This window comes from Oryzias latipes, chromosome 1, assembly GCF_053564925.1.
Source record: "Oryzias latipes strain Hd-rR chromosome 1, Olatipes_Hd-rR_3.1".
In the NCBI taxonomy this organism is placed as follows: domain Eukaryota; kingdom Metazoa; phylum Chordata; class Actinopteri; order Beloniformes; family Adrianichthyidae; genus Oryzias; species Oryzias latipes.
In genome coordinates, this window is record NC_136237.1 from 9,763,480 (window position 1) to 9,832,459 (window position 68,980).

General features: G+C 43.6%; 1 protein-coding gene and 2 long non-coding RNA genes across 7 annotated transcripts; 2 read left to right on the top strand and 1 right to left on the bottom strand.

Annotated features, from left to right (window-relative positions):
• Positions 1-10,157: 10,157 nt before the first annotated feature.
• Positions 10,158-14,897, top strand: LOC110015515 (uncharacterized). 5 transcript variants are annotated; one of them, XR_013647841.1, is made up of 3 exons: positions 10,173-10,743; positions 14,380-14,437; positions 14,723-14,897. It is a non-coding gene; the product is annotated as an uncharacterized LOC110015515 (long non-coding RNA). The 5 variants fall into 5 exon arrangements; XR_002290734.3 differs by lacking the exon at positions 10,173-10,743 and adding an exon at positions 11,200-13,559; XR_013647831.1 differs by having other exon boundaries at positions 10,158-10,743; positions 14,380-14,897.
• Positions 14,898-15,165: 268 nt separating this feature from the next.
• slc2a15b (solute carrier family 2 member 15b) lies at positions 15,166-30,006 on the bottom strand. The gene is made up of 12 exons (NM_001278846.1): positions 29,962-30,006; positions 29,163-29,261; positions 25,315-25,475; positions 25,115-25,239; positions 23,309-23,454; positions 23,072-23,204; positions 22,806-22,993; positions 19,658-19,768; positions 19,485-19,586; positions 19,275-19,350; positions 18,216-18,343; positions 15,166-15,393 (listed from the first exon to the last, which is right to left on the bottom strand). The coding sequence occupies exons 1-12, from the start codon at positions 30,004-30,006 to the stop codon at positions 15,166-15,168; spliced, it is 1,542 nt and encodes a 513-aa protein (NP_001265775.1).
• LOC144984164 (uncharacterized) lies at positions 18,340-21,594 on the top strand. Its single transcript, XR_013647855.1, has 2 exons — positions 18,340-19,002; positions 19,067-21,594. It is a non-coding gene; the product is annotated as an uncharacterized LOC144984164 (long non-coding RNA).
• Positions 30,007-68,980: the final 38,974 nt, after the last annotated feature.

Below are 68,980 nucleotides of genomic sequence, written 5' to 3' on the forward strand. Positions count from 1 at the left end.
TTGGATTGAGGCACAGTAGTTTTTTTTTTTATCATAATGTGAAAAAGACCAAGAGCATTACAGCGGACAACACACCTGTGGTGGCAGCAATGATCAAACCATCCTTCCAGTTCAATGTATGGAAACACTTTCAATTTAGCAAAGTCATGTGACCATACAGTGCAGTAAAATGAATTGTTAATGTTGCCTTTGGATTATTTTGATGTGGAAAAACAACAGTAGGCTGAACTTTATGAAACTAAAATGTAAAGGAATTTGCCATTAATTCTTGTTTACTTGTTTGTTTGCACACATATTTAATTTACTCTTGATTATATTTTTAAAAAAAAACTACAATGAATCTGGAGAACTTCACCTGCACTGTTCAGCACCAGGTATTTATCTATGAGTCACACTGGTTGATTCTTCAGTTAAAGATGTCCTGGATCCATTTTAGGTCAGAGAATCGGATCAGTCAAAATGGACCAAGATCGACTGTGAATCAGATCATCAACCACAAGTTATGATATGAATCATTGGTAAATGGATCATTGCACCCCTAACACAGACACGACCACTTTAGAGGAGATTGAGGAGGGAAGAAGATCTTTGCATGAAATAAAGAAAGAAAGCGTGAACACAGACAATGGTTGGATCGAGGTAGTTAAAATCAGTTACTTTAAAATGTTTGACAAGTCTGACAACAGTTGAGTCTCAAAGACAAGACGGGGTTTGTGCGATGTGTTAGAAACAAGAACATTTGAGCTGTGAGACAACAGCAGAGTCCTGTTTCTCATCGGCTTCAGGATTGTTAGAATTCTGACTTTCTTTGTTGCTGATTTTCTCAGCCTTTCAGTGTGGGACCAAATGAAGCCGAACAGGAGATAGAAAGGAACTCACCCCTCTGGTTTCAGCTTGTTTGTTTCTGCTCAGAAGTCAGGCTCTTGTTGGAGTTGTCTTCTTCCAGGAAGTCGTTCTTCATCAGAGTCATTCATGTTTGCAGGTGGAAGATGGTGAACCAGGATTTTCAAAAAATAAAATAAAAACGAAGAATTTCCCAGCACTAGTTAGTTATTACTCTTAACAGAAGACTGATACCTGATGGTCTCACACTTTTATGCACAAAAAGAGTTCAAGTTGGAGGTGAAGAGATTTTCTTAATGCAGTCTGAATGATCTGACCTGAGGTGACCCGGGCCGGCCTAGACCTGAGTCTGACAGTGAGATGCTGCAGGTCTCCGGATGATCTCATCCGGCAGGTTTCTCACATGTTGCTCCTTCAGCAGATGCCTTGAATTTCGGAGTGACCGTTGTTTTAGTGACACATCTGGGACTGAAGGCGAGCGTGGTGATCCACCGATTAAATCTGCCTCAGCTCTGCAGTAAAAGTGGTCGTAAAAACCGCACTGTGGAAAGAGGAGCCACCCCCATCCCCTGATTTCACCTTTCCACCTTTGCCTCTTATTGTGATGCTGTCTCTTTTCTGCCCTCTTCCTCCTACCGTCTCCTTTTCTCCCTCTTTTGCACCCACCCTGCCCCCCTCCCCACTGTCTTTGGCCTTTAGTCTGCAACCTGTGGAACCAATTAGAGCTTGTAAGCGGAGGCCTTTTGCCCCTGTCGTGTGGTCGGTTTAACCTGCTGCTCCGTGAGGACCTTTCCTCAGAGCGTGACCACCACCTCGCCTGTCCCGGTGGGTGGGTTTGAGGGGGTTGTATGTCACTGTAGGAGATGAGGGACCACCAAGCTTCTTCTCTCTCCCCGCTCTGAGGAAAAACGGGGAGTTCTGCTGGGATGAGGAGACACGAAAGCGTCCTGCTCTCATTTGGGCTCATTGTGTTGCAGGGCAGCATAGAAAGATCATTCGCATTGGGTGTAAACAGACTCCTCTTTTAGCAGCAGACCATCTCCTTTCACCCTCTTTTCACCCTCACCCCGACTGCCAGGAATGCTTTTAACAATTTGCTGTCAGACGTAGAGCAACATGGAACGCCGGGAGATTGTCGCATTCCAAAGGGAAGCGTTTTTTAGTCGCTCTTCACATGTCAATCACCGACACTATCTCCTTGTCACCCTAACCCCCTTACCCACCTCCAAGACACACAAACGTGCAGGCAGCTGGCGGCACTGCAGCCCCGCTGGAGGACACAGCCGTGGGAGTGGAGGAATGCAGGCCGCGTGACGGTTGCAGGACACACACAAACACACAGAGGTCTCCTCCATCTCCAACATCTGCGTCGAGGGTCACTGAGGAGCGCCTCTGCTTTGGCAACACAGGCAGAGGCGCTCAGGAAAACAGATGAAAGTGCGCGTCTCCAGATTTTTCTCTCTGCTGGACGACCTCTTGACTCCCCTCCTTCTCATCAAAGAAGCCACTTTTTCACTGTAAACTCATCCAAAGCTTTGGGCCGAAGCCGTCTCTTTCTGCTGCTTGATCTGAAATGATAAGCGGCGGTTTTGGGCGAGAGAGGTCACACGCTCTCACGCCATCTTTCAACAGCACCCCCCCTTCCCACTGCTGCACACACTCTGGGCGCTGCTGGAATTCCTCTGCGTGTTATCAGAGCGTTGAAAGCACCTGCCTGGTATGTGACAGTGGCAGTTAGTGACAGTTCTCCTTTAAAGCAAGGGGGTGGGCGACAGTGGGGAGGGGGTTGCTGGGGGAAAGAGTTGATCCATTTGATAGGAGTCCTGCTGGATACTTGACAGGAGCTGTCAGTGAGCCCAGGGGTGGAGGTGGTGGTGGTGGTGGGGGTCCTTATCGATCAAACACCCCTCCTATCTGCCACGCTGACCTTCATGTCCTGAGGAGGGCTGCTCTGCTGGGAGACAGTAACAGGAGGCGCGGTGTGGGGCGCTCTCTGCCCGTGACGGAAAACTCGCAGGAACACATCTCAATCATGAAGTCAAAGACTCGAGAGAACAAATGTTTCAAACCTGTGGCTCTTTTTTATGGTTTAAAGGATAAACCACTAAACAAAACATCAAACTGAAACACTTCAAGACGGATTAAGAGAAGATTTAAGTACGAAGTTGTGATCTGAAAAAGGAAAGCTGCCAGTTTGATCAACGTCTATAGATGTTAGGAAAGCGGAGCATAAATGCAGTAGAGGCTGAAAGTCAAAGTTTAATCTCCTGTGACGGATTTTGTGCCACGGATTTTGTTAAACACGATCAACAAATTGGGTTAAAATCAGAATAAGTGGGTATGACACCTTTCACATGGAGGTGAAAGTAGCAGCGATTACAGTCATTCAGCTTATCTGACAAAGTTTTGTTGCGGGTTCAAATCCAGATTAGACAGTAAGTGTGTTTTAGTGCAAGCTACTTTCCCAGAATTTCTAAAAAGTGCCATGTCAACTTGTTGAGTGCTGCTGCAAAAGGCTGTGACAGTTTTAATGAGACAGAAACTATTATTAAATGATACATAAACATTAAGACTTTAACATTCTCTGTATTTACATTTCCTTAAAGCAAGAATTTACAGCTGAGTTTGGAAGAACAAACCCTAGAAAACACAGCAAGCGAGGAATTCAGCGCTGCTGCGTGCTGCAGGTTAATGTCAAACCTTCCTGCTTTCAACGTGATACAGAGACGGCAGTAAAATCCAGTCTGTTCATTACAAAAAGAGTTTTCTGAATGAAAAGTATATAAAATTAGCTCAAACATGAAAAGGCATAATGTTAAAATGAGCAACAACATCTGCGCTAATGCTTGTAGGAGAAACCTCTGTTCTTCAGGGTCAAACTTTACAATGTTTTGAGGGTTTACACAGTAAAGATTCTGCATCTTATGGTCTGATGTCTGAATACTTAACTCTGGAGGACAACCTGAAGTTTCCAGCAGAAAGCAAAGAGTCAACAGTTCACACAACAATCTGAACCATTCAGATGGAAGGGTCAGAATTTGGCGTCAACATCATGAAAGCATGAATCCATCATGCATTGTCTCAATGGTTCACGCTGGTGGTTGTACAGTGGTGTGGGGGATTTATTTTTGGCACCCTTTGGACCCCTTAGTACCAACTGAGCATGGTTCCAACACCACATCCTACCTGAGTATTGTTGCTGACCATGTCCATCCCTTTATGACCACAGTGTTCCATCTTCTGATGGCTACTTCCAGCAGGAGAACCCGTCATGTCACAAAGCTGGAATCATCTCAGACTGGTTTCTTGAACATGACAATGAGTTCACCGGACTCTAATGGCCTCCACAGTCACCAGATATCAACCCAATGGATCACCTTTGGGATGTGGTGGAACGGGAGATTGGCATCCTGGATGCAGCCGACAAATCTGCAGCAACTGCGTGACGCCGTCATGTCAATGTGAACCAAACTCTATGAGGAATGTTTCCAGTACCTTGTTGAATCTGTACCACCAAGGATTTAGGCAATTCTGAAGGCAAAAGGGGTCCAACCCCGTACTAGCCAGGTGTTAACACAAAAAAGTCCACCAATTAACGAAATGCAACATTCTACACAAGCAAAGTTATTGTGAAATACAACAGTTTTCACAGAGACACAGCACCACATTGTGTTACAATAAACCAAAAATCTACAAACAAACAGACAAAAATTCTCTGAGGCCCTTAAAACGTTTCATCTCCAATTAAAATAAAATAAAAAAAAATAAAATAAAAAGTCAATTTATGTTTCTTTACAACATCCATCCGTTTTCCAAATCCTGTTTGGGGTCACGTGGTTGCTGGAGCCTATCTCAGCTACTGTAGGTTAAATTAAGAAACACCCTAGATCAGGGGTCGGGAACCTTTTTGGCCAAGAGAGCCCTAAACGCCACATATTTTTAAATGTAATTTTGAAAGAGCCATACAATAATGTATTGTCCCTTTCCCACACTGAGGCACGGAGACTTAACCTCATTTAAGGTTCTTTGTTCTTGTTATTGCAGACCGCAACAAACGGCGTTCAATTAATTCAGCAACTCCTGAATCTCTCCCGCCGAGACGAGAGCGCTTCTCCCAACTTTATATTCCCCTGCTCCTGCTCCAGCCCTCCCATTTCCCCTATTCGGCCCATAGCTGAACCCCATTGGTCCAAACTACCTAACAACAGGCTGAGCGACAGAACTGAGGGCCATCAATCAGATCTCTGCTTGATACGTTCAATAAACTCCAGAACTTTTAACCCTGCCCAACAGCCACCCAGTCCAACTCAGACCGCAACAATATGTTTAAAACTAAATATACAAGTGAATGTGTGCATTTGATGTCATTTCAACACTTTTAAAGTACAATAAGTCTGTGGATTCTTTTTAATAACATGGTTATGCTGTTGCTGATAAATGATGAGTATTTCTCGTGGTAGTTTTGCTGATGGTCTAGTCTGGTTGATACGTGGTGAGTTTCTGCTTCACGCAGGCGTTGAGACTTTAAACGTGATCTTAGGTTGGTCTGAATGTTCTGTAGATGTGACAAAGACTGCTCACATGCAGACGGGGAGCCAAACACACACTCACACGCCGCAGTGACTGACGGGCAGCGGGTTTTACGTTTTTACAATCCCTGCGCGATTCACCTGCTGCCTGTCCCACAACACCTCAGCCCCACCCCCCTGCTTTCTCCCTCACACATCCCGTCCCCGCAACTGCGCGCTCTTTCTCAGAGACGGGAGCGCGCACTTTTAGGCACGGCAATTCACAGGTTTCCAGTTGGTACAAACTCTGTGAAATTATAGATAATAGTAAACTGATAGCGCTGGCGCAGATTTTTCTCTCCAAGCACCGCTACTATTGCGCGCCTCTTTTTTTTTTTTTTTTTTTTTTTTTCGCGCCCGAGAAGGACTGGACTAATGATAAAAAAAGTATAATTAAAGATTTGTCTGCGAGCCACATGTGACCATCAAAAGAGCCATATATGGCTCGCGAGCCATAGGTTCCCGACCCCTGCCCTAGATGGTTCTACACACAACCACACACTCACATGCAGACTTAAGGGACGAGTTAATTCATGAAGCACACAGAGGAAGCTGAGCCTGCACAAGAACATGCAAACTACGAACAGAAAGAACCCACCTGGGATTTGAACCTGGGCCTTTTCAGTAAGAGTGCTAACCACTACACCATCCTGCAGACGTTCTTTTTACGTTAAATTACGTTTATTTGTCCTCAGTTGTGTTGATTATATTAGATTTTGGCTTATTCTCTACAGCAACAGACCATCCATCCGTTCTCTTAACTCGCTGTATTCCGCTCGGGTCACAGGTTCAAACCCGGCTACTGTTGGGGGAAGGTGGGGTAGACCATCGACAGGTCGCCAGTCTGTTGCAGGGCCACACAATCACACACCCACACATGCTAACAGTCACACCTAAGGACAATTTGGAGTGATGAGTTAACCTGTGAAGCATGTTTTTGGACGGTGGGAGGAAGCCGGAGTCCCCGGAGAAAACCCTCGTATGCACGGAGAGAACATGCAAACTCCACACAGAAAGAACCCAGCTGGGATTTGAACCATGACCTTCTCACTGTGGGACAAAGGTGCATTAGTACAGCCCAATCCCATACCAATTATGTTTTAATGAGTTTGATCATGTTTTCCCTTTAAGATGAGACTATGGTGGTTCTGAGGATCTAAAACGGGAGAACTCTATTGACACATGCTCCAACATTCATTGAATGAAAACAACTAAGCAAACAGATGAGAGCTGAAGCCCTTTTGTGTTGGACAGATTTTACTATAACAAGGGGTTATGCATTTTCTGATAGCCACGGTCTATATTTGTATAAACACATTTTTGTTTTTTCATTGTTTTTTTAAATTTCTTTATTACATTTTTAGGGTTTAAATATATATATTCTTTTACTACAGAGGGAAGAGAGGAGCCGGTTTAGCTCGTGCTGGCTTGCGGCACCTTCCGTCCATGAAACCAGGGTTCAAATCCGGGCTGCTCCCGGTTCCCTTCTCTACTTCTGTGCCGGTCCCAAGCCCAGTTGCTTTGAGAAGGTTGCTTCAGGAAGGGCATCCGGCGTAAAACATTGCCAAGTTTACCATGCGACTTGTTCGCTGTGGCAACCCCTGATGGGAAAAGCCGAAAGAGAAAGAAGAAGAGAGACGGGAAAAGTGTAAAAATGAAAAACAGAAGGCAGGGTAGAGGGAGAAAGTAAGGGGATACAAGTGCCAAGTTGCTCATTTGAGTAGGTTATTATTTTAAGCTTCATAACATTTATGCTAGATCTGCTGGAAAGGCAAATGTTACATCCAAGAGGGAAATTCGGACGCTAAGATAAGTGGAAGATATCTGTCCATCAATACACTGTGGAGAGCAAAAACTTGACGAAAAGGCCTGCAAACTGAAAGAGCTCAGGATGAAACTGAAGCTGCTGTGATCCGTCAAAGTCAGAAGTCCTCAGCTGCAAACTGAACTCTGATGACAGTATTGAAAAGGCAGTAATAAAAATCAAGAGATGACGTGAACTTTAAAGCTAAAACACGCAACACATGACTAAGACGCTGTTGTTCACCTTTCGGCCATAGAGAGTCAGTTTTCAATGATATGCACCAGTGGTTTGGCAGACATTTTTACGATGGTTGCCATTCCTGACACAACTCTGTATTTTATCCGGGCTGGGGACCGGCACAGGAGGACCGAGACTCGGGTTCCCCTGGGGCTACATGACGACACGTGGCTAATCCATAAACACAAATTATACTATTTTTGGAAAAGATTCAACTCAAATGTTAATCATGAACAATAAAATTTAAATGTTAAAATATGAACTAAACTTTACGCTTCAACTTTTTTTTTTTTTTGCCTTTTCTTTCAAAATGACCCCACCCTTACATTGACGTGTTCTCCCTACCATGACAAAGGTGGATAAAGGTGAAGAGGATTTCATGTAATCTAGATCAAAAATCATTGAAGAAAAAGGGATCAGTGCACTGTCCTGGTGGGTCCAGATGACCCCACTCCCGATGTTAAAGTGCCTTTGATAGCACAAAGGATGGTTGACCATCATCATGTTGACTCAGCTGAACGGTAAAATCCCAGACATGACCTCTGAGGTGGGGACATCTAAAATATATTTTCATAGCATCCCTACTAATAAAATTACTAAAAAAACGCTGTGCGCTGTCTTTGAAAAATTAAGATTGAAAATGTGAGACTAAAAAAGTAAGCAAAAGATAGATTTCACAAAAACTGAAGCGTAAAAATACAATTCCTAAAATATTCAATTTGTTAGAAATAAACTTTACTGTGGGCCACATGTAATATTTAATGATCCTGGAAGTGTATTTCAAAACCATTGTTCCGTTTTAAAGATCACTGTCCAGTTCTGTGACATGGGAAAATCCTCATTTTAACGTACAATCCTTCAACTCTTCTTCAGAGTCTTTCTTCAAAATCTGGCACCGAGTCAGCATTTGTTTTTGTGCGGACTCCATCAGAGCTGCAGCAGTAGAGAAAAGAAAATGCGCCTCAGTTATTCAGTGGATGAGCATAACCTGTGTTTAGCGGCTCACAGGTCATTCCAGCACCATGCTGGACCTGCTGTACTGCTGTCACGACCACACCGCCGACCCAGAAGCCCTCTTCCAACCGCTGTGTCGGTTTAAACGCCTCCTTCAGTCGGAGCCTTTTGAGGATAGAACGGGACTGAAATCCACTCTCCCTGTGTTGGGGGGTGTGTGGGGGGCAGCACCAGCTGCAGTGTGTGGTTGATGGACTCCCCCTGCTGTTCCCCAGCTTCCTCACATGTCTATTTTCTCCCACTGGCTCCACGTCCCTGCTGAGGAGCAGCTATGCTGTGTCCCTGGATCTCCTCAGACGGGAGATCCTCAACATCTCATCTGACCCTTCCTTTTCCTCGCCCCCTCCCGTACTCCTATAAATACTCCATGGTCAGCAGAGGCTGGAAGCAGGAGCCATCGACCTCGGCTTCTCTCCGTCCAGCAGAGCAGTGATTTATGGGGGCTCGGGCTGCCGCTAACCTTGCACTTGAGCCTGGCAGCATAAATGATGAAGGGTCAGTGGCACTGTGGATGGAGGGGGAGACTCTGCCTCCTCTCCCTGTCCTGTTATCATCAGTGTGATGGAGACGTCATCGTCATCTCCGTGAGTATAAATAGAGCTGGATCAGGTGCCGGCCTGGCCTTTGATGGGAGCTTTAATTTCATGCCTAATTTCCCTCAGTAGAGAGGATCGATGCTGCCCTGCTGCTGCTCTCTGCCCCTCCACTCCTGCAGACACGGACATGCAGAAGGACGAACTGCTGACGGATGTGCACGCATGAAGGGTTCACCTGAGATCCTTCAGAGAAGCACGCAGACCTCGACAATCGAAGCGACTGGAACAGATGGCTTCAGAGCAACAAGCAGAATATGAGCACACAGTTACGCACCTGTGCGTGGAGGGTGCTACACATCGCCATGGTGATAAATATGAGTCCCCCTGTGCTGCCCAGGGGAGGCATTGAACTCTAGCCCCTCCATAATGACTTTGTCTACCTATCGATCCGGCTATGATCCATGTACTGTAATTTTTATATCATCAGGCCTGGCCCCGGCAATAACTCCAAGTCATATTTCGAGGCCCCGTCCACTTGACAACTTAATGATGCAGGGTCCTTGCAGAGTTTGCACAACTCTCCCCCCTGCTGCAGGGCTCTAATTTTTCCTTGTTCTCTCAGAGTAATATCACAGAGGGCAGCGAGAGGCTTTCTTCTCCCAGGACCCCTTTCTCCGTGCCACATATCTGTGAGCTTCTGTGCAGCGCTGGGCTGGCTGGGCTGGGACTGCTGAGCATCTGTCTTGGATTTGGAGCCGGCCCCTGCAGGCTCCTGGGGAGACTCAGCTGTCCCTCTTTAGACCCTGTTCTATCTCTCCCTTGGAGCCATGGCTATATTTCACTGTCATTTCAACTCTCTCTTTGTGGCCTGGTGTAATAGTGGGAGATATATGGCACTGCAGGCCTCTGAGTTGCTTCAGTCTTCTATAAAACACTGTCAGAGTGACAAAACTGCGGCCCTCGGGTGTTCGGGCGTCCCTTTTATGCGCGGGCACTTCCTCAATATCCGCCTCTGATCCTTTCAGGACAGAGAAGATCTGAGGCTTAGGTCTCTAAGACGATGAGTGGCAGCCGTTCCAGAGCGCGTGCAGCAAAAATTCACTCAAAGAAGAGCTGCCCTCGCACACGCACCTCCATCCGGGAGGTGCGTGTTTGCGGGGTGGGGTGGGGGCTTTGATAGAGAAGATGTCGCTCCTCACATCCTCTTTGCCCTCTCAGTTCTACTCCATTTCCACCTCTCTCTTTCTTCCTGCTCTCTGCTCCCCCCTCCCCTCCACCCCTTAGTGCTCGCGCACACCGGCACAGTCTCTGCTTCCTCTCTGACGCCCCCCTCACCCCCCAGCCTTAATTGGGAGTCAGGAAGAGCAGTGGAAATCGCATTAACGCGGGCCCCGCCTGGCTGTGCCATCCATCTTCTTTTTTATTACGCCGCGCCGGGGCTGCCTGCGCGCTGCCGTTCGATTTGTCACCGGCCTCGTTCGCTGATAACGGGCATTTGTCATTGCCGCGCCTCCCTGTTAATGTTATCATCTCCTCCCTGACAGCCGCCCTCCGCCGGGGCGCGCCGGCGACAAAGCACATCCGTCAAGCGAATATTTCCACGGCTAAGGGGACCGCGCCGCAATAAGCCACATTAAAGCACTCATGGAGGGTGCAGGCCGAGCGCGCGCGTCAGCGTGCACGCCCGGGTGCGCGTACGCACACAGAGCGCGTGGGAGAGGCATGGTGGGGGCCGACAGGGGTAGGTAATTTGTTGCAATTAATTACGCAGTGAGCGCGGCTTTGTAGTGTGGGGGCGCTGCATCTGCGGGGGGGCTCCTCCGTCAGGCTGTGATGCTATTTGTTTGATTTATGGCCTCTGCCAGCCGGAGGCGCGACGCATTATCCACAGAGCTTAACGCCAGCCTCCGTGACAAAGACTTTGCGCGAGACAGACCGCTGTCCCCCGTGAAGGGGTGTGGCCGCAGAGGCAGACCCCCCCCCCCAATCGCACGAAGCTCAAACACAGATACGCGGTCGGTCTCCTTCCTGCTCCTGCAGTGATCCTGGGACACGAGGACGTGTGATGCGCCTCGGTCAGGGAGGGGTGCAGGGGCCTAACAGATGGATCAGGCAGCCTAAAGGCATGCAGCCCCCCCCTGGCCCTGTGAGAAGATCTGATGAGGATTTAAAGCACCTGAGGAAAACAGGTGGGGCCGAACGGCTCTGTGACTCCACCCACAATATGACGTCACCAAACCAAACCCCAACAGTAATGTTCAATAACAAGTAGAAAAACGATTCCAACAACCCCTGGCTGCAGTCTGCAGACTGAGGCCTGCCTCAACGTAGGCGGGGTTAAACGCGTTGCGCTCCGCCCACTGTAAGGGATTCTTCTTCATCACCTTAATTAATTAATGATGTGTCTCTCCCTGCCCCTCCATGGCGGAGCGGCCACTCCCATCACAGTATTTTTTTTGGATTTTAAAATTTCCCACTTGCATTCCCACGGATTCGATAATTTATCCTGAGATGATTAAATTAAGATAAGATAAATTAAGATTCATTATTTTGATTTTAGAATATGTACACTCCTGCTTTCAGAGTTAAAAAAGAAACAGCCCTCTTTTATTTATGGCTACAGGAACAATAGAGCCAGACTGAGCAAAACTGTGATGTGTCGGTCTCCAACAAAGCAGCTCTTATCTCGTATAAATATATCTCATATTTTGCATTAAACAAGTCGATGCAATTCTCTTCTTTTTCCCGCCTCTGTGTTCCCTGCTTCTCCTGAGTGGATGAAAACACCACCTTCTTCTTCCTCAGCGTGTTCACAGACGCAGCAAATCAATGATCAGGATGTCTTTCGTGTTATAAATAAACCCCGGAGACGATCGCGTTGTTTCAAAAGTAGAAACGTTGCTCAGAAGTTCATTGCAGTTATCGCGTACAGACATTAAACGCCCGATTGTGGATACATCCTGGCGCCATGATGACCGATCGCTTGGCTCTTTAAAGCAAACGACAACACCGTCTTCTTCCTGCAAGGAAGCTGTTTTCTTTTGGTTTTTTTTACATCTATCACTCTTTCTTGCGTCCTTTTCTCTTCAAGCTGCTTGTAATTGGTCAATAGGTGTTTGTGCTGAGCTGGGGAGGGGTAGCAAAAGCTTGTTACACGTGCAGCAGCGTGTAACTGGAATAGAGCGGCAGGTGCAAATAAAAGACTATAAGAGACAACATCAACACAAAAACGTACAGAAATGAGTGACACCGGAAAAAGAAGCAAAATCCAGAGCTAAAGTATAGTGTGTATAGTGTATAGTGAAGTATAGTGAAGTATACTTCACTTTAAATGATAATGCAAAAAGAGAATTTAGAGTCTGGAAGAAAATAATTCTATCTAGAAGCGGCTCCACAACCAACCAACACCTGAGAACTGAGAGGATCTCCTTAACCCTTGTGCTATCCTAGGCACTTTAACGTTGAGTTGGGTCATCCAGACCCCACTACAAAGTGCGCCGAACCTTTTTTCTTCAATGATTTGTGATCTTCACTGGCGTGGATTACATGAAATCCTCTCCACCTTTATCCACCTTTGTCATGTAAGGGTGGGGTCATAGGATGGCACAAGGGTTATGAGAGCAGATGACATCACATACAGTGGGCGGAGAGCAACACGTTTAACTCCTCTCACATTGAGGCACGACTCGGGGCTTATCACCTATTTTGGTATCTGCAATGTTTGTAACTTAAAACAGGACAACACTGATGTCCCCATGTATGGTTTATCCTGACCCAATGTTATATTTTAGGGTTATTAATAGGACTGGGTATCATCAATAATTTCCAGAATCGATTAAATTCACCAGAGCCTGGATCGATTCGATTCCTTTTTTCGATTTCAAATGTTTACACATTTGGACATACTTGTATAGAAAGATATTAATCTGTAAATGTCTTGAAGAAATTCATAATAATTTGATACAGCATAAATGCTGTCAAATGTATCACTGAAATAATAAATGAATGAGGTTGTTAACACCATACAGTTTTACATGATTTCTCAAATGGAGAAGCTCCTACAAAAGTGTGCAGATCATTATGTTCTGCCTCTCCTGGAGGACGTCATAGTTTGGCCACTAGGGGGCGCTCCCGTTATACCATTGCACTTTATTCCAGAAGATTTGAACAAAAACGGTGCTTTACACCAAAAATGTTTACCTAAAAAAGTTTCCTTAAAACAGTTTGGTAAATTCATGCCTGGGAGTATGTTCAGCAGTGAATGTTTAGATCGAACAAGCATTAGCATTTGCCCTCCTATGGGAAATTCCATTATACGTTAGCATCAAGCTAGTGGACCTTGGCCTTACTGCCAAATAAACCTGCTATTTGGGCTTCTTATTGGTTAAACACACCTGATCCAAGTAATCAGCAGGAGGATTTTGCTAAAAACCAGCAGGATGCCGGCTCTGAGGCCTAGACTCTGAGAGCACTTCATAGGGGGCCCCCCCAGGGGTCCGTCACTTCTGCAGGAACGCCCCAAGTTCCACAGAAATGTGACATGAATGGAAGATAGAGGTGATTGCTGCGCTGAATGTTTGGTAACTAATCTGGGGATTTAGGCTCATGTTTGAACCTTTTGTTTATTTGAATCCGTTTCACTCCAGTGACATGCTGGACCCGTCACGGTTAAAGTGCAACACCTCAGTTGAGGAAAAAGGGAGGGGAGGATTTCTTTCAGCTGTTCTTTTAAATGAGTCATTGTTTATGCTTCAGTTGTCACATGTAAACATATTGCATCTCTGGAAGCTTCTCCTTCATTCTGCTGTGGAAGCTGAAGAGCAAAACGGCAGAATTCTGATCGTCTGAGTCTTGATTAGTCTGTCAGAGGTTAGTGTGAAGCAGCCAGTGTTAAAGCAGAGCCGTTAGGTCGATATTGGCACAAGCACCCAATTTGGCATGGATGTAACCTAGAATCACCTCTTTCAGAAATTTGCCATGAGAAAATCCAAAATGGCAGCCAACAGCAGCCGTTTTTTGAGCTTGAATCTGGGGAACTCAAAGCTCTGGAAGAACTGAAGAGTCACCTGGATTCAGGGTTGAATGTGTGAAAGTTCCTGGAAAAAATACTGTCAAATTATATTTTTTTGTTTTAATTTTTTGAATGACAAATTTCACAATCAACCCACTGAGAAAGTCAAATGAAGACAATTATGTAAATTTTCTTTAATCAAGGAGCAGTTGTTTTGACAAAGAGCTTTTGATTTTTACCTGAACAGTACAGGAAAATGTTTTTAATAGCCTCTGAAATTCAAAATTTCTTGTATTTTCATTTCAGGGAAAATACGTTGCTCAAGTTTTTGTTTAAAATTTTCCACTCTCCTCTTTGAACCCACAGATTTTCTCACTCTGGTTTGTGGCTACACCTGTTCATTCACTCCTGGGGGAAAGTCCAGGTAAAATTCAGCTTTTGGTGTTTTAACGTGACCTCCCGCTGCTTTTGATCATAAGCCCAGTAAGATGATTATGACACTGCCACTGCCATGCTTCACAGCAGGGTTCCTACCCTGAAGAGCGATCTGTTCTCCACTGTTCCACAGTTTGCAGAAGCCTAAAATCCAGCCTTTGGAGAACACTGTTTTTGTTGGTTAAAGTTCTGTTTTTCTGTGTGTTTAAAAACTTCAAATGATAAAAAAAATGACTATCACAGTTCAAGGATGGGTTTGTTTCGTCATCCTCAGAGTCCATAAGGGTGGAGCAGCGCAACAGCGCCCCTGTTTGGTCAGTGTGGGAGAGAAACAGCAAAGCGGAGAAGCAGAGGGATTTTCTTCAGTGTTTGAGAACAATTCCAGCGCAAGAAGATGCTTTCTAAACGTACAATGACAAACGGTGATAAAAGATGTTCTTTACATTTCATGTAACCTCTGTGCGTGTTATGGTGTCTCCTGGAATCGGATGGAAGCGTTGCTGGGCTTTTAGCACATTGCATAGTAAATGTTCATTCTGAGGTCTACAGCAGGAGGGGGGGGTCACAGGAGTCAGCTGTAAACGGTGAGGGAGGAATCAACTCCTCTTACAGTTGAGTCTTAACCATTAAGGAAGATCTAGGAAAAGAAGCAGCAGTTCTCATCGCCAAAGTTTGTCCTTGTGCCCTTCTTCATCATCTTCATCTGTAAAGCTCATCTCATTTTTCCTCGCGGATACCAAGAGTTCCATATCCGTTCATCAGGGCCATTTTCAAATGACCGTTGGAGGCCAGCTCTTCACTGGGGATCTTGTTCCTGGACGCAAACATCTGGCTGATCTCCAGAAAGGTTTTGTTCTTGGTCTCAGGAATGATGAAGATGGCGTAAATGGCCACTCCAAAGCAGATGGCGCAAAAGATCAGGTAACAATAAGGACCCGTGGCTTCCTGGAGAGAGAATGAAACGACACAGATGCAGAAGTGAGCAGAAACATGGCTGACAGACATAAAAACTGAAACCCAGTGAAAAATTGAGGTTTTAAAAAGAAAATTTCCACCATTTTCATCCATTCACCTTTTTTAACAGACGCCACATAAATCCAACTTCAGATGAGCCTGTCTAGAGCAGCAGTTTTATGTCATTTTGAATATTCTTGTCAGCTTAAGCGACGCCCTGTTTATAATTTATGGGGTTTATTATGGTGAGCTCCCCTTCCAGCTTTAACAGCTTCAGGAGGTCTTTCCACAGGTTCCCATGGTTTATAGGATCGTGCAAGCATTCTGCAGACTGATGTTGGGCAGAAGGTCTGACTCTCAGCTTTTACCCTCATAACTCAGGTCAGGACTCTGTGTCAGTACCAGTGTCAGATTCTTCCTCATTAAATTGGATCGTCTGCGTCTTCATGAACCTTATTTGTGCTTAGGCGTGCAGCCATGTTGGAACAGGAAGGAGCAGCCCCGAAACTGCTCCCACTAAAGCCTCAGTCCCAGCTGCCCTTATGGGTGGCTACAGGCTGGGTGCTGGGGGAAAATGGGCAAACCTGTGCGGGACAGACAGGTGGCCCAAATCAAACATCAAGGTCGTAGACTGCTTAGTTAGCCTGCAGAGCAAAAATGTTTATGCACATTCAGGCCCGAAGGCTGTAGGGGACAGGTTGTGGCGTACGCTTATACAAAACACAAGGGAAAATATGGGGGGGGATTAGGTGAGACATAGATTTTTTGATATTTTTTAACCCCACAAATTATGCACACTACCCAAGGAGCCCGCTCATATAAAAGGGCTCACTCCTTGCAGGCCTGAATGTTAGAAATAAGGAAATTGGACAATCAGAGCAAAGTTATTGTGGGCGTCCTACGAGCACTTACATATCATGTGCACATCCCACACCTACAAACACTTGCGTGCAGTCAGTGAGGAGCCAATACTCAGATCTTACTAACTACTAGAGTGTAGCGTAAGGACACCGTACAACGGCATCACCCGTACATCATAAGTGCGTGTCACTTAGGGTGTTTTCATCAGACTGGACAAATTTTTTGTTCACTTTAAGTAAACCAGAGTTCAGTTACCCAGATAATCCTGAACAAATTTGCAGTCTGAATACACCCAAGCAGAACCTGGACCAGGAACCGCTCTCTGACCCATCTTTGTATGTGGTCTCGCTTCGTTTCCAATCGGACTGAGCTTCGGTTCGCTCGGAGATTCCTCATTCTGAATACAATCCGTTCCCGGAGCAGAACAACTGAACGGATTAGGAATATAGCACCCATCGAGCTGCAGACAAATATAAAGCAACGATTGTTGTGTTATTAAACAGAAAAAGGGTCCAACAGTTTTATTTGTTAGAGCGTTTAGTTTAACACCGTGGAAAACGCTTCTTACATGATTTTCTGTGTCGACAATTCTCTTAAAACAATGCTAAAACTCAATGCTAGAACTCATCGAAATGTGGTCAGGTGAATGCAGGCTCATTAAACCAACTTGACGCACATTGTTTCTCACACTATATGTTGTCATAGACACTTAGCAGCGTACCGTCTTCTCATACCAGACGTCTGCCCATCACTGCTTGCATCCTGAGTCAAAGCACTCTTTGCCAGTAACTTTGCAGCGTGCAAAGTAACAAGTAAAAGTGTTGTTCCTGAACTCAAAACTGATAATTGACATATACATTTTTAATAAGTTAACTCTCTCAGCAAGGATTGTAAAGTGCAGCACGTAAATCTTTCTCTTGTTGTTTTGACCCGCCCACATAGTTCCTCACTAATGACTGAGGAGATCTTTAGTCATGTGGTTTTGTTTACAAGCTTTGGTCTGTAACAGAATGGTCCTCTAGATCAGTGTTTTTCAACCAGTGTGTGTGCCGTGGGAGATGGTCAAGTGCGCCGTGGGAAATTACTTTTTCTTTGTGTTTATTTAATTCTATTAAAGACATTTTGATAAGAATCACAGTACCGGGATTTAGCTGCAGCTATAACTGTGTAAGGAAAAGTCCCGCCCCTTTAACTGTCTCCGCCAATCATTCTTAAAGGCTTAATCACATGTCATCAGTTTGACCAATCAGAAGTGGTTAAAGTCTTCACTTCCTTGTTCTCAATTCTGCTGATAAAGTCGCTCAGTTCTAACAAAAATACCAGCTAAAGCTCGTCTTTAGCTGGTATTTTTTCTTTAGCCGCAACTTCCTGCTTTTTCTGCCACACTTATCACAAAAATCCACGTGAGATTGCGGGGGGGGGGGGGGGGGGGGCTGTCGATCAATACAGACCATGAATTTATGCTTTTTTTTTTTTTTGGATTTTTGTCAGGGTTAAAGTGTGCCGTGGCTCAAAAAAGGTTGAAAAACACTGCTCTAGGTGCCAGTCTGAATACAGACCAAAAGCAGGGTTCAGGACTCGATCCGGAACAAAGGATTTCTCCAGTCTGCATACACCTTTACACAATTCTCACTTACCGCACGCATGCCAATCATGCGCTGCATTTTCATGACGATCCTTAAGGTGGCCGTATGAGCCTCAAGGGAACTGCAAGACACACCTGTGGCCCTTCCTGTCTATGAGCCTCCATGTTCTCCAAAAACAGGTCAACCATGTACAGGTGCATGTGACTAGAGCTTGTGAATTTTCCCAAATTGTTTCCTGGGTGGACATTAAATTGACCTCCGTCTCTGCTTTGTTGTGAAGAACAAACGGCTGATAACGTGAATCACAGACTCTCCAGGCCTCGCTCGTGTCCGAACTCTGCTTTGCAGACGTGACTTTGCTCTGACCTGCAGGAAGGGAAACACGAAACCGATGGTGAAGTTGGACAGCCAGTTGAGGCATCCGGCGACAGTGTAGGCAGACGGCCGGTGAGATTGCTTGAAGAGCTCTGCAGTGATCAGGAAAGGCACGCCGGCTGCAGAAACAAAACCATGATTAGCTTGTTTTATACTATCATTCCTCTTCTCTGCTAATCCACATTAAGATAATTAAAGTTATGGGTTTGATTCAGCTAGCCATCTGGTCAGAGTGTAAATCACATTTAATTACCTGCTGCTGTGGTGAGATAAACAGCGGCAGCTTCATTCATCAGCTAGCTTAGCCTTCTCATTGGCCCTCATTCACAATGAATAGAGGAGGAAACAAGCAGAGGAGCTATAAAGCTGCTCCTCTGTTTTCATGTATTTCATTACGACTTTGGTATTAATCACAAACCGATGAGAGGAGGAGTTTGGTCTGAAGGAGAAGCGGACCTGCAGCCAGCCCTCCCCACAGCGCTTTGACCAGCAGGTTCTGCTCTCATTCCTCATTGTTAGAAGTGAATGATGTGAAGGAGAAATATGCATTAGCAAAAGCTGCAGTGATCCGCTCCCAGAATGATGAGTTCATTATCTGTGCTCGCTAACTGCAGACAGGAAGGACTAATATTGTCCGACCAATAAGTGGGTCATAATTTGTCAACATGGGCGTCAGCGTGAAAGCAAGTTTCATCTGAAGGAAACCGTATTCATCACAGCAGACTAATGAACAATGAGCCATTACCAGGGGAGCAGAAATCCTCGTCCACACACTCCGGTAAAGATTTTATTGCTGCCATATTGACAAAAACCAGATGCAACTGAATTTATCATTCTTGCAGGCTTGTGTCATAAACCATCACATCCTACTTCTCCTCTCTCATCTCCTGCAATGGGCCTGGACGCAGATTTCCGACAAAAGAGTAAGATCTCCTGACTGGAGGACGGCTCTGCAGTGCCTGCAGTTGGAGGAGCGTCCAGCAGGGAGCAGTGTGATCTCAAATACGGGACACTCACTGCTCAGAGATGGAGCCATCAGTGAAGCCTTACCTGGACCTATGCAGAAGCCAGCAATGATCCCAATAACGCAGCCCACACTGATGTAGCTCATGAAGGGAATCTGCGCCTGCCAACAGGTTTTAAGGTTATTCACTCCAACAAGACCACATCAGGAGCATCAGAGCGTCAGACACTTCTCAAAGTGCTGCAGAAAAGCTTAAAGCCAGAGAAATGCTCTGCGTGACTTGAGAGGGCGTTTACCTGGTGGAGGACGGACACGGTGATCCCTGCACAACAGATCCCCATGAAGAGGAAGCCGCCGATGATCAGAGGCCTCCTGCCCACGCGCTCAATGGTGAAGCACTGAGGAATACAAGTGAGCTGTGTGAGTGGAATCACTGGGAGTGGGTGAGGAGTGTCTGGTGTTCACTCACCCCCAGCATCCCTGCGATGACCTCAATGGCGCCGGTCCCCACCGTTGTGTACTGAATGTGAGGTTCTGGGATCCCAGCGTTCCTGAAAATGTCATTTGTGTAGAACCAGATCTGGAATCACAGAGACGTAGACCATGAAGGAAGCGAGTGTTTTTGTGTGCTTCATGTTCTTCATCAGGCCGAGTGCTCCTGGTTTGGTCCAGGCGTGTTTCTCTGACGCAAACTTTCACCATGAGCTACAGACATACTGGACATGTGACGCGCATTCAGGAACTCAATAAAGGAGCATTTCACCCATAGTGTTCATACTGGACAAGCTGGGAGGGGCTCCTTCTTCTTTGTCTTTTTTAGAGTGCATATCTGCCACCTACAGTTTGAAGAGGCTTGTTGCGAAATGTTGAAGCAGTGCAAAATCCTGCTCCAGGCTTTTCCTTTCATGGCTCACTTCCGAAATGTGAAATATATAATTTGTGCAAGGCGCAAACCACAATTATTAATTTCCCCTCTGTGATCAACTTTCCAACGGTTGGCACCTCCATGAATGAAAAGAAATGATAAGAGATGCCATCCATTTGTCACTACCAAATCTGAGTCCCTGATTGGTGAAGGTTTAACATGGTTTAACCTTCAGCGCGCCTTTAATGGTCGTGCATTTTGGACACACATGGATTTAGCTTAAGCCTGATTCATGTATCATGATCTGAGGCCTGGGCCGGGTCCCACTCCTGCTCTCCTGATCCGCTAACCGTGAACTCATCACCACTGCAGAGAGAAACACGCCGCATTACAGCAGAGGTCGAGCTCCTCTCTGACCTTCAGGACGCACCAGTTTCCTTAGCAACTTCAGAAGAAAAACAAGCCTTTTGTTGGAATATGGGACAGTCAACCTGAAGAGCATTTCTAAGACTTTTTGGAGCTGAACTCTCAAATGTGTGGAGGATTTCTCAGGCTCTTGTGCACAAGAGCGGCTTGGAAACCACAGGGGTATGCTTCAGAGGAAGATAAACGAGTCAGCCAAACGTGGAGCCTAAAGCCAGAGACTCCAGAGCCACGAAGGTCGCTTGGTTTTAACCTGTCGGGATCATCCTGGTAATTTATGTTAAGTTTAGAGCTTCAGAGTAAAGTAGATAAAAAAAAATGCCAGCAATGCTTTTCCAGATTATGTGCTTTCAGGCTAATGCAGCAGAGAGAGCATCTGAAACCTGTTGAGCTGCCCTGTATGTTAGAAACGACGACACATTTACTCTGCCCACACTGCAGGTTACAGGAAGTTCATTAACAGAAGTTAAATTAACCACAATTCCAACCCAAAAACCTTTTTTAGGACTTAGTAAAAAACAAGTTAACTTTTCCTAAGACATGTTAAGTTCTTAACCTGCAATACTGGGTCATTCCTACTAATGTTGGTGTTCGATCCTGTTTGATATGACTTTGGTCATATCCTGTGGATTTGAGTGAACTTTTTAAGGTGCTGCTCTATTCTGAAAGAGTCATGGAGTTCTTCAGCTTCACTTCCTGTTTGTGTGTCATCTCACTTGCTCCTCGTCTCCCCCACTATTCTGACCGAATCCTTGTCAAAGTTCATGGTAAATGGCGTATACTTATATAGCGCTTTCTACCTTCTTACGAAGGCCCAAAGCGCTTTACAGCCACAGTCCCATTCACCCATGCACACACACATTCACACACTGATGGCGGCTCCGCTGCCAAACACTGGCGCCAACCTCCCACCAGAGGCAAGGTGGGGTTCAGTGTCTTGCCCAAGGACACTTCGGCACATGGGCGTGCAAGGCGGGAATCGAACCTGCAATCTTACGATCATGAGTCGACCGCCCTACCACTGCACAACGGCCGCCCACTCAATCAAAGTCCCTCCTCAGAAAGTTCTCTCATTGTAGTTATTCTGTGTGGTGATTATTAAATCTGTTTTAAAAGTATTTGCCTCCTTCCTGATTGTTTTTACCTTGGACGTATTTTTTTTTTTTTATTATTATTATTATTATTATTATTATTATTATTATCCTTATTATTATTATTGTTTTAACTCCTAAGTTTTCAGATCCTAAATTGTTTTCATTAGATAAGAAAAATTATTTTGAATAAAACTATGAAGATTATATGAAATAGTTAATAAATATCCAAACATATGATTTTCTTCTGCCTGGATTATATGTATATTTTTCCATTTTCTTCCAAAATGGCAGACATCAAACATGGGGGTGATGGACAATTAGTGCTTTAGAGCTGTTTTTCAGTCAGAACCTGGATAATCTACTTCACTGGAATCATAAAGTATTCCAAAAACCCAAAAGGAGAATGTCTTCCAGCAGTTCATGAGCTCAACTTCTGTGCAACATGTCCAAATAGAGCTGCAGGCCCATCCCGCAAAGCCTCAGGTCCACCAAACAGAGCAGCAGGTCATCCTGATAGAACAGCGAGTCCAGCTAACAGACCGGTAGGGAGACTAAACAGACCAACACGACAAGTTCACCAAACATAGCAGCAGGTCCAAAAAGGAGGAACAGGTCCTCCAAACACAGAACTAGGTCCACCTCTGACTGATAATGATGGTTTGTGTTAAAGTCTGGGCTGAAATCTTTCAGATGACCAACATTGTTGCTGTCAGGAATTTAAAGAAGCCATTATTTTGATTTTAGGAAGGTTTTTTTTTGGTATTGTTCTACAAAGTGATGGCCACATCATTAGGGTCCCCGACCCCCCAAGGTTTTCCCAAAAAAAACAACAACAACAAAAACAAACTCAGCAAAAGACAAATACATTCTCTGAGTTCTGTGTGCCTGAGTTCATGTGTGAACCCCTAAGTGTTCCTGTGTGCGGCAGTAAGGGTGTGGGTGTGTGTGCAGACACTCTGCAGGATGCCCCCCTACTGAGAAATGATAGCAACATATGAGAGAAGTTGCCTGAAGCGTCCATCCATACAAAACAATGAGAGCTGAGATGACCTTGTTAGGTGGGGATATGACCAGAGAACAATGAGGCGTGGCCTCTGTGCTGCAGGTGAGGCTGTAATGTTTGGTCAGGATGGAAAAAGCACAGCTGGGAGCTTCGCCACAGTCGCTCTCACGCTCACATTACCAACACAGTTGTGTCACATTCTTTAAAACAACACAATGGCTTTCCCACTCACCGCATCAATGCCAGACAGCTGCATGCCGATGTTGACCACCACGATGGTGATCACCTGCCAGCGCACACAGCTGTCCATGAGCAAGCGGCCCACTGACAGCGTCTGGATGGAGGACAGCGAGCGCTGCTCCTCCTGCATCTCCTCAATCTCTGCCTGGATGTCTCCTTTGCTGCGAAACCACTTCAGCGCTGAAGACCAGAAAGAAAGCAGGAATGACCGAAATCCTGACGTTTCAGGGGCTCAAATGTGAGGATGCAGCTTCAGACCTGCAATGGTTGCATGAATGTTTCCCTTCTCGATCAGTAGGTACCGTGGACTCTCTGGAAACCATGGCAACAGCATCAGCTGGACCGCAGTAGGAAACACTACAAGGGCCAGGAGCAAAGGCCAGTGCTCCTCCTGCGTTAGAAACAGAAGTCGCTCGGACTTTATACTGTACGTCCTCTGTTTTGGACAAAGTGAAGTTCCACCCATCCATTCATGTGCTAATGTAAAGTTGGTACCTTTCCCAGCAGTTCGGAGAGTCCCAACACCTGAGCGATGAAGACTCCGAGGCAGATGTGGATGCTAGGAACCAGCCCCAGGAATCCCCGTAGGTTTTTGGGGGCGATTTCACCCAGATACATGGGCACCACACTGAGACAGATCCCTGAGGACAAACAGGCCACAGGTGACTTTGGTTTGATCAACATGTGTTGTGTGAGGTTGAAAGTGGTGAAAGGTGCAAGCGGCACAGAAGATGAGGAGATCCATGTGAGGACTGACAGCATCTTTGCTCAGTTTTCTTGCTCTTGTTTAACGTTCATTCTTTCTGTTAGGTTTGGTTTCCTGCCTCTGCCCATGAGCACACCTGGATGAAGTTGTGAACACCAGCTGTTTTAGGACATTTGCGGTTCTTCTGTTTCATGTGGCCTTTCTTTCTCCATGATTCTGTGTCCCTTGTTCTTTTCTTTGCTCATGTTCATCCTGCTTACGTTCACGTGTTCTCGTGTTTCCTGACAGTCTGAGGGCTAACTGACTAATAGGTGAGGTCTGGTACACTTTGGTAAACTTTCCTGCTTCAGCTGTATTTTAAGATCAAGTCCTCCAGAATTCTCAGCAGCTCATGTTGAATGTTTCAGGGGGGAGCTGCTTCTGTCTAATGACCCTGCAGTAAAGGCCTGGCGGATGCACACACTGATTACATTACCTTCACTGTAAAAACAGGCCAAATTTTTTGAAATACAGAAAAAATATTTTTAATGTATCCAAAAAAAACTGCTAATAGGAAAAGAAAGACTTGTCTATACAATAGAATTCCAGTTACTGCACAATCAATTTGGGCCTTAAAAGAAAAAAAAAGGCCCACTCCAAAGAAAATTGTGGTTTTGGTGTTTATAACTTGTTCTTATAGATGATGAAGGACATAAAAAAAGTTCAGCTCACAATTGCATTTCTGAGTATTTCTTTATTCAAATGGATGTGAATGAGGAGCAGATGAAAAAAATGCAGTTTGAAAAAGAGCTTATTTGTGACAGAAGATCAAAGTTCCATTAGCTGTCACACACACCTAGCTGTGTGAAATTTGTTCTCTGCATTTGACCCATCCCCTGGGGGAGCAGTGAGCTGCAGACAGCCACGCTCGGGAACCATCTGGTGGTTTGACCCCCCTAATCCAACCCCTAAATGATGAGTGCCAAGCATTGAGTCTTTGGTATGACTTGGCTTGGATCTGAACTCACGACCTTCAAATCAAAGGGTAGACACTCTACCATAAGGCCACTGAGAGGTTTTATTATGCTGGGTGGGCCACAAGCTCCCTGCTCTTCTCCATCCTGATGCATCCACTTGATGACTAGATCCATGTCTTTTGTTTTCCTCAACTTAGCTGGATAGCTCCAATATTGCTCGCCATTTTTGTTGCATCAGCAATTTTAGGTTGGGGGTGTGAGGGGGTGTAACCACTGGTGCTCTGCAGAAACTATGTCTAGAAAATGACATACGTTTTTAGATTTTGGCTAAAAATGGCTAAATCATAAGTAAAAGACCCATTTTGCAATGCTTGATCAATAGATCAAATGATGGTCGGAGTGGGTCAAAGTGTATGGGAGAAGAACCACAATGGTCTCCAATCATCACTCACTTGTGATGGAAACATCGGGGTGCTTTTGATGCTGAAGTGGCTTTTTTGCTTTTGTGGCCTCGGATTAAGAAAATCAGTTGAGTGAACTCAAGTTGGCACATGCTGAGTCCAGGAAAGTTTCAGAAACATTTGAAAGATCTGAGCTGGACTGGTGGTGTCATGACCCTAAGGAAGAGAGCAGACGTACCTGAGTGAACTCCTGTGATGAAGCGACCAGTGATGACCATGGCAGGATTCCTGAACCACCTGCTGAAGCCCATCAGAGCACCTCCAACAAACACCAGCATGGTGGATCTCACCAGCGTCCCTTTCCTGGTTCAACAGAGCCTCTGTTAGTTCCCTCAGTCCAGGAAATTAGCAACCAGAGGCTCCTTCACTCCCACTGACCTCCCGTATTTGGTGACGAGTCTGCCCACCAGCAGCGCTCCGGTCATCCCGCCGATGGCAAAGATGGACACGGTGATGGAGTACAGCACTGTGAGAAGATGATCGTCTGGAGTCCGGTCATGGCGCTCGAGTAATGTTTCGTTGTAGAACGCTTTGATGTACTGAAAAGAACGGCATGTGTTTAATCCAGCAGGCAGCAGACCAACCTCCCAACTTTCACAGTTACTGACGTCTGTTTTCACATCAAAGTCTAAATGAAAGGAATCCCCGGGCTCTGAATCTATGGAGTAACATTCATGTCAAAGGTATTTTGCTGTTGTAAAATGATGCACAAAAATATAAATGGGTTTCACATTAACCACATTTGTGCAACTCTAAAAACACTGCAAGAACAGAACAATTTCCTACTTTATGTATAACCAATTTGCCCTCCTATTTTGTTCAGATGATATCTATGTTGAGAAATCTTTTCCGGTCTTTAGAGCAGCACTTTAACGTGAACAAGAACATTTTTGTACCAGTGCACACACAGTCAAAAACTTTTAACACAAACTTTCCTCCGAAATGATCAACCAATCAGCGTCTTTTTCCTGTCAGCAGCCAATCAGTGTGCAGCCTCTGACTAGCTAGCCAATCAGATAGCGACATTCTAATGCATTCTACCTTTTTTTGGTTGAAGTAATTTGTGTAACCTGGAAAGACTTCCTGCAGTCAGTCTGTCATGTGATCATGACTGCAGTGAACCAGCTGATGTGAACATACCAAAATCACAGAAATGTCTGAAGAAGAATGTTTTTTGTATTTCCTTTTATGCTTTTGTGTATTTTGCAATATAATCAAATGCCCTTATTTTATTCTGAACTTTTCTTAAAAACCTTTTGGTATTTTATTTTCACACTCGGGCCTCCTGATTGATCGTGGAGGAAAAATGAACAGTAGCGGTTTGTGCGCGGCTGGAATTCTATGACGCCAACCCTGTCATGTGTCGGAATATAGCTGTGAAGGAAAACAACCTGGAGTTAGATTGATTTGCACCGCTGTGACATTTCACACCAAGCTTCTATCAACTGTAGTAAACAGTGGAAATGAAAAAGGAGGAAGAAGCCCCTCCCTGCTTGTCGAGTGTGAACACCACGGGCCAAACCAAGAAGGCATGTTTAGCATCTTCTTGAACGCACGTTTAGTATGTTCTGGAACGTGCGTCACATACCCAGTGTGTCCGTAGCTTTACACTTTGAGTGATTTTCAGGATTCAGTCCCTAGAGTTCTTTTAGTTACTTTGTGTAACTTTGTGTAATGTCATTTCTTTATATGTTTTTGGGGGTTTTCTGCTCAGCATCTTTTTCGCTGTCTCTCCTTCAACAGTGCTTTCCCTGGAACAGTGTTAATAGTCATGGGTTATACATGCTGCTACACAAAAGGATCACAGTACACACGACAGGACAGGTCGTGAACAACTGCCATAGGAAATGATGTAAAAGCCGATCAAAGTCATTGATGAGGATTATCAGAGGAAACTGCCATTACTGAAAGAAAGAAGGAGCAACATTTACACAGTGCAGCTGTAGATTCAAACTATAAACACTGATGAAGACTCTGGATGAAGATGTTCAACATAAACAATTCTTCTTTTCTTTTGTGACTAAAATACAAATTAAGATCTAGAAAACAGCATTAAGGTTTCAGGCACCACAGGGAAGCTCTTTTTGTTTGCATGGTTTTCTGCGTCGTTTGCAACTGCAACTAAAAAAGTGATCAATATTATCACTACAAACAAAGTTATGAAAACTTAATGACTAGACAGAGAGTAGCCAACTGATTCTAACATTAGCTTTTACAACAACCAGCTATACTTTTATTTTGAAAATGTAAAATTTGGGAAAAGCAATGTTTTTAAAAAAATGTTGGTGTGTTTAGTAGATTTCTGTAATTTGAGCAGGAATGGGCCCTTTTAATATTTTCTTTAAACCTGAATAGTATTTTAATGTTTTAATGATAACTATGGAAGTCAGAGACTGGGAGTGGGGGAAAAAACACCAAAACTGAACCAGGGGATTGGGTGGGGCTTTTCAAGTGAATAAAATAACATTATAAAAAGAATTGACATGATCGGACAACCACCAGGAGCACAATTCAATGTGTGCCTGCCAAAAGTCAGGGGAAATGCAGAGAGCTCTGTCACCAAGGGAATTCAATTCAAAACCAAACATAAATTAGTCAGGTGATTCATTAACGTGGTCCAGGTTAACAACAACACCCACTGGTGACAACACCCACTGGTCCAGGTTAACAACAACACCCACTGGTGATGTTGATTTACAGCAGGCATGTCCAAAGTGGGCCTGCAGGCTCTTTCGTAAAATCAATCATACACGGCTCCAACATTAACTAAAAACTGTGTACGAACTCTTTATTCTAGTTTGCTAAATTACGTTCGAAATAGTTGTAAGCTTGTGGCAACACTGGAAAGTTAACTACTGTTGGTATAAGAAAGAGAGGAGGAAGGAATGTTCTTCCACAGAGAGAAGGAAAGGCAGGATTGAAGGACTTGGAGTACGAACTTTGAATGTAAGAACTGTGACCTGAAACCTAGAGCGTTGGTGGACATGATGGAAAGAAGAAAGGTGGATCTCCTGTGTGTTCAAGAGACCAGATGGAGGAGAATTAGAAGAAGAAAGAAGGATGAAGGACAGCAAAGCTTATAGATTGGAAGCAGCTTCAAGCTGTTTGCTGATGGAACGAGGATCATAGGAGGAGAGATCCTGAAGGAGGAGTTTGATAAGAATGTTCTGGAGATGAAGAGAAGGTCAGAAAGGGTGATGAGTCGGAAGCTGGAAGTTGAAGGTGTGATGGTGATTGTTGTAAAGTGTAATGACCTCCCCCCTACCCCCCAGGTAGGATGTGAGCTAGAGGAAAAGGAGAAAATCTGGGGGGAGATGTATGAGGAGATCCAGGGCCTAGAGGGGAGAAAGTGCTGATTGGAGCAGACTTTGACTGACACGAGGGTGAAGGAAACAGATGATGACAAAGTGATGGAGACGTTTGATGCTCAGGAATGTAGAAGGAGAGATGGCGGTGAGTTTTGCTACACGAACGGAAATGTTAGTGGAGACAATTTTCCAGAAAAGAGAGGAGTATAGGGGGACACGAGAACGGAAGGAGGAGAACACAGGCTGATGACAGGGTGTTCAGATGTAATCTAAAGAGATCAGTGTTGCTGCTGGAGAATCAAACAGCATAGAATGGTGGTGTGAGGATGACTCTGGTGGCGAGGAAGATAGAGAGGACTTTTAAGGAGGAGTTTCCCCCCCCCAGTACAGCAGTCTGAAATATTACATCTAATTTAATGGTTAAGTAAATACTTTTAGAACAGACTATGTGTGAACTGTGGAATAAGTTAAACTGGGTTTAGTTGGCGGTTAAGATGTTAGGTAACCTGCTCCTTCTGTGCCTAAACGGGCTTCAAGTCATTGGGCTACATTTTCTGTCTGGATAAATGTATAAACGTATGAATTCTGTAGCAAAAAATTGGAAACAAATTGAAATATCTTCTAACAAAGTTGTAAGTGAAGAAATGGTTGACGAGGAGCTGCTATATAGCGGCATGAGAACATCAGCAGATCCTGCATGCATGTCCAAACAGGAAAGTTCAGCGTGAAAGCAGCAGAGCGAAGCTCGTGATGGATTCAAACCGCAGATCATCGATGACACGCTGGAAGTGACGCCGGGGCCCGCATGACTCCAGTCGAAACCGCGTGACGGCGAGAACAGAGGGCCCAACAGAACACCATCGCAAGGAGACGTGAAAGCCAGTGGAGCAGGTGGGGAGGGTGCTTTAGCCCACAAACCTGTGCAGGTGAGTTGACGACTGCCAGGTTGTAGCCGTAGAGCATGGAGCTGCCAAACGAGGACAGGAGAGCCACCGCCAGCAGAGACTTGGTGAGATGCTGAGGGGAGAGCAACAAGAGAGGAAAACTTTACAACTATGCCAGAAACCCTCAGGACAAGATGCCTGGAAAGGAGGGTTAGCGTTGGATCTGGATTATCTTGTGGCGCACAGTAAAACATCACATGAGTCCTCTTTGAGTTTCCCTCCCGCCGGAATTCCTCACATCCTGACATGTAAAGCTGTGCAGGCTTTTCAAAAGCCACAAGAGAAAGCCTGGATCCCTTTGACCTGGCATCCAATCCGTTAATTTCCAAAGTCATGGAGAAAGGTGTGCAGCTGAAGGACTTTCTGCAGTTTTGCACCTTCAGACCTTCCAGCTCTGTGGTGAAACGCTGATGTTCTTCAGCGGTTTGAGTGAAGCGGGACAGGGAGCTGAACAGTAGCTGCACAGTTCCTCTGAGTAACTTGATTTAGCTCCTAATGACATGATGGAGGCTTGAAGGAGTCAGGGAGGTGAAAATAGCTCAGAGGAGACAAAGCTGGCCAGTCAGCATCAATTTGCTCAGATCACAAGTCAGATGTTCAAGTCTTAGTTTCTGCATCGTTTTCCTCAAACTTCTTAGCATGCTTAGAAAGCCCTTGACTTGTTTTTTTATTTTTTTTATTTTTTGGAGTGAGGACAGATAAAGGTTTCTGACCCCTTCCCACCTGCCCTGATGCCAGACACGTTTCTGATAGAAAATCAAAACCCAACTCACCCCGCTGGTTTTTCCAGCATTTTCTGAGATCAATTCTTCCGCCATTTACGTCATCAATAATCGATCCAGTCCTGATCTGCTGCTCAAAGATCTTAAACTCATCTGCGCGACTTTGGAAAACTCTTCTTCCCATTTGAGGCAAGCTGCGCGCGCTGGGCGGAGAGGAGGTGGGCGGAGCTTCTGGGTTCAGACGGCGCGCGGGCGTCAGAAGCGCGTGAGCTTAACGCACGAGGGGACAAGAGAATCAAATTACAAGCGGAGAGGGTGATTTTTTAAGCAATACGTCTGATAAACAAGGTTAAAATGCAATGATTGATTGTTGAATAAATGATCTAAAGAGGAATTTCTGTTTTGCATGAGTTGGCATCACAGATGGAGCTGTTGTTGTTTGGCATCAAACCAGAAATAAAACAACCCTTTTAAGGTGTAAAGGTGATGCTGAAGGCAGTTTCTGTTGATGAAAACAGACCCAGGAGTTTGAATAAACATATGAACAGGTGTGTCTGCGGCTCACTGTAGGTTAAACCTGTTAATATGTACAGAAGGGGCGTTAGAAAAATCGTTTCGGGGGTGGGGGGTGGGGGGGGCGCTTTCTGGCTCCTCTCTCTCTGTGCGGGGTGGGTGGTCCTGGGCCTGGAGTGTCGGCGCCTCGGGGGATGGGACCCCTGGGCTGAGGGGACCTGGGCCCAATGCTGGGGGGGGGGGGGGGGGGGTGCTGGGGGACAGCTGTTTGACCACCAGGGGACAGTCTAACAGCTTTCCCCAATTTACCCCCTTCCTCATATAATCTCATATTAGGGTGAGGGGGTGGGGGGTTTAGCCTGTGATGCACCTTTCGGGTTGGGGGGGGGCTACCTGGCAGTGGTCCCCCTCCCATGGTTGCCATATGGAATGGACCCCCCTCTCTCGGTTTTATTTGCACCTTAAACATGTAGGGCCCTTGGTGGTGGGGGGGGGGGTGCTTTGACATCACTGCCAGCAAGCAGCAGATGTCTTCTAAGCGCCCTACCCGCCAATTTTAACCGCACCTCAGACATTTAGGGCCCCTTGGTGGGGAGGGTGATAGGACATCACTGTGAGTAATCAGGAGATGTCCCCTCAGTGCCCTACCTGCCAATTTTAACTGCACCCCCTTAGTACAAACACCCTTCACCCCTCAAAATATACATTCCAACATAAACACACATAGATGCACACACACACCCTCACAAACACACACGCATTTTGCAAGGAAGGTGGGACCTTGGACCATCTGTCCCTACTCCATCCCTGGTAAGGGGAACAGGACCCGTGGCAATGGCGGCCGTGTCCCCTGGGTTCTGGCTTCCTGGGCCCGGCGGCCCTCTCTACACGCAGGGAGAGGGACCCCTGAGCTTTCTGGCAAGGCCAGAAGCAGGGGATCACATCACACCCGAGCCGGGGGTGTTAGTTTCCCTGTGGAGTGGGTTCTGGTCCTTGCCCCCAGGTGCTGGGCCTCGCCAAATTTCCAACTGTGGCCGAACCTGGTCGGGCCATGTTTACAACACCCCTCGTGGGCCCCCCTTTTCCCCGGGGTGCCCCCCTCCTGGGCGGGGATGTCTGGCCTCTGCCTTGCTCCTTTCTGGACCAACCGTGGGCCGGGTGGGTGGCTGCCTGGAGCGCGGAACGGGTCTCCCTTGGGGGGTCCTGGCTCGTACCTTGGGTTGGGGCGGGGGGATGTCCAGAACTCCTGGGTGGTGATAAGGTGCTCGTCTGGGGCTGTAGGCACCCTTCTCGGGTGGGGCCTTCTCGGGGGGGCTGCTCTCCTGGTTGGGCTGGGGCAGCACTCTCTTTCCCCCCCATGCCTCCTTGCTCTCTGGCTCTGGGGGCTCCGCGGCGGTCCTGCTGGCCCTTGCCTGGGTAGCGGATGTGATTGCCCTGGGGGGCGGTTGTTCTCTGCCTGCTGCCGTGTGGCGTTGGGGGGTTCTGGCTGCCGCGGCTGCCGCGGCTGCTGCGGCGGGGGTCTTGGTGTGGGGATGGCTGGGCATTCTCCCTCCTGCTTTTCACATTCCACCATCCATTTTAGAAGAACATAAACACTCAATTGAGCACAGGTGTTAGCTCACCTTTGCACTAATATTTTGCGTGATTGATTGAATGAAATATTTCACACTAGTTGGTTTGAAGGCATAAGTATGCATGTGTGAACACTATTTGTATTGTGTACATGTTGACATGTGGACATTTTTGGAGCTAACAGGTGTGTTTATAATATTTGAGTGTGTGTGTGGACAGGCCCCGCCCTTTGAGATTTGTTTTAACCCCCCCTCCTATGATCACCCTCCTATCAACCCCTCTCTCTAACATCCCTCTCTCTTCTTCCCTTTTTTCCTTTTTCGTCCGGTCCAACACAAAAGATTTTCAAATATGATTAAAATGAATAAAGTTTGGCCTCGATTACAAAAGGGGTTTATTCAGATATACCTCTGGTTTGTCTGAAGATTAATAACCCCTGTTGTTAAAGTAAAATATGTCCAACACAAGAGGCCTTCAGCTCTCATCTGTCTGCCTAGCTGTTGGACAGGACAAGTTAAAAAAAAAAAAAGACAAATCGTTTCGGCAAAATGCTGCCAGGCCGATATTTATTTAGTTATTTCTGAGCGTCCTTCAGTGTCTGACTTGTTGCCCACTTCACCCTCCGACCGCTAGTTGGCAGCAGAGCACACAGAGCCTCTTTGAGTAGGGACCACACGGCACAAATTTCTAAGGTCTAGAGATAAATGTTGGTGGTCACAAATGATAGAGTTTCCAATTCCGAACACAGAAATACACAAACTAGCCCAATAGACTTAAAATTGAACAAGTTGTTAATATTTTACGTCTAGCTGATCGCCTTTGTTTTGCGGCTAGAAAACAATGGGAAAACTTGGTAATCACAGCTAGACACATCAAGGATTTTTGGTGTTTTTTGATGCTACATCTTCCCTATCTGTGCTGTAAACACCACCAATTTGTAACATGACATGGTAAAAGGGATTCTGAAGGTGTGAATATTTTTAAGAAAATTGTTCATTTAATGTTATAACATGGTTCACGTCCTCAGGCTGCAGTTTGTCATGCCGTATTAAGGGCTTGAACCCGTGACCTCTCCTTACCGCGCTTATTTACATTGTTCGTCAAGATGTCATATGTAAGGCTCAGGTCTGCAACGACGAATGCCGCGCATTTCGTCAAGTTTCCTCAATGTTTAGCGGCAGGTTTTTGGGGACCTTATTTATCTTGTACCTTTCACGAAGCTGTGAAATTGAACCAAAGTCGTGAGAAAGTTGCCATTGGCTCACAAATGTCCACAAAGTCCACTTTACCTTTTTTCGATTCAAAATCAAAGCATAAGCTATCCCAAAGTTTAAGCTATCCCAGTAAGCACAGCAACGCATGTCGAATTTCCAATGCGAAAACCACGTTTTTCAATGGTGAAGCAAACACTCGCAAACGGCACGGGCAGTGACACCCTTTGTGGTCCCTGCTTTGAGCAGCTCTACACCACACAAGACAACAGGAAGACATTAGCTAGAGGCAGCTTTTTTCGTTGTTATGAGACCTGAACTACTTAGTTTTTACTTGGGATGGGTACTGAACTGAAACTCTGGGCCATGTTGCTGCCAGTAACATATAAAAACGCGGATTGTGGTGCTTTGTGTTGGCTCAGACAAGAACGAGTGAAGCAGTGCAGCTTCACAGCGGCTAATGCACTTAGCATCGGTTAAAATACTATTGGCAAAGCGGACCAAATGTCTGCAGAACCTCCAAGCAATGGATTGTAGTATAGCGACCAGATCAATCAGAGTGATGTGTACAATGCTATGAAAAACGGGCAACATCGTGGCGATGACCGTTAACAGTTGACTTCCATGTGTGTGTGAGAAAGCGTGGCTGCAGCGGTGCAATGCAGACTGATATGTAAAAAAAGGATCTTTGCCACATTAATTTAAAGCGTCTCCTTCATCCTGATATGCTGCATCATCATCATCATCATCATCATCATCATCATCATCATCATCACACTTTATTGTTTCAGCAAAGAATTAGTGTTTTTTGCCCCCTTTATTTTTGAAGTACCAATTAAGGCTCCTGGTTCACGCTCCGTTTAAAAGTACTGGAGAAGCTACTGTTAGCAATATTGACAATAAACAGCACTTTATTTCCTTGATCATACTTTAGAACCTTATTGGTTAAGGCACATTCATTCCTTTTTTTTTCTTATACTCAAATAAATTTTGTTAAGGAAATCAGACAATGTTGATTGTTCCCTTTCTATATTTTAAGTTACCAAAATAAAAGCACTATGAATTTGCCTGGGTAAAAGCAACTTATATATGAGATACAGTTGCAGTGCTTAACATTGTGATCATTGAATAAACAGAATTTGACCATTTTATTACAATGTAAAAAGTCATATTTAAAAAGAGAAAGAAAAAGTGTTCCAGCACAATATCTGGATACGTATTGTATCGTATCGCCAGACTCTTGCCAATACACACCCCTCGTACAGACTGTAGACGTGTGCACAGGATGTAAAGGAACAACAGAGCAAGAATTTCCATCAGCTGGACTATTTAAAAATGTAGTTTGATAAGCTAGTTCTTCTCTAAGAGTTCTGGGACGTCGCCTGTCCATCCTGGGGGAGGATCCCTCCTTCATGTGGACATCCCTGAGGTTTCTCCTTTTTTCCGGAATACGTTTTTTTTAGGAGTTTTTCCTTACCGTGAAAGAGGGTCTAAGGGCAGGGACGCCCAGATTAGTTTAGTCTGTTTAGTTTCAGTTTAGCTATCAGTTATTGAGTTCTATCACTTTATGTTCTTTAAGATTCATGCTTATTACACAATTACTGGTATGAAGCCCATTGAGGTGACTATTGTTGTAATATTTGGCTATATAGATAAATTTGAATTCCAGTTGGAGTGAGACAGATTTGTCCTGCAGATCCATTCAGACCAGACCCCAGAGGACAGCTATCACATACTTTCTTTTGATATTTTTAAATGCCTTTATTTAAACTCTCACAACAGAATCTCAAACTTTGCTCAAACCTTAAATGACAATAAAAAAAAAACTAAAAAGGAGAATTCAGCAAACATCACTAAGATGTAATCAAATTGTGATGAACTGTCTGCAAACAGCATGCAGGACCACTTTTTAACCCAAGGAAACTGCAGAGAAATTACGCCGGATAATTTTTGAGGCACACTTGCTTGGGTTTATTAACTCAAGGTCATCTGGACCAGACGAGTGAATCCAAACGATGCTGCTGCTGCCGTAGAGCGGCGCACACTCGGAAACAGCAGGAGAGGTGGAGCTGATGTGCTCGTCGCCGCAGCCTTTGGCTGCATTTGCCTCGTTGAGGCTGAAGTGGTTTCAGTAGTTTCATCACTACTTATGCATTCCTTGCTCTCTTTTTTAAGTTCGAGTTCTAATGTCTATTTTTATCTATTTTAAGGAACAACAATACCAAGTTCCAAACTGAAACAATCCAGTAGTGTCTGTCCAGGGAGAGCGGCTGATTCATGGATCTACAGATGATGGAATTGCAAATGGACTGATTACTACATGATAGCATATGTTAACATTTTAGTGGCAGAAACATTACATCATACAAACTTTTAGGTGAACAATTTGAAAGATGAACCATTGAAAGAGAAAAAGAGTGAAACCAATGAAAATAAGAAAGGGAAGTCTGAATGAAAAACAGTCCACGTCAAAGACTGGGCTGATGCCAACGCCACAGACTTACAGACAAGAAACTCCTGGGACCCGAAATGAACATGAAGACATTTCGAACCGAGCCTGAAGACGTTATTTCCCTCTTCCGTCTTAAAGAAACTAGAAGCAGAATGAAGGTGTTTTAAGCAGCTCCAGCACTTTTTTCAGGAGCAGGAAATGCTGTCTGTGGCAAGAAGAGAACTTTGCCAAATATGACAACTTTGCTGTCATATTTGAATTCCCTCCATGGGTTTGTCAGCCGTTTCTCACAACACATCGATAAGTCTCTCGTGAGTTTGACATACATTTACTCAACATCTATCCCTCAGTTCCTCACACATGACAGGACCAGTCACACATGCAAGCTTGTCTCGATGCTGCTCCTGATGCCGCAGCTGAAACGCTTTGTGTCATGTGACTGTGACAGTCTGCGCTGTCATGCTTGGGAAATGAATTCTGCTGAGGAGAGATCGCTGAGCTGATTCCATGAAGGAGACAGGGCTTCTGTGTCTGCTGCATCCTGTAGGATCTTCTCTGCCTCCTAGGCCTTCAGCTGGTAGCTTGATCATCCGCTGTGATGCACTTGGTTGTTTTTACCTCATAGTAAAATAAACCTATACCATGCCTCAATCCAAAGGGTATTTTCCTATTTCAATTATCGATTTATCTTTTTTTGAAATGATTTTTTAATGGTATAGGTTGATTCCATTCGGTTTGATCAAAGGGCCTATATCATGCTTTTCTTAAGCATTTCAGAATAATATCCATACATATGATAAAATAAATTACTTTTGGCACACTAAAGAACAATTTCAATGAAACATGAGCGGCTGGTGCTTAGAGTGTGGGTTTTTAAAGGAATACTCAGAAATACGTGAATGAATCAAAACACTGCTTTTCAGTAAGGAATTAACATTATAATAGACTTAAAAGCTAAATAAGTTGATTTTGAATGGCATAGGCCCTTTACCAATTTGCCTCAGACAGATCGGTCTTGTTGGATCGTATGAGTAGAAATGAATTCATCGACTGATCGATTAATCGTTACAGCAATACGAAGAAGACATGGTTTGATCAAATCTTGATCAATTCATTGCTGAAAACTGAAGTGATGAAAAGTAGAAGTGTATGAAATAAAATACATTCTGTGAATTATCACAATATTTTTATTTGGCAACACAGATATCCTTTTATAATGTTTGTGTGCGTGCATCCCACGTCTTTGTTCCTCTTAAACCCCCGACCACTGGATGGCAGCTCACTAAAACTCTTTCAAAAACAAAAGAAAATCTTGCTCAAGAACCATCTTGCAGTCAATTTTCATTCATTAGGCTCACAGTAGTTGTTACACAACTCAATGACTCACGTACACAACTCAGTTTTAGCTGAAATAGGCACATTGCCATGTTGGTGTCAGAGGTCACAGCTCTGTCTCCCCCTCTGGTCACCGGCGGGAGCCGTCCCCAGAGTTCTAGTCACACTACATATCCCAGCAACCCCAGCGCACACTCCCTGGATGCCGCACACCTGAGTACCCCGTCTCTCCTCTGATGATCTCATTGCCTGTCATCGCCCTCTGCCTGCCTGACCCTGATTTAGCTTTGTCGACTTTTAGCTGAGCTAATAAACCTGCTGTAATGGAAATACAAGGCTTTTATTTTCTTAATCACACAAAACAACCAAATTAATTAGGACACATTTAAACATTACAAATCTTTATACAAACAAAAGATTTTGTTGTGGAAGGAAACCAGACAAAGTTTAGTACAGTGATCCCTTGCTATATCACGGTTTGCTTTTCACGGTTTCGCTACTTCACGGATTTGGATTGTGCATTGTGTTCTGCATTCTGATTGGCTAAAAAGTCACACAGCGAGTAGCTCAAGAATGGGACCCTTTGATGAGCCGTTCATTACAGTTCTCCAACATAATCGATGGGGGCATGTCGGTGTATAAGGATCTTATAGCAAAGAAGAAAAAAGAGAGATACAAATGCCTATCACTATGTTCCTCTCCATAAACACAAACACACCTGCAGCTGCACCGCGGGCTTCAAAAGGAAAAAACGCTGCAGAGGATGCAGCGGCTCAGTATGAAGAGCAGTGAAAAAGAAGACCGGAGTCACTATCTGTCCCACTGTACTTTTTTATTTTTTTCATAATCATTTTAAATTTTCTTCCGTTTAATCCACTCGGGTCGCGGTGGGCGGGGCTAATATCCGCAATTTAAAGCCTACTGTTCTTATCGATGATTGAAATTATTATTTGACAGCACACTACAGAAGTTATTTGTTGAAAAAACGTTTCTAAAGTACTTTTGTTTGTTAAAAAAACAATTGATTTAGCCTGTTAAATGGTTTGTTCTTTCTTTTAAATGTATAATAGTGTATTTCATTGTATAATAATTGTAAAAAAAATAAAGGTTTCTACTTCACGGGTTTTGCTTATCACGGGTTCTATTTGGAACGTAACCCCCGCGATAATCAAGGGATCACTGTATTGAAAATATATTTAATAATTTATCAAAATAAAAGCCCTTTGAGTTTGTTTGGGTAGAAAAAACTTGTTTGTTGAATACACTTTTTACATTTTTTTTTATTTTATTGATTTATTTCAAGCATTGTAGTCAAAGCAATAAAGAATTTACACATATTTATCAAACTCATTACATAAATGATGAAATGCATAGATTTAAAAGACAGAAAACAAAACAAAAATGTCACTTAAATCACATTTGCTTAATTAAATACAGTGATCATTAACTGAAGTATAAGTAGAGTTTGATTTATTGCTTGAAAAGGAGTGGGAAGAAGCAAGTTTATATAATCCCACCCCTACTGAGTTCATTCATTTGATAGTTTTACAGTGTTTTTAAATCCGGTTCTGATCAGATAGATTCTCTTCAAGTAACAAAATCCAGTGCCTAGAAATGATTCATGATCTTCAGAAAACATTCATTCATGATTTCAGTAAACAGTAACGGTAACCGAAATGTAATAATAATTGATTATCATTAGAACACATGATAACATTAAACCAGTAATTATTGCTACACATTGCAGATCAAGTAAACAAAATCAATAGCTTATTGATTGTAATTTAAACATTTCAGTAATCATTATTGCACATTACAAAGTAATACATATTGGTTGTAATTAAAAGAACTTTGATTATTTCACCAAAATCAAGTTCACACATGTATTTGGAATTACTTAAACACCTGTTGATCCTTAAATCCTCTTATCTTCACATCCTGAAATAAGAGTTTCAAAAATACATTTTCTTGAATATTTGAACATTTTTTGAGCTCATTACTTAAACCGTTCCAAAGTTTAGTGCCACACACCGACACACAAAAACCTTTCTTTGTGGTTCTTATCAGTTTGATCTTGAAGTTCCTACATCCCCTCAGTTTGTTCCTCCTTCATTTCTAAGAACTGTTTTTGGATGTTGAATGGTAACAATTTCTAACTGGCTCTGTATAAAAGTTGCGCAGTGTAAAAATCCACAAGGTCATGCAGTTTTAAAAGTCTTGATTGATAAAATAGATTGTTTGTATGATCAAGATAGCCAGCTTTATGTACAATTCTGACGGCTCGTTTTTGAAGTAAAAAGAGAGGATTTAGTGAGCTCTTGTAATTATTCCCCCAAATTTCTATACAGTAGGTGAAATATGGTAATATTAAGGAGCAGTACAATAAATATCTACTGTTGTATCCTAATATATGTTTAGATTTATTTACGATTGAAATACTTTTTGAGACTTTAGTTTTCCATGTGTCTGATGTGTGGCTTCCAACTTAGTTTGTCATCGATAAAAACCCCTCAGAATTTGATTTCTGTAACACCTTCGATTAAGACATTATTTATTTCAATTGAGAGCTCTTTATTTGTGTTTTAGTTTCCAAAAAGCATCACTTTGGTTTTCTCTAGGTTCAAAGATAATTTGTTGTAATCCATCCATGATTTTATTTTGTTTAACTCTGTGTTCACCACATTGATAAGTTCCCTATGATTGTCTGTAGAACAGAATATATTTGTGTCATCAGCAAATAATATGAGTTTCATAAGCTTTGAAACATTGAATATATCATTTATGTAAATATCGAATAGCAGCGGGCCCAGAATTCATCCTTGTGGGACACCACAACTTATCTCTATGATTTCTGATGTAAATTCATCAATCTTGACAAATTGTTTTCTTCCATTTAAATAGTTTTTGACCCAAGTTAATGCTAATCCTCTTATCCCATACACTTCCAGTTTGTCAAGTAGGATGTCATGATTGAGAGTGTCAGATGCTTTTTTTAAGTCAATGAAAATTCCAGCTGCATATTTCTTTTTGTCCAGAGCCTTTGTGATTTCCTCCACAGCATCAATGATAGCCAATGAGGTTGATCTATTTTCTCTAAAAGCATATTGGTTTACATTTATAATGTTATGTTTTTCAATAAATAAAACTAATTTATCATTGAATATTTTTTTCTAATTTTTTTTTGAGATTTGTGGAAGAAGAGAAACAGGTCTATAGTTTATACATTGGTGTTTGTCTCCACTCTTATGCGTAGATAGGAATCACTTTATTTTCATTTATTTTCATTTGGTTTGGGAATCTCCCAGTTCGTAATGATAAGTTACGTATGTATGTTAGAGGCTTAGATACACTATAAATGACTTTTTTCACCACCTTCATATCTATATCCTCACAATCTTTTGAGTTTTTACTCTTGAAATTATTCACAATTGATATCAGTTCATTTTCGTTCACATCAGAAAGAAAGATTGAGTGTGGGATCCTTTCGATGGGTGGATTCTTGTCTTTGCTAGTTTTGCATTTTGGAATTTCCGCTGCCAACTCTGGACCCACGTTTACAAAATAGTTATTGAGACCGTTTGCTGCTACATTGATGTCATAGCTTTGACCCCTTTCATCTGTAAAGTAATCTGGATAAGTTCGCTTTTTTGTCCCATTTTTAATGATGTTATTTAATATTTCCCAAACTCGCTTTACGTTGTATTTATATTCTTTCAGTAGATTATTGAAGTACACTTTTTTACTGTAACGTGTTATTTCAGTTAGTTAATTTTATATGACTTATATCTTTGTTCAGTTTCTCTTGTCCTCTGTTTTAAGAATTTTTTATAGAGGTTATTTTTCTTTTTACAAGCATTTTGTAGACCGGTGGTTAACCAAGGGCACTTACAGTGCTTAAAGTTATGATAATTTAATAAAATTGTTTTATACATCCTGGTTCATGTGAAAGGTGTACTAGCATTCAGACAAAGCTTTTAAAGTCAGACTATTTTTAAAATTGTGATATTGCGTCTGTTCCAGTCTTGGGATATATAGCTTTGCATGTGCATCATGAAACGTATCGCATCGCCAGACTTTTGTCACTACACAGCCCCAAAAAATGGTCTGAAAGTGAATGAAAGGGCAGGGATGAGTCATGGTTCACAGAAGTATCATCACTAAACTTGAATCAATTCCAAACAAAGACTCATCACTTTTTTTTTACTTTAAAAACCTTTCATCAATGTATTTACTTCAATTATTCTTGTTATTTTTTCCTTTCTTGAACTGACAGTCTGAGCAATGGCTCATGAGAGCAGAAGGGTTGGTGGTTTAATCCCTGCCCAATCTATTCTTGCATGTGTTTGTTCTGTCTGTAGATGAGAAGTTTGAGAGAAAAGACGAGCATGAGACAGACCCTGTCGGTCTGAGTCCTTTGGTCCCATGCTGACACTTCCTGGATATTCTGTTCTTGAAATCAGCCGTAAATGGTCCCGACGGAGATCGTCCTGACAGAAACTTGCAAAGAAGGTTCACGTCTGTTTTCTGCTGGGATCATCCTGATGATGATGAAGAGCAGGAGGATGATGAAGACGCAGAGCAGCTGTGCAGGGTTTAGATGAACTATTGAGTAATAATTAACTGTGGGGTGATCAATACAAGCGGCCCCTTTCACACGAAGATAATGAATCAACCTCCTGTTTATTTGGAAACATCGACCTGCTGTGAAGACGGAAGCAGAGATGAACTGTCACCCAAAGGTTTGTGTTGCAGGCTGGATGACATTTTCATCATGAGCTTCTGTTCCAACTTAATGATAAACGTCAACGTGAAGAAAAGCATAATTACAGATTAGGAGTTATTATTCAGAAAAATCATTATTCTCGTCTGGACTCGTAGAAAACATGAAAACATGATTCTTCTTCTTTCTGATGAGCAGAGGTGACTTCGGCTGAACTGCAGAGTGTGTATCCAGTGTGATCTTCTTCCACTGATGATCAAACATCCAGAGGAGTCTCCCATCACTCTTTGACACTTCTTCATGACTTTTCCACGGTAAACATGACAGGCTTTTCTGGTTTGAGGGATCAGAGAAGGAAGACATGCTTCTGTTTGTCTCTTCTGAAGCTGTGACCTTTCCATCACGCAGATTTCTCCCAGCATCCTCTTCAATCTTCGGCGGGTAATCAGGAAAACCCGGAGTGGCAGGGGAAGCTGTGCAGACAAATCTGAGATCTGAACTCCTCATTTACATAATTTACAAGAGGGAAATCTCAGGACCACAATCAGGATCTGGAACCACATGATTTAATTTCATCTCAGCGGTGAATGAAGGACCATTTGATAAATTACCCATCAATACTGCACAGAAGGGTGTGATCAGTCTGTGTGCGTGTGTACACGTTCTGTGTGTAAGTGTGCACAGTGTGTGTGTAAGTGTGCACTGTGTGTGTGTATGGGCACAGTGTGTTTTGTGTACAATGTGTGCGTGTCTCTGTGTATACAGTGGGTGTGAACGCAGTGGGTTTGTGTACAGTGTGTGTATACAGTGTGTAGGGGGATGCATGCATAGTGTGTATGCATAGTGTGTGTATGTGCACAATGTCTGTGAGTGTAAGGTGGGTATGTACAGTGTGTGTATATACAGTGTGTGTGTGTGCAGTGTGTATGTGGGTGTACATGCACAGTGTGTGTGTGTGAGTGTAGTGTGTGTTTGAGTGTAGTGTGTGTATGTAGAGTGTGTGTGTGGGTGTACATGCATAGAGTGTGTGTGTGTGTGTGTGTGTGAGTGTAGTGTGTATATGTACTGTGTATGTGTGTGTGTGGGTGTACATGCATAGAGTGTGTGAGTGTTGTGTGTGTATGTAGAGGGTGTGTGTTGGGGTACATGCAAAGTGTGTGTGTGTGTTCTGCTGGGTCAGAGTAAGTCCACATTAGCAGACCATTATTTCCATAACCGTGTTCTTGCAGCAGAATGACAGATCATCTGTCCAGAAAAGCAGATATTGTGGCCTTTAATCAACCCCCCCCCCCCCCTCGCCGAGCCTGTGCAGTCTCTTGTGCAGTATTTAAATTCCTCATTTGCTGTGTTGCAGGCGGGCCGTGTCTGTCCCCCATTGTTCACTCTGAATAAACTGGGGAGCAGATCGTGTTAAGTGCGGCTGTGATTGATGGCTGCTGATGGAATCTAATATGCTCGCCCCATGCCATCGTTTAGCAGAAATAGGATTAGAGAGGAAGACTCTGACACAAGCTGATAAAAGATGGAAATGGACTTAAAGCACTTTTTTTAAAAGTGAGGAGTTTTAGATGAGAGCTCCGGAAATAGAGGTGGAATCCAGCAGCCGGAGAGATGAAGTGCGAGTTTGTGAGGTCACAAGGAGCGCTGGATTCATTTAAAAGCCATGAAGGGGACTGACTGTCATCACTATAATTATTTCCACAATCCTGGTCACAACTATCAACCTTGTGTTGGTGGAGAGGTCAGCCGCTGATGATCCATTATTCCGGCTCTGTGGCCTCGTGACTGTGGGACAAACGCCTCTCTGTGCTGATTGATGCTTTGCAGGCGGCTCTGGGAGACTTTACTGACCCCTTGTGGAGTAGGAGGTAGAGCTCAGGGCTGATTTGTGGTCTGCAAAAGAGTCTGATGGTTCTGGTGTTTCTATGGAAGCTGTAACACTGATGTCAAACTGCAGTCCAAATGTTTTTCTGATTAACCCCAACACACCTGATCCAGGTGAGCGGCAGCAGTTAAGGACTTCAGGGAAAGCAGCAGGATGCAGCCTTCTTCAAAGTACGCATGTTCAGATGTGGCTTCCCTCCCTCCTCCTCGTCCTCGCCTGCTCTGAACCTCCTCACTGCTACATTAGCACTTGATTTGGGGGTAATGGATCCCCCCCCCCCCCTTCCAGCCTGTCCTCATTGGCTGTGGCTGGCCCCCAGCCCGGCCCACCTGCTCCGTGGCGCTCTCCTTAATGTGACTCACCGAGGATGATGGATCACCTCCTGTCACTTCCACCTCCTCCTCCAATCAACAACCGGTCATGGAAATTGATTGTTCTAATTTGCTCTCATTATTATTATGATATTAAGCACAATATACAGACACAGCTCACTGTCAGATCTGGGCAGCGGTGTCATTAGTTACAGGGGCAGGAGAATACGCCTCAGTGGGGCTTTCTCCCACGGACGCCAGCATGTGAAGGAATCAGCCTGCGCTGGAGAAACACGCTGCTTTTTCTTAATAAGATTTGCCGCGCAGCCTCTCACTGAGGTGATGTAGCATCTAATTAGGTTCAATTCGGTGCATCTGCGAAAGAGGAAAAAGGAGATGTGATTAAGTTGCTCGTGTCAGATGCAGCGTGTTCACGTGCAGCTGCTGGATGGTCTGTAGGTCCGCCTGCACACTGCACGCTTAATGAATGCTGCCGGATCATGCAGCCTCTGCGTGGAGTGCAGAAGGAACGGCGTTGAATGACAATTAGAGGACACAGGTCCTGCGCGCACGAGGCAGCTGAAGCGCCTGCACGCCGGCCTCACGGCCCTGCCGCTGACCTCCGCGAGCATCTCCATCATCACGTCTGATGCAGAGCAACCAGAGATAAGCAGAATTATCACTGTGGGCGCTTAAGGGACCCCCACCCCCTTCACAAGCCTGATTTGAGATGGTACAAATGAGACTCCAAAAGGCCAGAGCAAATACCATCAGAATCTGCTGATCCTGACATTAGCGCCGCAGCCCCTCCAGCTGTATGCGGCTCCACACACCAACTGCCTCCCCAGCCTGGCTCCCATCAGCCCACACTATATTGGAAAGTGCTTACATTAACACCCAGTGTCTAACAAACCGCTTACGCTCCTTTAATTGGATTACAAGGAGCGCTGCGCTCCCATTGGTGAGATTAGGAGGATCCGGGCACGGAGCCGATCCCCCTTCCTCCCCGTCAGGGAGGGATCTGATTGGTCGTCGCCCCGACCCACCTGCAGATGCCAGATGTTTGATTGGTGGAGTGGCACAGGAGAGGGAGTTCATTGGTCCATGACAGTGTAATAGGAAAAAAAGGGGCTGTCATGAAGCTGGAGTGTCTGCTCTGATCTGCAGGTGATTAATGAGACTATTATTTATTTACTGGCCTTAAATACAGTTTGTGGAGAGGCTGTTCTCTAAGTAGATTTAAAGGTCAATTCAGGAAACATCCAAACAACAGTTTGACCCAAAATAACAGCTTTGATGCTTTTTATGCTTTGGATGTTTCAGCCCCTTTTATTTAAAAATGCGGAGGTTTTCTCTTCAGTCCGCGTTTTAACATCCAGAGGATGAAACTGTTAGGTTCCCATTCCTCCCCTCCAACTTCATGCGAGGTCAAAGGTGTGAGGGGCTTTTGAGTGGATGCGTTTTCAAACACTGTCCTCTGGATGGAATAAATGAAGCCATGAATAATTCATTTATTTATCTACCTCAAAGGCAAATTCAGACATTTCAAAAATATCACAAGATTAGATTTTTTTCCTGTCTGGATGGTAAAATAAATATAAATCTAATGTCCACTTTAAAAAAAATGATGAAAAGACTTTAATTCATTTAATTCATCTTAAATTGATTCAATTGTTCATGTTCTTCTGAAATAAAAATGCTCTGAGGCTTCAAGGCTAATGTTGCAGTCATTTTTTTATGCAGCTTTTTTTTGTTTTTTGACATAAAATAAACCGAGGGAATTAAATGACCATTTCCTCAAAATAAGCACTACATAAGATTAAAATAGACATTAAAAGGAAATCCATTATTTTATTAACCGCTGAGAAATGCACAAAAATGAGAAAATACTGACCACGTTCAGCAGATCTGGCAACTTCTCCGGTCTCCTTAGAAAACATACCGGTATTTAAAGTTGGTATTGTTAATGATGTCTTTTTGTTACTGCGTGTTTATACTTCTTGATGTTCATCATTACATTTGTGAAATTTTATTATTTTCACATATTTGCAAACAATTAGAAACTGTTGGATTTCAGCCTCTTTGGTTATTTGAACTAATTAGATTTTTTTCAAAATCAAAAATGTGTTTGCACCAAATGAAAAGATGAGATCATTTATTGGCTCAGAAAACTATTGAAATAGATTCTTTGGGATTTGTTTTTGTTTCTTTGTTGCATACTTATTAGATTATTAAAAAAGGTTTTTCTTTTGTTCTGAATATTTTGAAATTAGAACACGATGCTTTAAAATAAAGAAAAAAATAACAATTCTAGAAAACATGTTTTATATTGACTAAGTGACAAAGATAAAAGGAATTCAAGGATCATCAGTAAAGGATTAGTAAATCATTCATAAGTTTAAATTTTGGTCATTTTGGTTTAGATTCATTTATTTCAAGGTTTGGATCATAAAATTCACATTTAATTGTTGAACCACAGGATCTTTTTAACCTTTATGAGTCCTTTTTCGGCAGACATGCTGCAGAACTATGAAGGATTGAGTTTCACCTTTAGCAAAACCTTCACTAAGAACACAGAGGAGGAACTTTTGGTGATGTTTGTTTAAAAATGTGTCTTTAATGTAACTTTGATTGCCTTCCTACACACGAGCTTGCATCCATGGAGGAGGACACATCTCGCAACTCTCCATGCTCTGACCTCTGACCTCCGACCTCTGCTGTAAATCCTGCGGTTCTCCTCACGCGTTCAGCCAAACTCTGACCACTAACTGATGTGGAGTCTTCTGCACAAGCTGCTGAAAACCTGGCAGCTGCTGGCCTCCCGTGAAGGAGGAGCCTCTCTATCACTCGGGTGACACCTTAAATGTGCGGCCGCTCAGCGAGGACGGCCCCCTGCCGGCACACATGCACTAAACCCCACTCTCTCTCACACGAGGGGGCACAAATAAAAAACACAAAGACAGGAACCGCGGCCGGGCGCTCTCTTGTCCCGCACAGCTGCCAGAGCAGATATATGTCCTTTGCTGACGGCCAACAATCCTCCTTTTGAAGCCCTCCTTCCCACACACACACACTTCACCAAGGAGTTCAACCTTTGAGGCTTAATGTACTCTGGCCCGTCCCGGCAGGTGACCCGACCCGCACTGTCCTGCCTGTCAGAGAGGGGGGGGCTGCCCTTCAGGCAGATGGCAGGAAAACCGACAGACCCAGTTAATATGTAGCTTTAACCATTGTGTGATCTGCCTGACAATGGAGCTGGGGGGGGGGGGGGGGGGGGCACTTGCTGGAGGTGAAGACAGACTGAACGTATTCTTGGATGAGTTCATAAAAAGTGAGTAAAGAGCCACTTGATTCATCACTGTCTCATTTGGGACAGTGTTGTACGGCAGTCGGCGCTACAAGTGGAAAAAAGCCTCTGTGTGGGTCCTCCCTTCAAAGCCTCAGTATGAGAAAGAGTTGGTTGTTTGTACCACAGTGGTAAATGTCATAAAGCACGTTCAAGTTTGTTCACTAATTATGAGTCTGCTGTCAAGTTAAATACAGCAGTATGGATCAGAAAACGCTTCTTTCTTGGATAACTGCAGCAACACGCCTGCTAACATCCCCGTTGTCAGCCTCTGTTTCCTGCCTCCATCACTTTCTCTGAGATGAGGGTAATTCTCTATGCAAATGCGGCGCCATCATTGTCCCCGCCTCGTTAATCTGGGCCTGGGCTGCTTTGACAAACCCCTCTCTGATTGATGAGGCCCTGACAGCTCCAATGTGTGCGTGCGTTTCCACAGATTGACATCATCATTAAGGAGCGAGAACAGGGCCTGAATCACTGCAGATTTACTCCCTGCCACTGCCGTCACACCCTCCTCCTCCTCCTCACACGCTCCCCGGCCTGGCGTGTTCACACACACACACACACACACACACAGAAAGGGGCTCGCCATCCGTCTAACAGCTGAGTTTCCTTCTGCGCCCACAGAGTCAGGCAGGATGCAGAGCCCCTCACTCATTGGCTGCCTGCATCTGTCATGTTGAAGTTAATTGGTGTAGGCTTTAAGCAAATTTCCAGCAGCACCCCCAGTCACTGCGCCACTTGATGTGTGAGCCTCTGTCATCTGGTACCTATTGATTCACCCAGGGGAGGAGATGACTCCCAAAAAGCTCTGTATGTCAGTGTCAGCGTCTCGGAGAGCGGCCGACGGCCTCCATCCTCCTGTCTGCTGATGCAGATCTGAGACTGCTTTAAATCACGCTTTATTCATATTCAGTCCGTCTGCAGGCTGGCTTTTTAGTGTTTCAATCGGCTCAAGTCCATTTTAGAGTTCATTTGAAAATGGAAAAATCGTTACCTAATCCAATTGCTTTGGCCCCCCAGCTACAACATAAGGAACGCTGGCGTGTGCTGGCGGAGCAGGAAATAAAAAAATAAATGAAGTAAAGACACAAACCCTGAGCGAGTCGAGGCAACTGCAGATGAGCAAATAAAGCATTCAATATTTATGACTGGAATTAAAACCAGATAAAGATGTCACATATTACCAGGTCCCCGCCCTGCTCCCCCACCTCCCTGGCAGGCCCCTGGCCCTGACTCCGGTGCTCACAGCTCCCCGCTCCCTCTGAAAGGGGAGCATTATTCCTCCTCAGCCCAGTGTCTTCAAAGACAGTAATGAATGCAACGCACTGACCCAGAAAATGGACTTTAGAGAAGGAGAGGGAGGGAAAAAAGCAATCTTGCGTTTGTGGCGGAGTATTATCACTTTACTCCCCTCCCCTCGTCCTCCCCCTCCCAGCCTGGTGCGTGCGTTCCTGAATGTGAAATCGTGCACACACGCCCCTGGTTTTGTGTGTGTGAGAGCTGAAGTCTCAATCAGGGGAGAATGGGCCGGGCTGACAGGCCAGCCCATTGTGGGGTTAATTAAACACTTCAGGTTTAACACCCCATCTCTGTCGTTAGTCCAAACACGGGCTCATCACTCATCGCCGCCACACTTCAGTTAGAGAGTGAAGGGCGGGGTAGTGAGGGGGCCACAGTGGGGGGGGCTGATGTGAGTGTGTCAGTGATGGGGAGGCGGCAGAAGTTTGTTTTCCTGCTGCTGATGCTGGTTCCTCTTCGTCTCACGGTCGCTGAAGCTGGACTCACCACTCAAACCATAAACATCTTCACCAGAATGAATTCCATCCTCCTGCAGAGCTGCAGAAAAAAAAGACCCTTTTCAATGCTTCCTCTCTGATCTTCTGCCTCTTGTCTGCTTTGTGTTGCTGCTACATTAATGGAGTAAAACTCTGTGACCAAAGAAGATTTGATTTGTTTGTGTCACAGTTTTCCTACAAATGTTTCTGCATCTTGTATTTTGCTTCTCTTGTTTGTCATCAGTCTGCAAAACTACGTCTGCCTGCAGTGTAATGGATTCTCACGCCACTAGATAGCAGTAGTTTACACCGCTGACAACTCAGGCAGCAGCTCCGAGGCTGCAGAGCTGCCACAGATTAAACAACCCAGGGAAGAAATGAGGAGTTAAACACAGCTCCAGCTCTGTGTGTGTCAGCACCTTCCCTCCAGCGGATGAGTCAAATACTTTTAGGCAATTTGATGCATTAATATGTGAGCAAAGCATCTAATAGCCACATTAAAAAAAAACAATATGACCTAACCCTCACCCCTTTAAGGAACGGTCTGCAGAATAATGCTTTGTGATTTCCCGCCAAACATCCGGTTAAAAAGAGGTGCGATCAATTCCTGCAGAAATACTTTAATATGTCTCAGGTCAACAACATCAGATTTTGAACCAAAACGGCTGCAGCACAGAAAACAATGGTTGTTAAAGCTTATCCTGAAGAGTGTTGACAGATGTCTTCTTTAAGAAAACTACCGAGATATTCACATTTTTCTGTTAAGTATTGTGACAGACTTGCTTGTGCGTGCTAGCAAGAAAGTGTTAGCATTTATGCCCTAAAAAATTAATTTTCCCTGGACCTCTCTTTTCTTCTTTTTTGCTTTTGAACCATAAATAAATTCAATCGACGTTAAAAACAGGAAATGGGTCAAACAAACCCAGTGACGCAGTTTTTGGATGAACTTAATACCCAAACTAAAATGGTCACGCAGATGCTAGCAAAGCGTTTTTATGGGCCACATCAAACTGCCGTCCTCTCAGAGGTTCATTACTGACAGATCAGATTTCTGTCGCCACATTGTTGTGTTTGTGGCATCGTGGACGTGTGTTGCTGTGATGCAGACTTTCCATTAGCCATTAGCCCATTAGCCCGTTAGCGCTCAGGCTGTTGGAACAGCTTGAAAGTGTGATGCTAATGCTTCAGGGATCCAACGGCGAACTGCAGCCTTGGAAAGAGGCCAAATCAGAGGAGCCCGTAACAACTTCCTGTAGCTAACCTTTCTCTGCGCTCGCTCATGTTGTCGTCTCACATTTGGTTCTTTGTTTCACGCTCTGAACGGATGCCGGAGCGTCTTTAAGCTGCACGTTTTATCAGAGCAGCCGCTCTGTTTCATGCCCCTGCCATATGTTAGTAAACAAGACTAATGAACATGTCTTTCCAAATAGGGGGGAGACATTTTTCTCTTTCAATTCACTTGCCATTGCCCACTGCAGTTTATCCCCGGTTCCCAAGTATTCCTCATGAAAGTGATTTATCAGTGCACTTCATGCAGATGTTTCATCCTGAATGATCCCAGGGTCTGCAGAAGCTGGAGGAGTTTATGGTTGAAGCTGGGGGGCTCTTGTTGGGGGCACTCTGCTTCTTTAAAGTCGTGCAACACACACAGGCCAGCCCTGCCGGTGTGGACTGGGGATGGGCGGCGGGTAAATGTCAGGAGGGATAGAGGTCATTGCCTTCCAAAGGGATAAACACACATTCCTCACAGCTCCCCGCCGCGTTATCATTTACTGCCCTATCGGATACGTTTTGCCGCCTCTGAATGTATTTACAAACATATTCTTTATTTATTTTCTCTGAGGCCACTGCGCCTGGAAAATGATACTGAGAGCTAACATTTGGAGAGTCGCCGTGACTGCCAGGATGCAATTTGTGTTCTATCTCCGTGGAAAAAAGGGGGCCGTGATGCCCCGGGGCGGCCATTTCGCTCCCTGCAGTGACATTTTTAACAGGGTTCCTTGCAAGACACCGGGATGCAGTCTGAGCCACACGCTTGTCGTCACGGCAGACGGCCCGCGCACTGTGCCGTGGACACATTGACTGTCTCTCAGAGGTTCTCGGCTGGACTTAATGTGCTGAACCGAGGGTGAATTCAAAAGGCTACAGATGCTGCAAATAATCTGTGTGGGTTTAAAGGATTTTCAGGTCACTTTTGTATACCTGTGATTGTTGATGGTACTTTAACTTTACTCACTCGTACAAATGCGACTGTCAAGCAAATTCTATTCCTGTTTCCAAGCGTGCAGCACAAACACGCATCTAGATGGGCAAAAGGAAATGGCTCGTCCCTGAAATCTGCTATCTAGAACCACAAATTTACACACTTTCTCGGATTTTTAACTCTCCATTCATTTAAATTTTTTTATACCTTAAAAAAGATAGTGTAGTTTGAAAATCAAGTTGCTGTTTGAACCCTTTTAACTCTCGCCTATTGCTGCAAATATGCACCAAACCACTTTAGAACCAAAATTACCACTTTAGCAAAAACCTTTTATTTTTTATTAGCTGGAAACAAACTCAGGCATAAAGGGGTTAAGTACAGATTGGCTCCATGCATTTGACTTAACCTAAATGAATAAACTCTGGATGAAAACCTGCAGGCTGTGACAGTGAAGGTTCGAGATTTGAACCTTCAGCTCAGTTCATCCTGTGAAGGGAGAAAACAGAAAAGAAATAAACAAAAAAACAACAACATTTAGCTACTTTTTACTTTTTTCAACTTTGACCATAAATAAGTGTTTTTTCATGTTGTTGTGGAAGCTGGTATAAATGTAAGCGTTTGGTTTTATTTGCAGAAGTTGTCATCATCACAGGTCAGTTCTTCATTAGTTATATCTGGATCCCAAACTGCTTTTATGGTTTTGCTTTTAACACAGTTTACATATAAATGTGAAGGCTGGTTGTCGCAGTTTATTGATTTACAGATTCAGATTTATGAATTCAATTTGATTTAAGTTAGTTGGACTAAATTCCATTTGAATCAATTTTCCAAATTCACATCCAAAATGAATTTTGCTTAAATCTTTCCTCCAGATTAGTGGATCAATAGGATCAAAGATAAAATCTTTGTTTTCCTTTCATTGATATATTTTCTAGAAATGAAAAGAGAAATCCTTAACCTTTGATTTATTATTATCTAAGTTTAGCTTTTTCTCTCTACACATCTGAACTTCTACGTGACAGTTTGTGGCTCTTCTGCCGTCCATCAGCACATCCCACTTTTCCATTCCTGATGACGGGCAGCAGATCCTGTTCCTGTCTGTATTTATCAGAGCAACATTAGGAGTGAATCAGCATCAATTTGCCATCACGGAGCATGGAGGCTGCATTCCACTCATGTGTGACCGCCATACTAATGAGGTTAATGGTTCAGCTGTGCTTACCATAAGATGGATGTCCCCCAGTGGAACCGTCCCTCGTTTTGGCTGCGTTCTGCTTGTGTTCCTCCTCTTCTGCCAGAATCATCTTGAACTTTTTCAAGTGTCGTGACAAAGGGGCAGCTTTTCGTTGGCCGTAATAAGAGAACGGCTCACCACCGTCTGTGTTTTCTAAGTACAAACAAGAGAGAGTCCACCCTCTGGATTGAGACCTGTCCTCGCCAGATGAGTCCCGTTTTGTCCTGAAGTGGGGTTTGAATCTGAGAACCAGGAGGAGGGATTTTGCTGACTTCAACAAACGCTCCTCTGGGTTTTATATTTCAAATGATTTGAGAAATGGTTTGAGAAGGATTTTAGTTGGACGTGCTGTGATTTGAATGTCCTGGTTCTCCAGCGTGCGGCGGGCCGGTGCGTGTTTCCTCCCAACCTCAAAACCACAGCATTGCCTCTTAATTAGATTTGCAGGATATTAAAAACACAGTAGGTGCTCCTAATCGATGATCGTTGGAGACGGTGTGCAAATAGCAGGATATCGTGTATCTTTTTTATATTGCTATTCGAACCGTAACAATATCTCTTTTTGTTTTTATAAATGTAGTCAATAACCACCGCCGGTCCTCTAGAATATGAAGAATGTCAAATTAGCAGAGCCAATTTGGAAGAGCACGCCTCCGACGACGACCATCTTTTTTTTAATCTTCAGAACGACGCTTTAATGAAGAAAATGAAGTCGGCCTCATTTGCTGTTAATGCAGTCAAATGCTTTTTCGCAGTGGGTGCTACCCAATAAGCTGAGCAGAGGAAGGGCATTGGGTCTCTAGGGGGGTACAACTTTAATTGGATGATCTGGAAGTCCTTTTCCTCCCCAATTCAAAATGTAAACAAGGCATGTCATGGCACATCTAACACCAAATGAAAAAAAAAAACCTTCTCACGTCGCCTCTCAGAGGTTTTTCACTTCAGTTTGTTTTCCTGTTTTCCAACTTTTTCATGCATTAAAATGCCCCCCCCCCCCCCCCCCCAACCCGCCACCCAGCCTCTTGAATTGGGACGGAACCAAAAGAGCTCACATCTTCCGCACAGTTTTAGCTCTACAGTACTGTAATTTGTTGTTTTCTAGCTGGTGCTGTTGATGGAATCTGTATATACGGGAAAGAACAAGGGAAAAAAAGGCAGACAAAGAAGATCTGCAACAACCGTTTGTTTGTTTTGATGCAATCCAATTTGAATCCCATTTACAATAATCCACTTCAGTCCACTGATTTCTACAGACCGAAACGCTACAGTTACAGTTACAGTCTGACATTTATATTATGTGATAGAAAACAACCATAAATCCTTCAGTATTGTTCATCTGAAAACAGTCAGGAAGAGGCGGAGCCTGACCTCAGCTGTGTTTAGACTGATTTCTATTTTTCCACTTTACCAACAAAAACTATATCAATCATCAGTACAGAGAATCAAAAATGTTTTATAACAAAGATGTAAAAAAAACATCAAAATAAAAAGAGGAAGACAGACATAAACCGTCACTTTCCATCTTCAGTTCATTGCAGTTTTTTTATGTTTCAATTTGAACAATCTGTGATCAAACACAACAACAGATTCCTGATTTCACACATTTACTCTCATTTCTCAAATAAATAGTATTATATTTGTGCTTTTCTAATGTCAAATTCATCCTTAAATGTTTCTTTGAATCTTTGAGTAAATAGTTTTTCATTATTTTCTTTGGTCATGTTCATGATCGTTTATTTTGATGTTAATGCTTTAATTTATATCAATGTTGTAATAAATGTAAATAAATGAAATAAAGAAAACATGATGTTTAACTAGTGAAGGTGGAGAGAGGGGTTTCCAAAGCTTCCTGCTTTTATTCTTATTTGGAGTTTTATTTCTTGTTCTACATTTTCATCCTAAATTTACATGTATTTCTGAATGAAAAAAACTGTTTTCTGTTGGTTTCAAAAGTTTCCCCTCACACGTTTGCGTCAACTAATAAGAAATATTTTCCATTTAAGCTTCTTTAGTCCAGAGTGAGAGACTGATTCGGAAATCTTTTGCCCATCATAAAGTGCATGTTGATTCAATTTAAAGTATCTTTAAATTATATATCTTTTTTAGATTTAGCATCATTTTTTTATGTAATCTTCAATATTTTAGCTCAAATCAACAACTGAGTTTTAATAAACTCAGTGTCAAAGTCATTGGATGAATTTTTTCTCAGTCTTTCTCCTCATTTGGATTGAATTGTTCTTCACAGACAAACCGGCCTTTCCATCAAGTCCCGAAGTGCTGCAGAAATCTGCAGACCATAAATGATGAAGCAGTTTTTTATGGGAACGTCAAACTGAAAGTGGGCATTCAAACTTGGGCAAACTTGGCTGAGACGTGACCCCCCCGCCCGCCCGCCTACACGTTGAGAGGGAAGGCGTGAATGTCTCCTGTGTTGTTGTGCTGCTCTCCTTGTCTGCATATGGGTGATATTATCAGGCCTGGAGTTGGTTTCCCAGCACCTCAGCGAATGTTTGAGAAGCTGCACTGAAGAGTGCTGAGGCAGGAGTTAGCTTAGCCGACCCCTGGGCCTGTAAAGCTGCTGAGCACAGCACAGCCTTCTGCACACACACCCGTAAACACACACACACACACTGATAGCACATAAAAAGTTTTGGAGCCCGCAGAACACCGGTGTGTGCACAGCTCCATCTCAGCTGAGTAATTTAACAAGACTTATATCAACGTCTCCAGGATGTAAAATATGCAATCGACAGACATCCAATTGTACAAGAAGAAGAGCGTTCCATAAAGTTCACGCTGGCGCCGTCTTTATTGGCTCTTACAGGATCAGGAAACTCTCAGCCAATGGGAGAGCTCCAACACAGACGGTGTATTAATTCATCGCCATTCGTTAGGACCTCTGCATGTGCTAAAGATGGCAATCTTAAGTAATTTGTTAGTGCTGCATCGGCGCTTTGACTTTTTAGAGGGAGGCGTGACAGCAGCCCCAGCCTCCGGGCTCCTGCCTTAGAAAAACACAGGGAAGAAAAAGATGCTCCAATTTGCAATTCATACACATTGGGGGAAATGTTTAATTCCATGGCCGTTATTCAACTCAGTTCATTAATTAAAGAAAAAAAAACCCTGCCATTCTCCTCTCCCCATTCCCGCCATCTTTTTGATGAGCTTTCTTCAGGAGTAATTGAGTCCGTTAATTAGACAGAATTAGGCTCTAATTATTCCAAAGGCCTAGTGCCGGGGGAGAGAAGAAAGCAAATGTGCCATATTTCACCGCTCTGCCACTACAAGCGCTCTCACCAAACCCCTTTAACTCTCTTTGATGTCCTCGGTTTCACAGCAAACGGATTGGATATCAGGCCTCTTAATTCTGCCGCTCGGCTCAACGGGAGAGCTCTGCTGACATCTCTGCTCGTGCCTGCCTGATTTCAAGCCCGGCTCTGCTCCATGCATTTCATTACAATGAGCTGTTTTATTTTCTGCAGCTCAGTTTTTATGTCATATTAAAAGGGACAGGCATCCGTCTTGTTTATGTCCCTCTGCAGCCTCTCGGCCAGCAGCGCTGTGCAGAGGTTTTGCTGTCCTGCCTTTAAACATCTCATTTTCAGGTCCAGGGTTGGATGGAAAGAAAACAAATCCCGATCTTTGAGGGGAAAAAATTACACTTTTCTCTGAAATCCTCCTCCATCGTCATTTTTTTTTAACATCTTGCATGAAGGATCATCACAAAAACCCCAAAGGCTCTTGTTTTTTCAAAGCTGCTGTCCTGTCCCAACTTAACCGGGGACACAGGCCTGAAAAAGAGCTCTTTTACTGACACATCAACTCCTTTTAGAGAAAAAGAAACTTCAGTTTATGTCCATTTTGACTTTCAATGAAGAGAAAAGATGCAAAATTTAAGATGGTTTGGGGTTTTAATGGGTGAAACATTATTATGTGTCTAACATCAGCTGTAAATCAGCTTCTATAGTTGTTTTAATTATAGAAGTTGGACCAGCATCCTATAAGATTGAACTGTTTTCTACTTTTTATTTGAATTTCTCCTCTAAAAAGTCAGATGAGCCTTTCTCCTTTGGAAGTTTGGATTTTTTATACTACATCCCTCACCAACCATAGGAAAAATGCTTTATTGATGATGCAATATTGTCTCCTGTCTCTGCCAGTGCACGTGCACACACGGCGTGCACAGCTCCTCTGCTGGAATCTCTGGTGCAGATGTTCAATTGGACAGACCACCCTGAAGCGCCGGAGCATATCAGCACCACAAGCCCGACTGCCGCCAAACCTGCCGTGATGGATTGGCCCGCTCTCATGCCAACCAAGGCGAGGGAAAGGCGGGCCGCTCTCATTGGTCCGACTCCAAGCGTTAATGGTTGTTCCCAGATTGTAGCGTGAAAAGGCCCTTTAGCTGCTCTCATAAATATGGTGAGGAGGTTTAGGAACGCACGCACAGCCTCACAAACAAAACCCGGGCAGGTTTGCGCTAAAATCCAGTTCTGAGTTTAAAGCGTATTCATGTGAGTAAGTGAAGCTTGTATATCCGCCGGTTTGGCGCTCTGATCCAAGCTTTCCCTGATGTTCAAGGCTAAAAGCGTCAGCAGCTATGAAAGCAGCCATAAAGCAGGCATTGTTCAGGGCATTTTCCTCCTTTTTCAGATGCCAGATGCCGCATGTTATATGAAATGCCCTCGCCGTATTTTTCAGGCTGACAGCACCATAGCTTACTCTAAGGGGACTGGGGTTAGTTTATCCTCAACTGGTGTATTACTCTTTGAATGTCTCTAAGTTAAACTGCTGGTGACAGCTTATCAGTCAATGTAATGCACAATGCCTCTATGTGTGCGGAGCAGGGGAGTAATTCAATATCCCTATATGATTCAAGGCAAAAAAAGAGGGGAAAAGGAGATTTATGCCTCCAACGGTGGCAGGGGACATTAATGTTGGTGGAGTGTGAACTTCCCGCAAGAAAAATCTATCGCACACATCACTCTTCCATTTCTAATTTATTCTAATATTAAATTGTGTTTACCAGCAGAGACAAATGGTGAAGTCAAACATGCAAATCTAAGGGGGAGAGGAAAATAAAGACAGTAAAGAACATTTTCGCTTTTTCTCCCTCGGTTTGTTTCTTAGTTTCTCAGAGATGCCCCCCCCCCCCGTGTATGCGGGTTTCCACCTGGGAACCTCATTGTTTTCGCATCTTTGTGGGGCCACAATCGGCATGATCTCTGTTAACCATGAAATCCCGCTGCCGTGAACTCTGCCCTACAGCTAAGCCATTTCTCCAACACCCCCCCCCCCCCCCCCCCCCATAATAAACATGGATATCAGGGTGCAACTTTACATGTCTTTGTGCAGCCCTTCCCCACGCCGCCGCATGTTGTGCGGGACGGCTGCACAATACACAGGAATAGTTCAGAGGCCTTTCTCTTCCTTCCTCCACACGCAGCCCTTCTCCATCACCTCCAAACGTGAAGTTTGGACATTTTTGTCCTCCTCCTTGGCTCCTCTGTTTATGAGCTGCTTCAAGCCTGGCCGACTGGCTGCAGTGACCCCCTCCCCTGTCACGATTTCCCACACAGGACGAGAAGTTTTTAGATCCACCGGCTCCTGTTTAAAACGCTGCACCTGTTGCCTGCATGCACAATCGTGCGCTCTCTGTATCAGTCAAACAGAGGTGCAGAAATTCACAAACAGCTGATGAACAAACACATTAAACAGTTTTGTTTTTCATTTCTGGGAGTTTTTCAGGTGGATTCATTCCAAACTTCATCTGTTAAAACATGTGACCTTGAGAAAAACTTCAATGTAAAATTATAAAGACGGTCTTGGAATCACAATCAAATGTCAAAAGTATGGTGGCCCTGAAGCGAAAACCACGCAAAAACAAAAACAGATAAATGACCACAAAGACAAATAAAAACAGCAAAAGCAAACAATAAAAAAAACTAAATTCCAAAAAACCAAAGTGTAAAAAAATGTTTAAATAATTTCCAGAAATCAAAATGAAATAAATGTTAAAAAAAGGAAACAAAATAGGAGACTGAAAAAGGTAGATGTTATGATTGGACGATGACGTTTAAGTTTTAAGAGAGGAGGGAAGTTTTACCTAAACTGTGGTAAAGAACTGATCGAGCTAAAATTTAAATTAAAAAAAAGAGTTGATTGAGCAGTCACTGATCTGTGGCTGTGTCCAGAAGCTTGTTCTAATTTCTAAAAGGAAATCTTGATTTTTCATTTATGCTATGCTTTTTAAAATTTTTGTGAGCTTTGATTTTGCGTTGAGTGTTTTATTGATGTGATTTATATATTTTTATTTATTTATTTTGCCGAGCAAACAGATTTTCTGTCTTTCAATGGCCTGAGACAACAGTCCTTCAAAACTTGTACAGCTACTGGTTTAAATCCTTGAGTTGGCAGGCTGCATGCAGATGTGTCTTTGGGCCAGACACCTCCCACATTAACTCTACTGTCTTCAGCTCCAAGCAGGAAACTCGTCAACAAAGTGAAGTTAGAGGAGTTCATACATTAAACATCACACAAACTCTGTAAGGTCTTGATCCATCCTGTTTTGGTACTTTGTCTGAAAGGAGTTCAAGCTGCCTTACGTTTCCATTTCCAGCTTGCAGAACTCAGAATCTCACAGTTTTACGAAAAAAGGTACTGACTTCTCAAACGCTCTGACTCACGAATGATCTGTTTTCTATTTTTAGGTTACATTTTCACAAGTACACCACTTTCTTGATCATTTGTTTTTATGTGACAGCAGACTAAATGAGACATTTTATTTTTAGTCCCTCACGGTGATTTCTACACTGTTTTGCTGACGTTTGAAAGTCCTTTACCTTTGTGTGTTTCTGTTGGTGTTTTGTTGGTTCTCCAGTTGATCAGCTGTTTCCATTATTGCATGGAAGGCAAACATCACTCAGATCTTTCTCACCATTATTACATGTGAAATAATGAGTGCACAAAAAAGATCAAAGGGGTTATGTCATGATTCTCTCTCAATGTTTCAATCAAACGATTCAAAGGTCAAATCTTCACCATGGTGCTGAAGCTGGCTTTGTCGTAGTTCCTCCATGAAACAGTTTTATTTTGAGTTTTGAGTTCCTTTTCTATTCTGAAACCCAGATGTCAGAAAATCTCACACTGCGAGGGTCAAATCAGTTCACAGGTGAGTCAAATGTCTGATCAAACCCAGAAGTGTGATTGCTGTGCTTGTGTTTATAGCAGGCAGCAGTGGATGCAGTTTATTTTTCATGGGCAGAAATGTGCTAGGGGGATTTTGTTTTTTTCACAGAATACAATTCCTGGATTTACTCTAAAGGAGCTTCTTAAATCAGGGAATTTTATTACTCACCAGATGCTGAAAGAATGGGGGGGGGGGTCATGTTAATTTGTGTGATATGACAGAAAAAGTATTCTGCATTGACTTAACTTTGAACTAATGACAAAGACAAAGAACTCTATAGGAATATTACTCTTTCAGAGACACCCACCAACTTTCATTTTCAGGTCTGACATTCTAAAACAGTCGGGGGCGAGAACCTCCTGTATGTAAAAATATGTGCATGAAGATTTTGGCTCTGTGGGTTCATTGAGCAATCTACAAACTTGATACTTTGCACGGGACACCTGCGTTCCCCATACAGGCATGTCCATGTTTCCACCCACAGACAGCCGTATCCACCTGTCCAGTCATTTCTAGTCAAAAGTCAAAGTCAAAAGCAAACTTCATGATCTGACAGACCAACTGCAGTTTTCTCCCTCCAGAGGCCTTTCGACTCAGAACATGACAATACATGAAAACTATATGAACTGCAGTGATGTCTGACCAGGACTATCTTCTGTTTACTTCAACTCAAGTCATGCAGCTTTTTGGACCCACTTCCCCAAAACAGACACAAAAGGACACAAACAAAGGCACTGACAGCCTGTTTGGGTGGATAAAAAATATTGGAGAACTGTCCTGTTTAATGGTAAAAACTTAAGGATTAGTTCATTAGCTTACTTTTAACTAGAGATCCTATAAATATAAATGTAAAACATTAGAATACCGATTTAAGCTTAGGTTTTTTGTTTGTTTGTTTCATTTAGCCGTATATGAATATGTGTACAGGTTAGGTTCCACTTTTCTCCGCAGCGAAATTCAGTTTGTGATCAGACGTTTACTCAGTTGATCAGGCCTCTTTGGCTTCAGGTTTCTTCTGTCATATCTCTTTGTCAGATGATGGTGGTTTGAGGAGGTTTACTGGATACAAACTCACAGTACATTCCCACAGAGTTCAGAACCAAACAAGAGAACTGTGGTTCTATAGAGAACGGGGGTCTCTGTTCTCCTGCAGATGACTTCCTGTGCGGTTCACTTCAATATAAAAGCAGATAGACTTTCCCTAGATGAAAGAGAAGAGGAGAACCAAACTGTGTTATTGCTCCAAACTTTTGGCTGCTGAGTGTGAAAGCAGAGCAAACCAGAAAACTCGCCTTCCTGCTTATTCCACACGATTCCTCAAGAAAACACAAAAACTGAAACAAGGAAATGTTTTTACAAAGAAATTAAAAGTATAAACTCACTTTGACAACATGAAGATCTGAATCCGTTACTGATTGTTCATGTTAAAGAATATGAGTTTGTCATTCTAATTAAAATGTTCTGAAGAGGGTCAGTCATGTGACCCTCTTCAGCACGCATCCCTGTAGCATGAACAAAAGGCCTCAGGTAAAATTCAATTTCATTCAAACTTTGTGTTTTGGGATGATGCTACAGTAAAATAAAAAAGAAAATGTGCATCCTGCTCTGCAAACCATTAAATATATGTTTTTATAGTTTTCTTAAGCGTGATGCATGATGGGTGTTTACACAAGTGGTTTTAAAAGTACATTTGAATTCTTCAGCTATAACAGCTGTTACATTTAGTTAATATCAGTCCACTCATCCATGCATTATCCAAACCACCTTTACCTGTGTGGGATCATAAGGGAGTGCATTCCAGGTACCTAAGTCAAAATCACACTGACCTTCAGGCCTTCAGGCCTTCAGGGCCACAAACCCCTCCTGTCAGGAACTAACACTCCACCATCTGCAGTCACCCAAAGACATTTTATCAATGCAACCCCTTTACAATGGATTAATCAATTAAAACTCACACATGCAAATCGAAGACATGCAGGCTCCACGTCGGACAGACCCAGTCAAGACCCGAACCAGGGTCTTCTCATGACTGAGTCAAAGTTTTCATTTTGTCAGATCCTACTTTACTAGATCGAGTCTTTCAGGAGCTGTATGTGTTGGACAGAGTCAGACAAAAAACATCCCAGAAACGCTGCTCCCAGAACAGACAAAAGGACCAACTTGAGCTGAAAAGCGGCTCTTATAACATGGAATTGTTGAACACAGCTGAAGACATCCTCCAGAGAGGCTAACACCACTCATCTGGAGAGCGTGCAGGTGAAGCAGCAGCAGTGGTGTGCCTCACTCCAGCAGCTGATGAAACACAGCCAGCTTCATCGACACTCCACTACAAATCCCATTAGCCACCTTCCCGTATCTAAACATCTACAAGTGTTACACAGCTAAGCTAATGCCACCTTATAGCCTGAGAAAAATCAACACCCGGACTCGTGTTCTTTAAAGTGCCGGTTGACCGTTTACAAGCCATTTAAAATAATCGTGGTTAATACACACTGTTTCCAAAGGTTTCTGGAGAGCATGACTGCGAGGAAAGCAGATACCCTCCTAATCCAGAGACCACAGAAGCCTCATTAATTCCCTTAATGAAGGCGAAACCCGAGAGCTGGTAACCTGTGAACTTGTCATCTTGGACACATTTTGAATCGAATCACCAAAACGGGGCTTATCTCTCATTTGTAAGAAAGTGGCAGCGGAGCAGCTCTGCTTTCCGGGGGGATATGAGCACGGCGCGGTCACGGCCGTTAGTGGAGGACTTAGCAGAGGGCTGCAGCCAGGCCGCTTCCTGCCACGCAGGGTTACGGTGTCACGCCTTGAGCTCTGATTGAGTTACAGTCCAGGGAGAAGGTCACTGGGCCTCTCCGGCACGTCTGCCACTCACGTCTGCTCCGAAGGTACAAACACTCGCACCAAAAGAAATCACAATCCCTGAAGGAAACCCAAGGTGGCTCTAATAAACCGTGTTTATAAGCTGTTTCGGGCTGTTTTGCAGTCTGCTATGTTCAGTCAGGATGGAGCACAGAGTGGCAGCTCATCAGGCGAAAACATCCATGCAATCAAGAGTTTCCTTCTATCCACATGAACTTCGGACACGGCTTCAAATAAGACAAATTGCAAAACAGCAGAAGTCCCATCAAACATGATGAGGATGTGAATGAACGTTTGAGATTTCAGTTTCTATTTCACTGAATGTTGCAAATGATTACCGTAATTTCCGGACTATAAGCCGCTACTTTTTTCCTGCGCTTACAGCCCTGCGGCTTATTCAGTGACGCGGCCAATTTATGGATTTAATTGGCGGTCGCCATGTACGTATGTACGTAGGAAGGGGAGACAAGGAGCGGGGCGAGCGCGGAGCAACAGTGTTTGTTGTGGAAGGAAACTTCTGACGCATGCGCCGCTCTGAGGCGCGCATATCGCGCTGAGGCGCGCTTTTCAGTCGCCGCTGCTTTATTTTACTGGTGTGTTTTTTTAACCAGCTCTGTCCATAACGCTGCCGCGACACAAGCGGAAGGATAGCTGTTCCCGTTCACCCCTCCATGCACTGCTGATACTTGCTCATTCTTAAACACGTACAACAGTATGGCGAGCCGGGCGTTGGAAACGGGAAATGGGAAATGGGGGATCGCGGATGTAAATTTCCTCATCATAACTGAGGGATGTAATGTTGATTATATGGTTACTGTTTGTAATTTTATGTATGATACCTAGATTGTCAATAAGTAAAAAAAACTAAAAAAATAAAATAAAATAAAAAAAACCATAACTGAGGAACTTATGAACAGAATAGACTTGCATGCTGTTTGGCAGATGTAGGTGTACTCAAATACATGAGCCTGAGGCAAAGCTGACTCCACCCACAGTAAGTTAAGAACTCCCTCACGCTTGGAGTCAGGACGTCATCTGTCAGGATGACAATGTCGCCTAATACATGCGGCTTGTACTCTGACGCAGCTTGTGTATGTATAAGAGTAGTTAAACACGTGAAAATGGGTGTGTGCGGCTTATAATGGGATGCGCTTTGTAGTCCGGAATTTACGGTATTTCCATTTTATCTCCAAAGTCTGACGATGTCACAACATGACACTTTTCTTTAGGTTTGCACAAGCTTGAAGGTCTGCCCATCAGAACCATCAGCAAATATGCAGGGAGTGCTGTCCATCTTCTGAATGCTTCTAACTCAAAGCATTTGGAGAATGAACCAAGCAGGCAGGTGAGCATGATCTAACAGACCCAATAATTTATTAACAAAACACAACCAAATGTTTTCATCCACAGACAACCAAGCAGGAAACAGGACAGCCGAACACTGAAAGCTCAGGGAGAGTTCCTTACATGTAGAGTGGCCAATTGGAAAGCTGTGACAGCTCCACGGGATCCACAGGTGAGGAGGGTGGAGTCACAGCCAGCCTGCACAGAAATCCACGGGGCGGCCGTAATGCGGCGGCAGTTGACCTCTGAATGGAAGACTGCAGGTTCAGTTCCCGCCTTGCCCATGTGTTGAACCTCTCCTTGCCTCTGGTGGAGAGTGTGTAATGGGACTGTGACTGTGAAGCTCCTTGGGCCTTCAAGTAAGGTAGGAAAGTGCTAAAAAAGGAAACGCCATTTACCATTTTTAACATTATCCGAGAAAAGGCAAATGTTGGAAAACTAAACTTAGACAAAACCATTTAAACAAATCATAAGACAACAAGCACTTTTTTAATTTCAATTTCTAGAAAGTCAAAGCTGCATTGAACAGATTCCTCCTCTTAGTTTGTGTTGCTTGTTTGTTGAGATTGTCAAGAAAAATGGTAAATGGGGTATACTTGTGTAGCACTTTTCTACCTTCCTCGAAGGCCCAAAGTGCTTTACGGTCGCAGTCCCATTCACACACTGATGGCTGCTCTGCTGCCGAACACTGGCACAAACCTTCCACCAGAGGCAAGGTGGGGTTCAGTGTCTTGCCCAAGGACACTTCGACACATGGCAGGCAAGGCGGGAATTGAACCTGCAATCTTCCAATTAGATGTCGACCACTCTACCACCTTTTCACGATACTGATGTCACTACGTTGGAGCCGGACAAGGTCAGTTAGCAGCGATCAGTCCGAGTTGGTCTGAGTGTACATTTCTATGGCAACTGCACTTTCACAAATCGGGGTGAGCTTGTTGGAAGTCCACACCCCCACCACTGACAGCGGCCTCAGGAGAATCTGACGAAAGTTTCTGAGGTTCAAAGTGAGATCACATACTTCTAATTAAGAATCTGATTGGCCAGTTTATGACTTGAAAAACAGCTGTCGGGTCTGTTTTCACTACAGAAAAAATTGTTATGAAAAAATAATTTGGATTAGCAGTTCTCTGAAATTAGTGCTGTTTGTGTCCCTCACTAATCTTCATATTACAGTAAAAAAAGCATTTTTAAAGCATTTTTAAGCAAGAAATGGAGTAATGCGTCTCTGTGTTATGGCACTCAAACATCATTTGAAAATTATATTTAGAACGATTTCATGAGTAGCTGAGGGATAGAGGCCAGCCGTATGAGTCTGCGGCCACACCGACCAAAGTTACTTATTTTTATTGAATATTAAACAAATTATTGCTAATGTAATTATTTGTCTTTCTACTTTCATTTAAAAGTAATACAAGGAAAATCAATGATGTTTTTTAAAATGGCAACATTGTATCACATCCCTCAGTTTTGCTCAACGCCGTAACTGTCAGGGTTTTGGATATGGACCCCAAGAAAACTAACAGGCTAAAGCACAAAAAAATCTTTTATTTTAGGACTCGGGTAGGACAGGAAAAGGAGCCTCTGTGAGCAACACGGTCATAGCCCAGCAGGTGGAGCAGCAGTCTCTGCACAAAAGAAGAAAGTGAACGACCCTGGGAGTATTTCGGGCAGACAACTTGAGTAGTGCGTGTAACTGTTACTACTCCCTGTGGGCGGTGCAGTCTAATCAACTCACCTGTTGAGCGTCCTACTTAAGTTTCAGGTGCGGCCCGATCCTCTTCTTCCATTTCCGCGAGCCTTGCGTTCATCACCCCGTCCTCCTCCCCAGCTTCCACCTGTGAGTTCCGTTAGGGGTAGTTTAATACCCAAAGTTTGCTATGGAGATCTTTTTTTTATGTACATGAACGGAGTCTTGTGCCAAACTAAAAAAAAAGTGGAATAAATCTTTCTTTACTGCATGAGTTGTCTGACTGAAGTTATAATATGTGCAACCACAATAGTGGATGATGACAGGGGGGGCTTACTTTCTTGTGCAGGGATGCTCATGGCAGCAGGAGTCCAAGCCAAAAGAAAATGAAGGACTGCGTGAGGCTGAGAAGGTTCATCTTGTTGGGGTTTTGCTTGACATCAGCAAGTCTCTCCTCTTGGGTAACAAAACAGATTCACAACTCCAAACACTCCTGAGAGAGGCAGCATGTCAGCACCGGAGGAAAGCGAACATGGAAGAGGAAGTGGCAGGCAGCCAACAGGGTGGGACTAAGAATGAAATAAAATGGACTTACAATAATTTTACAATTTTACAATTGTTACCATGCAGAAGTCAGATTATCCTGTTATAGGGTTGAATTAAAAAAAAATTCTAATTATATTTGGGATTACATGCTAAAGGAGATGGTAAATACTTGTATAGCACTTTTCTACCTTTCTTGAAGGCCCAAGGTGCTTTACAGTCACAGTCCTATTCATCCATTCTTATGGGGGCTCTGCTGCCCAACACTGGCGTCAACCCCATAACCACCAGAGGCAGGTTCATTATCTTGCCCAAGGACACATGGGCAGGCAGGGCGGGAATTGAACCTGCAATCTTCCAATCAGAGGTACACTGCCCTTTCGCCGCACCACGGCCACCCATAAGGTGGGAAAACATACTTTCTGAGAAGTACTTTCCAATGCTCAGACATGCCATTTTTTTGTGGCATATTTTTCAGGAACCAGACAAATCAACGCGCACCAAATTCAGAGAAATGACTCGTCTTTCTCTTTTTTGTGTTTTTGCGATTTCATTGTGACAGTTTTTTTTGTTTCCATGGTTATCATAAAACAGAATCTAGAAAATTTGAAACAGCATCATTGGTTGTTTCTAAAACACAGCAAAATCAGACATGCTTTGGTCCATTTCTCAGAACAGAATTAAACTTTTGCACAACAACAGTTAGTGCAACCCTCCACAACATTTAGTCCTTTGGGCACAATTTAGTGGCAGTTTTGTGTTCATTTTGTCAAAGGGCGTATGCTTTTGGACATTAAGTACAAATATCTGCAAAATTGACTTGCCTTTCATCAACATTTACTTGCTTTTATCAAATCTGTCTAAATTAACTACGCGTGTGCAGGCGGATTTGCCATTGTTCACACAACTGATGATCTTCATTTTTTTGCCTGTGTAACCACACAAAACTGTTGAACATGTTGTCAAACACATCCATTTGAAAAACATTTCAAGACGGCAAAAGGCAAATGGCATGGAAGAAACTGAATTAAAGAGAAAGCCACCATTGATGTCGCAGTCCAACGAGGAGGGAATTTTACAATGTGTGCAGCGATCAGACAACAGCGTCCGCAACCATTGCCTGTCTTGGACATACCATACAGAACACCTATGGACTTTTTTGGACACTCATTACAAGGACACAATCTCTGAGAAAGAAAAGGATGAGGCATAGTGACAACCTTACAAGGGACATGTGGTAGTTTGGGATAGTGAATCTTCCACCGCTCTTCTGTGGTTGGACAGTGCTTTGCAGCATGACAGAATGCTTGTAGAGTACCTTCCTCCCAACTCTCCATTCCTAAATCCAATCGAGGAGGTATGTCCACATACCCAAATGACCCTGGGAGCAGCCATGGAGGCAGCTTGTGATGACATCACAGCAGTGTCCTGCAGAGAGTGGCTTCGGCACTCAAGAAAATATTTTCCGCTCTACATTGACAGAGCTGACATTTGCTGTGATGTAGATGAAAATATGTGACCAGGCAGACATGAGCGTCTAGCTGTCCATGATTGATTTCCAGCATTCTCCATTTTTGCGGTATTTTTTTCGTTTCAAAACTGCCACAGAGAGGTATACTCAAAGGGGTTGTTTTTTGTTGTACTGATCATGTGTTTTTCCAGGTGCACAATGCTGTGAACAGTTACAAATATACATTGCCGGTATAAAGTGCATATTCGGTGTTGTCACCTTTATCTAATTCTAGTTCTCAAAATTCCATGCAGGTTGGACAAGGTTGTCTTCACCCTTCACCCTGACATTGGGAAGCACTTCCAGAGAAATCTGTCTCAATGAAAACATGTTTAAATCTTTTGCCTTGATTGGAGTCTTACTGTAAAACTGTGATTTGTTCTTCTCTAGCTTTCAGTCCAACTTGTTGGCTCAAATTGATTCAAAATTATTCAATCCGTATTATTGTTACATAAAACTCTGACACTTACTGTTGTGTGTTTAGGTACACAGAGATACACGCAAAAGTTTCTATGGCAAAGTTGGTTTTGTTTATCTGTTTATTGGAGATGCTTTCATGGAGGACAAATAATTACAGTTTTTCTCAGTCGCTTTAGTACAATTCTCAGATCAGAATGAAATTCCCAAAACTATTGGTTCAATCTTCACATCATGATGTCACTTGTGCACATCATATAAGCAGTCTCTCACTTCTTTGAACAAGATGCAATTGGTTTGTTACATCCATGCAAATGATTATGTACAATTCTCTGCTCTTTGCCACATTATCAATTATTTATGTCATGTTGATCAAAATGTATTATATAGTTCACTGTGCAATAGTCTTACTCCTCAAAACACCTAGTCATTAGTTCATTGTATAAGTCATTAACTGCAAAATGGTTGACCAAGTTGTCATAAAGTGACAAACATATTTCGCTGCATTGCAAGAAAGGATATTTGCTGTGATGTGGATGAGAATTTGTGGCCTAACATACAGGAATGACAAGAGGTGTAGGAAGACCACACCAATTCCTACTGCACTGCCTGTACTGTTGGACAGGATATTGTCCTATCTTTTTTCCCCCTTTGTGTTACTGTTTGCAGTGGGTTTTTCTATGTTGGTATGACATGGTCTGTCAACAAATTACAATATGAACAATGAAAGTGTAAATGTGAATCTCGTCCAGTCTCTTGCAATCAAACAAAAAAGGTGTAACTTACATTTTACAATAAATGTCATCCAAACTTTAGCCATAGTTTACATCAGAACCTCCCTCTAAAGTACACAGTTATATTGACAACATGACAAAGTATTTTGACTGTCTTGTTCGTAGACAATGACACAAGGACTTGACATTCTGATGGCACTGACATGTTCAATGACATA

What these genes read in the sequence shown, in the direction of transcription:
- slc2a15b (NM_001278846.1), bottom strand. Translation starts at nt 30,006, where the DNA reads ATGGCGGAAGAATTGATCTCAGAAAATGCTGGAAAAACCAGCGGG. An exon ending in TCATCGCAGGGATGCTGGGG is followed by an intron (nt 19,587 to 19,657) that starts GTGAGTGAACAC and finishes TGTATTCCTCAG; the next exon opens with TGCTTCACCATTGAGCGCGT. An exon ending in TCGTGTTTCCCTTCCTGCAG is followed by an intron (nt 15,394 to 18,215) that starts GTCAGAGCAAAG and finishes TTCTCTCTCCAG; the next exon opens with GAAGCCACGGGTCCTTATTG.